This window comes from Ranitomeya imitator, chromosome 8 (assembly GCF_032444005.1).
Source record: "Ranitomeya imitator isolate aRanImi1 chromosome 8, aRanImi1.pri, whole genome shotgun sequence".
Lineage (NCBI taxonomy): Eukaryota > Metazoa > Chordata > Amphibia > Anura > Dendrobatidae > Ranitomeya > Ranitomeya imitator.
The window spans coordinates 138,596,956-138,663,903 of NC_091289.1; the positions used below are offsets into that span (position 1 = coordinate 138,596,956).

Sequence of the window (66,948 nt, forward strand, 5' to 3'; positions counted from 1 at the left end):
CATCGGATTCTGAACCACAAAATCTTGAATGTTTTGTATCCTTGTAGTGAGATTATCCATCCAAGAGGACAGACCTTGAATGTCCATGTTTACACCAGTGTCCTGAACCACCCAGAGGTAAAGGGGAAAATAGAGACAAAACACACTGCAAAGAAAAAAAAATGGTCTCAGAACTTCTCTTATCCCTCTATTGAGATGCATTAGTACTTTGGGCCACCTGTACTGTTATGACCTGGTGGTCAGGACAATAATGGACCTGGTGGTTAAGAGCACACGGAATGACCTGATAGTTACTGATAATAAGGACGAGCTCTGGGGCGTGGGAACTCTGCTGACCGCAATCCCTAAACCTATCAAACACACTAGAAATAGCCGTGGATTGCGCCTAACGCTCCCTATGCAACTCGGCACAGCCTAAGAAACTAGCTAGCCCTGAAGATAGAAAAATAAAGCCTACCTTGCCTCAGAGAAATTCCCCAAAGGAAAAGGCAGCCCCCCACATATAATGACTGTGAGTAAAGATGAAAATACAAACACAGAGATGAAATAGATTTAGCAAAGTGAGGCCCGACTTACTGAACAGACCGAGGATAGGAAAGGTTACTTTGCGGTCAGCACAAAAACCTACAAAAGACCACGCAGAGGGTGCAAAAAGACCTTCCGCACCGACTCACGGTGCGGAGGCGCTCCCTCTGCGTCCCAGAGCTTCCAGCAAGCAAGACAACAAATTAAATAGCAAGCTGGACAGAAAAATAGAAAACCAAAGAAATACAAGCTGGAACTTAGCTTCTGATGGGAAGACAGGTCACAAGAACGATCCAGGAGTGAACTAGACCAATACTGGAACATTGACAGGTGGCATAGAGCAAAGATCTAAGTGGAGTTAAATAGAGCAGCAGCTAACGAATTAACCTAGTCACCTGTGAAACTCAGAAACACCCACCAGAGGAAGTCCATGGACAGAACCAGCCAAAGTACCATTCATGACCACAGGAGGGAGCCCGACAACAGAATTCACAACAATATACTACCTGGCTGTGCAATATACTATGTGCTCTGTGCTATATACTACGTAGCTGTGCAATATTCTATGCGGCTGTGTTGGTTCTGTTATATACTACGTCGACTGTGCAATATACTACGTGGCTCTGTTATATACTATATGTTTATTTTTTATTTTAAGTCTTTTTTAACCACGCATATAGTGCCCACATTGCTATATACTACGTGGGCTGTATTACATACTGCGTGGGCTCTGTTATATACTATATCTGTGCTATATACGATGTAGCTGGGCAATATACAATGTGACTGTGCAATATACAACGTGACTGTCCAATATACTACCTGGCTGTGCAATATACTACGTGCTCTGTGCTATATACTACGTAGCTGTGCAATATACTATGTGGCTGTGTCGGTTCTGTTATATACTACGTTGACTGTGCAATATACTACGTGGCTGTGTTATATACTACGTGGCAGTGCAATATACTATGATATACAATGTGGCTATGTTATAAACTATGTGGCTCTTCTACATACTACGTGGCTGACCAATATACTACGTGCCTGTGCAATACACTACGTAGCTGTGCAATACACTACATGGCTATGTTATATACTACGTGGCTGTGTTATATACTACGTAGCTCTGCTATATACTACGTACGCTGTGTTACATACTATGTAGCTCTGTTATATACTACGTCGGTTGTGTTATATACTACGTCACTGTGCAATATAGTATGTAGCCTGTGCTATATACTACCTACATATTCTAGAATACCTGATACGTTAGAATCGGGCCACCATCTAGCTGTAATATAAGTGGGTATTTAATTTGCACAGTTGTTTTTGCATGTACAATTGTATTTTGGTTGTGTTTTATAATTGCTTTAAGATCAATGAAAGTGAATGCATCTGCGACAGTCCATTATTCACTGTATTGGGTTTACACAGCTTTATTTACAAAGGTTACTGATTTCTTCATGCTACCGGTTTCCTAAAAATCACATCAACATTATAATCACACAGTAAAATGCAATGCTCTATACCTCTGATGAATAGTATGCAGAATGCACATGTAATAAAGAATAAGAAGAATTCGACATTGAGGACTTTCCCATCCAAAAGAAAAACTTTTTAAAGGAAAACTGGTTAAATGGAATTGAAAAGAATTTCCTGAAAAATGTAAAATATTTGGTTTGTTAAAGTGCAGTAATGCAGTATTTATCAGAAAATTATTGTGTTTTGTTCATCTCTAAATATTTCATGTGTCATAGCCATATGTAAGAAAATATGATATACCGTATATAGCATAATATTAGAATATGTCTGAATATAATGCTATGCCAATTCATTTTCCCATCACTAATGGACCATAACACATAAACAGTGGCGTGACTAGAGTCCTATCTGCTTCGTTGCATAAATTTGGACCAGGGACCCCACATCCATGTTGTTTAGATATATGGGCCTTATTTGCTTTCTAGATCCTATAAAGATGTACGTTATCACCCTCCATGTAGTAATTTCCTCATCCTGGCACCTTGTTGTAATAATGTCCTATCCTCTCCAATTTCTGTATGACCTCCATCAGACGTCCTGGTGATTCCTCTACAGGCCACGCTAATGTCAGCTGGAAACCTCTGATTGGCCATTGCAGTGCAGGGAGCCGGTAGGTTCCTGCGATCGGTTCCTGGTATCGGGAAGCCCATCTCCTGTACCTCCTGCGACCACGATCATGCGCCCATGAGCATGGAACCATAAAGATTAACACCTTACCATGCAAAAAAAGCATTTTAAATATGTAGTGTATCTTTAATACTTCATAATAAAGAATATAGGCATATATTAAAAACATGCAAATGAGTCCACACAGAAGGAAATAAAAAAAACTGATGTGACACTTGGTATATTTGTAGGGTAGAGAATGGCAACTGCACATTAATCATGGTATATCTTCTTAGGAAGTTGACCTGTTTAAGCCTATATACAGTACATGTAAAAATGTAGAAGATGGGAGCAACAACACCTGCAGATCAAACCTAATAATTTTTTTTAATTTTAATTACGGTACATAAATAGCTCCATCAAATTCCACAGCACTTTAGAGACATTATTTTCAAAGTTCCAATTGGTGTTCAAAATGTAGATTTCCTATCAGTATGTCTTTGGAGTGTGAGAGAAAGGCCGGGGTCACACTCGCGAGTTCAATATGAGAAACTTGCGCGAATCTCTCGCATCAAGCCTCAGCACTGCCCCCAGCACTCGGGACCAGAGTTTGCGGCTGCATGTATTTCTATACAGCTGCACGCTCCGTTCCCGAGTGCCGGCAGCAGTGCCGGGACTTGATGTGAGAGATTCGCGCAAGTTTCTCACATTGAACTCGCAAGTGTGACCCCGGCCAAAACCGAAGAACCCAGAGGAAACCCACGCAAACATGGGGAGAACATACAAACTCCTTGCAGATATTGTCCTTGGTGGGATTTGAATCCAGACTTACATCGGGAAAATGGGATTGGGGCACATGCGCTGACAAGGCCATTAACTGTAATGATACAAAGTCACAATGTGCTCTGTTGGACATTATTTCCATCAAAATATTCCTATTTTAGGCGAGCACAAAAATGTGATCAATTGCTTCTTGGAATCCACCTCAAATAAACATATACAGCAGAAAATAATGTCTGATAGAGCACACAGTGACGCCATCTTCTTCACTATGGTCAATGGCCCCATTAACACAATCCTCCGAATCCCATTTTTAGGTCACTTTTTCCAAGGCTTCAAATATAAAGCTATTAACTTCACCAGAAAGAGATCCTTATGCTGATTCCCATTGCACTGGTTACTAATTGGTGTAACCAGCAGGAAAAGAGTGTTGAAGACCTCTGCAACATGGGCTCAAGATAAGATTTTGGGAAAGATAAGGCATTACCCTGGGAAAAAAATTTGTTGGAAAATGTTTCTATTAAGTACCGTAGTAGCTTTTTTTCTAGATTTCCAGAAAAATGTATTACTTGACTGCCTGTAAATAGAATATAATAAATGTGAGACAATCACTGTAGGCAAATGCCACTTTACACTGGGGCCATCTTCTTTGTACAAGAGTGCATGCCATCTAATTGAAATGATATTTGATTGATTACTTAGTAATGAAAATATACTTTTATTTAAACATATTTACTCACATATTTCAATTGAGGATTATTAGAAAAGTGTACATATTTTCTGCAGTTTGCAAGAAACCAATGAAACAAAAAGAATTTAAATAACTAAACACAATTAATAGAATAAGTGGTTTCTCCAAATTCTACGAAAATGTCACTTTTCCTGACGTCTGCAATCTCCGAAATAGTCAACCCTTTTAAGACAAGTTTCTTTACTACTTAAAAGAGCATGCTTGGCTGTTCCGACCTGCTGCCAATGTGGCGCATTTCAGACATCAATTTCTGCCAGTGTTCCTGAAGAATCTCTGCCCATTCCTCATGGGCAATGGCTTTCGGTTCACTAATATTAACAGGCATGACATTTTCTCTTAAGATTTCCTAATTAAATGCCAGAGTAAGCAAGGCAGCCGCAGTGCATCACAGTGCCACCGCCATGCTTCACTGCAGGAAATGATTTTTATGGGCTTCCATGAAGAAATTGGAGGTACACGGAGGTTCAGTTAAGGTCCATAAAGTATTATGATCAGTATATTTAGTATCTGTATTGCACTGATCACTGGCGGACACAGATAGAAAAGGGCCCTTGAAAAAGAATACTACATGGGCCCTTGGTAGCCCTATAGCTCATCATAATGCAAAATTCTACTTTCTTTGCAGGTGGAAATGGGCCCCCTTTAATCCTTGAGCCCCTGTGCAGCCGAACAGGCTGCTGTTATGTTTGCTAATGACAGGTGTTATGAAGGCAATCCAGAAACACAGTGTGCTTAGCGATCAGAGCGCACACAGTGATCTGACAAATACCCAAAAATACAAGAACGAGCTCTGAGACGTGGAAACTCTGTAGACTGCACACCTGATCCTATCCTAAACACAACTAAAAGCGGCTGTGGATTGCGCCTAACAACTACCAAGGCAACTCGGCACAGCCTAAGAAACTAGCTAGCCTGAAGATAGAAAAATAGGCCTGACTTGCCCCAGAGAAATTCCCCAAAGGAAAAGGCAGCCCCCCACATATAATGACTGTGAGTAAGATGAAAAGACAAAACGTAGGGATGAAATAGATTCAGCAAAGTGGGGCCCGATATTCTAGGACAGAGCGAGGACAGTAAAGCGAACTTTGCAGTCTACAAAAAACCCTAAAGCAAAACCACGCAAAGGGGGCAAAAAAAACCACCGTGCCGAACTAACGGCACGGCGGTACACCCTTTGCGTCTCAGAGCTTCCAGCAAAACAAAAGACAAGCTGGACAGAAAAAAAGCAACAAAAAAGCAAAAAGCACTTAGCTATACAGAGCAGCAGGTCACAGGAACAATCAGGAGAAGCTCAGATCCAACACTGAAACATTGACAAGGAGCAAGGATAGCAGCATCAGGCGGAGTTAAGTAACGAAGCAGTTAACGAGCTCACCAGAACACCTGAGGGAGGAAGCTCAGAAGCTGCAGTACCACTTGTGACCACAGGAGTGAATTCAGCCACAGAATTCACAACAGTACCCCCCCCCCCCTTGAGGAGGGGTCACCGAACCCTCACCAGAGCCCCCAGGCCGACCAGGATGAGCCGCATGAAAGGCACGAACAAGATCGGAAGCATGAACATCAGAGGCAAAAACCCAGGAATTATCTTCCTGAGCATAACCCTTCCATTTAACCAGATACTGGAGTTTCCGTCTAGAAACACGAGAATCCAAAATCTTCTCCACAATATACTCCAATTCCCCCTCCACCAAAACTGGGGCAGGAGGCTCAACAGATGGAACCATAGGTGCCACGTATCTCCGCAACAACGACCTATGGAATACATTATGTATGGAAAAGGAGTCTGGGAGGGTCAAACGAAAAGACACAGGATTGAGAACCTCAGAAATCCTATACGGACCAATAAAACGAGGTTTAAATTTAGGAGAGGAAACCTTCATAGGAATATGACGAGAAGATAACCAAACCAGATCCCCAACACGAAGTCGGGGACCCACACGGCGTCTGCGATTAGCGAAAAGTTGAGCTTTCTCCTGGGACAAGATCAAATTGTCCACTACCTGAGTCCAGATCTGCTGCAACCTATCCACCACAGAATCCACACCAGGACAGTCCGAAGACTCAACCTGTCCTGAAGAGAAACGAGGATGGAACCCAGAATTGCAAAAAAATGGAGAAACCAAGGTAGCCGAGCTGGCCCGATTATTAAGGGCGAACTCAGCCAATGGCAAAAAGGACACCCAATCATCCTGGTCTGCAGAAACAAAACATCTCAGATATGTTTCCAAGGTCTGATTGGTTCGTTCGGTCTGGCCATTAGTCTGAGGATGGAAAGCCGAGGAAAAGGATAGGTCAATGCCCATCCTACCACAAAAGGCTCGCCAAAACCTTGAAACAAACTGGGAACCTCTGTCAGAAACAATATTCTCAGGAATGCCATGCAACCGAACCACATGCTGAAAGAACAAAGGTACCAAATCAGAGGAGGAAGGCAATTTAGCCAAGGGCACCAGATGGACCATTTTAGAAAAGCGATCACAGACCACCCAAATGACTGACATCTTTTGAGAAACGGGAAGGTCAGAAATGAAATCCATCGAAATATGTGTCCAAGGCCTCTTTGGGACCGGCAAGGGCAAAAGCAACCCACTGGCACGAGAACAGCAGGGCTTAGCCCTAGCACAAATCCCACAGGACTGCACAAAAGTACGTACATCCCGTGACAGAGATGGCCACCAGAAGGATCTAGCCACTAACTCTCTGGTACCAAAGATTCCAGGATGACCAGCCAACACCGAACAATGAAGTTCAGAGATAAGCTTATTAGTCCACCTATCAGGGACGAACAGTTTCTCTGCTGGACAACGATCAGGTTTATTCGCCTGAAAGTTTTGCAGCACCCGCCGCAAATCAGGGGAGATGGCAGACACAATGACTCCTTCCTTGAGGATACCCGCTGGCTCAGATAAACCCGGAGAGTCGGGCACAAAACTCCTAGACAGAGCATCCGCCTTCACATTTTTAGAGCCCGGAAGGTACGAAATCACAAAGTCGAAGCGAGCAAAAAATAACGACCAACGGGCCTGTCTAGGATTCAAGCGCTTGGCAGACTCGAGATAAGTCAAGTTCTTATGATCAGTCAATACCACCACGCGATGCTTAGCTCCTTCAAGCCAATGACGCCACTCCTCGAATGCCCACTTCATGGCCAGCAACTCTCGATTGCCCACATCATAATTACGCTCAGCGGGCGAAAACTTCCTGGAAAAGAAAGCACATGGTTTTATCACTGAGCAATCAGAACCTCTCTGTGACAAAACCGCCCCTGCTCCAATCTCAGAAGCATCAACCTCGACCTGGAACGGAAGAGAAACATCTGGCTGACACAACACAGGGGCAGAACAAAAACGACGCTTCAACTCCTGAAAAGCTTCCACAGCAGCAGAAGACCAATTAACCAAATCAGCACCCTTCTTGGTCAAATCGGTCAATGGTCTGGCAATGCTAGAAAAATTACAGATGAAGCGACGATAAAAATTAGCAAAGCCCAGGAACTTTTGCAGACTTTTCAGAGATGTCGGCTGAATCCAATCCTGGATGGCTTGGACCTTAACTGGATCCATCTCGATAGTAGAAGGGGTAAAGATGAACCCCAAAAATTAAACTTTCTGCACACCGAAGAGACACTTTGATCCCTTCACAAACAAAGAGTTAGCACGCAGGACCTGAAAAACCATTCTGACCTGCTTCACATGAGACTCCCAATCATCTGAGAAGATCAAAATGTCATCCAAGTAAACAATCAGGAATTTATCCAGATACTCACGGAAGATGTCATGCATAAAAGACTGAAACACAGATGGAGCATTGGCAAGTCCGAACGGCATCACTAGATACTCAAAATGACCCTCGGGCGTATTGAATGCAGTTTTCCATTCATCTCCTTGCCTGATTCTCACCAGATTATACGCACCACGAAGATCTATCTTAGTGAACCAACTAGCCCCCTTAATCCGAGCAAACAAGTCAGATAACAATGGCAAGGGATACTGAAATTTAACAGTGATCTTATTAAGAAGGCGGTAATCAATACACGGTCTCAGCGAACCATCCTTCTTGGCTACAAAGAAGAACCCTGCTCCCAGTGGTGATGACGATGGGCGAATATGTCCCTTCTCCAGGGATTCCTTCACATAACTGCGCATAGCGGCGTGTTCAGGCACGGATAAATTAAATAATCGACCTTTAGGGAATTTACTACCAGGAATCAAATTGATAGCACAATCACAATCCCTATGCGGAGGTAGAGCATCGGACTTGGGCTCTTCAAATACATCCTGATAATCAGACAAGAACTCTGGGACCTCAGAAGGGGTGGATGACGAAATCGACAAAAATGGAACATCACCATGTACCCCCTGACAACCCCAGCTGGATACCGACATGGAATTCCAATCCAATACTGGATTATGGGTTTGTAGCCATGGCAACCCCAACATGACCACATCATGCAGATTATGCAACACCAGAAAGCGAATAACTTCCTGATGTGCAGGAGCCATGCACATGGTCAGCTGGGCCCAGTATTGAGGTTTATTCTTGGCCAAAGGTGTAGCATCAATTCCTCTCAATGGAATAGGACACCGCAAAGGCTCCAAGAAAAACCCACAACGTTTAGCATAATCCAAATCCATCAGATTCAGGGCAGCGCCCGAATCCACAAACGCCATGACAGAAAACGACGACAAAGAGCATATCAAGGTAATGGACAGAAGGAATTTGGACTGTACAGTACCAATGACGGCAGACCTAGCGGACCGCTTAGTGCGCTTAGGACAATCAGAAATAGCATGAGTGGAATCACCACAGTAGAAACACAGACCATTCAGACGTCTGTATTCCTGCCGTTCAACTCTAGTCATAGTCCTATCGCACTGCATAGGCTCAGGTTTAACCTCAGGCAGTACCGCCAAATGGTGCACAGATTTACGCTCGCGCAAGCGTCGACCGATCTGAATGGCCAAAGACAAAGACTCATTCAAACCAGCAGGCATAGGAAATCCCACCATGACATCCTTAAGAGCCTCAGAGAGACCCTTTCTGAACAAAGCTGCCAGCGCAGATTCATTCCACTGAGTGAGTACTGACCATTTCCTAAATTTCTGACAATATACTTCTATATCATCCTGACCCTGGCACAAAGCCAGCAAATTTTTCTCAGCCTGATCCACTGAATTAGGCTCATCGTACAGCAATCCGAGCGCCAGGAAAAACGCATCGACACTACTCAATGCAGGGTCTCCTGGCGCAAGAGAAAATGCCCAGTCTTGAGGGTCGCCGCGCAAAAAAGAAATAATAATCAAAACCTGTTGAATAGGATTACCAGAAGAATGAGGTTTCAAGGCCAGAAATAGCTTACAATTATTTTTGAAACTTAGAAACTTAGTTCTATCTCCAAAAAACAAATCAGGAATAGGAATTCTTGGTTCTAACATAGATTTCTGATCAATAGTATCTTGAATTTTTTGTACATTTATAACGAGATTATCCATTGAAGAGCACAGACCCTGAATATCCATGTCCACACCTGTGTCCAGAATCACCCAAATGTCTAGGGGAAAAAAAAAAAAGTGAACACAGAGCAGAAAAAAAAAAAAAAAATGATGTCAGAACTTTTTCTTTCCCTCTATTGAGAATCATTAGTTTGGCTCCTTGTACTGTTATGTTTGCTAATGACAGGTGTTATGAAGGCAATCCAGAAACACAGTGTGCTTAGCGATCAGAGCGCACACAGTGATCTGACAAATACCCAAAGATACAAGAACGAGCTCTGAGACGTGGAAACTCTGTAGACTGCACACCTGATCCTATCCTAAACACAACTAAAAGCGGCTGTGGATTGCGCCTAACAACTACCTAGGCAACTCGGCACAGCCTAAGAAACTAGCTAGCCTGAAGATAGAAAAATAGGCCTGACTTGCCCCAGAGAAATTCCCCAAAGGAAAAGGCAGCCCCCCACATATAATGACTGTGAGTAAGATGAAAAGACAAAACGTAGGGATGAAATAGATTCAGCAAAGTGGGGCCCGATATTCTAGGACAGAGCGAGGACAGTAAAGCGAACTTTGCAGTCTACAAAAAACCCTAAAGCAAAACCACGCAAAGGGGGCAAAAAAAACCACCGTGCCGAACTAACGGCACGGCGGTACACCCTTTGCGTCTCAGAGCTTCCAGCAAAACAAAAGACAAGCTGGACAGAAAAAAAGCAACAAAAAAGCAAAAAGCACTTAGCTATACAGAGCAGCAGGTCACAGGAACAATCAGGAGAAGCTCAGATCCAACACTGAAACATTGACAAGGAGCAAGGATAGCAGCATCAGGCGGAGTTAAGTAACGAAGCAGTTAACGAGCTCACCAGAACACCTGAGGGAGGAAGCTCAGAAGCTGCAGTACCACTTGTGACCACAGGAGTGAATTCAGCCACAGAATTCACAACAGGCTGCACCAATGATACATCCACCCATGACACTGATCCTAAATTCATTAACATGTCTGTGTACTTCAGCGAATTATAAGGAGGGCAATCTGGGGTAACGCCCTGGGCCTAACGCTCCAGGGGACCCATGGCCAGATTGCTCTCATTATAATGTATTGTTCGACACCATCAGCAGCTCACATGCCCGCACAGGGAACTTTCCACCAGAACAGCAGCTCCAGGGAAGCCCCCTTTGCCTTTTTTGCGAAGTGCTTCAGCTGGTGATGATGTCATCATGCAGGCGCTGGCATGTACGTGCACTGGCTTCCAGAAGTGAGGCTGCATGGGATCTTATGGAGAAGTATGATTAACTTTTATTATTTAAATAAAATGAATTGAATTGGAGCGAGGGGAGAGCAAAGGAAGCTGCATTAACCCCTTCACGACCTCCACCGTACTCCACCCTGTGGTCGGCGCTCATAGCATTGCAGGAATTCAGCTACATAGGAGCGATCTGATGATCACTCCCCTGTAGCTGAGCCGATCGAGTTGTGCCAGCTTCTAGCTTCAAATGAAGGCTATGGAAGCATAGCAAAAGTAAAAAAAAGTAAAAAAAATATGAAAAAAAAAAAATATGAAAGTTTAACCCCTTCATGACCGGGGGATTTTTCGTTTTTCCGTGTTCGTTTTTCGCTCCTTTCCTTCCCAGAGCCATAACTTTTTTATTTTTCTGTCAATTTGGCCATGTGAGGGCTTATTTTTTGCGGGACGAGTTGTACTTTTGAACGACATCATTGGTTTTAGCATGTCGTGTACTAGAAAACGGGAAAAAAATTCCAAGTGCGGTGAAATTGCAAAAAAAGTGCAATCCCACATTGGTTTTTTGTTTGGCTTTTTTGCTAGGTTCACTAAATGCTAAAACTGACCTGCCATTATGATTCTCCAGGTCATTACGAGTTCATAGGCACCTAACATGACTAGGTTATTTTTTATCTAAGTGGTGAAAAAAAATTCCAAACTTTGCTAAAAAAAAAAAAAAAATTGCGCCATTTTCCGATACTCGTAGCGTCTCCATTTTTCATCATTTGGGGTCAGTTGAGGGCTTATTTTTTGCGTGCCGAGATGACGTTTTTAATGATAGCATTTCGGTGCAGATACGTTCTTTTGATCGCCCGTTATTGCATTTTAATGCAATGTCGCGGCGACCAAAAAAACGTAATTCTGGCGTTTCAAATTTTTTTCCCGCTACGCTGTTTAGCGATCAGGTTAATACTTTTTTTTAATTGATAGATCGGGCGATTCTGAGCGCGGCGATACAAAATATGCGTAGATTTGATATTTTTTTTATTGATTTATTTTGATTGGGGCGAAAGGGGGGTGATTTAAACTTTTATGTTTTTTTAATTTTTTTCACATTTTTTTAAACTTTTTTTTTTAACTTTTGCCATGCTTCAATAGCCTCCATGAGAGGCTAGAAGCAGGCATAGCACGATCGGCTCTGCTACATAGCAGCGATCTGCTGATCGCTGCTATGTAGCAGAATTGCACGTGTGCTGTGAGCGCCGACCACAGGGTGGCGCTCACAGCGACGGGCAATCAGTAACCATAGAGGTCTCAAGGACCTCTATGGTTACCATTCACAAGCATCGCCGACCCCCGATCATGTGACGGGGGTCGGCGATGACGTCATTTCCGGCCGCCCGTCCGGAAGCGGTAGTTAAATGCCGCTGTCTGCGTTTGACAGCGGCATTTAACTAGTTAATAGGTGCGGGCAGATCGCGATTCTGCCCGCACCTATTACGGGCACATGTCAGCTGTTCAAAACAGCTGACATGTCCCGGCTTTGGTGCGGGCTCACCGCGGAGCCCTGCATCAAAGCAGGGGAGCTGGCATCGGACGGTATAGTACGTCCGATGCCGGTAAGGGGTTAAATCACCCCCCTTTCGCCCCATTCAAAATAAAACAATAAAACAAAATCAAGCCTACACATATTTGGTATCGCCGCGTTCAGAATTGTCCGATCTATCAATTAAAAAAAAGGATTAACCTGATCCCTAAACAGCGTAGAGAGAAAAAAAAATTAGAAACGCCAGAATTATGTTTTTTTTGGTCGCCGTGACATTGCATTAAAATGCAATAACGGGAGATTAAAAGAACGTATCTGCACCAAAATGATATCATTAAAAACGTCAGCTTGGCACGCAAAAAGGAAGTTCTCACCTGACCCCAGATCACAAAAAATGGAGACCCTACGGGTATTGGAAAATTGCACAATTTTTTTTTTATTTTTTAGCAAAGTTTGGAATTTTGTTTTACCATTTAAATAAAATGTAACCTAGACATGTTTAGTGTCCATGAACTCGTACTGACCTGGAGAATCATAATGGCAGGTCAGTTTTAGCATTTAGTGAACCTAGCAAAAAAGGCAAACAAAAAACAAGTGTGGGATTGCACTTTTTTTGCAATTTCACAGCGCTTGGAATGTTTTTCCCATTTTCTAGTACACGACATGCTAAAAGCAATGATGTAGTTCAAAAGTGCAACTTGTCCCACAAAAAACAAGCCCTCACATGGTCTTATTGGTGGAAAAGTAAAAAAGTTATGGCTCTGGGAAGGAGGGGAGTGAAAAACGAGAACGCAAAAAACGGAAAAGGGCAAGGTCGTGAAGGGGTTACGGGTGGAGGATGGGTGACAGCAACTGATGAATTGAAGGTGGGGGGTTGGGGAGAGCCAATCATGATGAATTGAGTGTGGGGTTGGGGGACAGCAAGTGATGATGAATTGAGGATTGAGGTGGGAGATGCAAATAATAATTGGTTGAGGGTGGAGGGAGTAAATGATGATGTATTGAGACTGGGGGATGGGGAATAGTAAATGATGATGAATTAAGGGGGGGTGGAGAACAAGTAATGGAAAATTAAGGGTGTGAAAAGTAAAGGATTATGCACTGAAGGTGGGGCAGAGCAAATAATCATGAAGTGAGGTTGGAGGTGGGAGAGAGGACATGACATAATGAGTTGGGGCACAGGGGGGCATGTAAATATTATGAATGGAGGGAGCAGGAGGGGCAGATAGAGGGGCGTTGAGGATGCAGGAGTATGACTGATATTGAATTGGGGGAAGAGTATGGGTGCTAATTCATTTATATATTCATTGGGTGGGGAATAGTGGCTATGTTTAGTTAGTGTGAGAATAATGATTGATTATCAATCTAAATCTGGAATGGTGTGTTACATAATAACTTATTATATATTAATGGTGTGTTCATGTCTGTATTCAGAGGCGTAGTGCGGGGATTTCTTATTCAGAAAACAAATGTGCACATACGTGTGACCTTTTTTATTTTCAGGGACACTGTGATTAGTGCAGCAAAGTATAATGACCTAGTGCCGTTGTTAGGACATCGACATGAAAGTTTTGACAAGATGAAAAAGAAATAGGCTTGGAATCAGACGTGACGTCAGTGTTGAGTTACTGGATGTAAATATTTATTCTGTATAGGGGTACGTTAACACGGAAACACCAGCATCATTAAAGGACCACCAATCATTAAACAGGCTTTTAAAGGGGTGGTCCAAAACTCATTTTTATTTAATATAAAATTCTAATCTTTTTTCTAATGTACTTTAATTTAAAAGTCCCTATCCTTCCCTCACTACATTATCTAAATGCTTTATTTTTTTCTACTACTTCTTCTTTGATGACGCTGCATTAGAGAATCCAAGAGCATGCTGGGATACTCAAACGAAGCATCTGTGACCGCTGCAACCTCTTACCCCGTTTCAGGGTCTGGGCTAGTCCCTGCTCTTCTGAGCATGCATTGATTGTCAATTCCGATGTATGCTCAGTAGATTCCTGTCATTGTGCACTATTCTACCCAGTGCATAGTGACAATGCACTCTCTCGCTTGCTGTGATCCCAAGTGATATCACTTCCGGCAGTGGCACTGGTCCCTTTTCAGTCATTCTCTTCTTACAATGTGCACTGACTGTGTGCTTGTTGCCAGCTTGTCACTGCTGATCAGAGCTGTCAAGAGATCGCATTGTCACTGTGTGCTGAGAAGAACAGTTTACAGTGACAGGATTCCACTGAGGCTGCGACTTTTTCCGCCTGATGACACTTCGTTTCAATATCCAGCATGCACTCGGATTCTCAAACAAAGCATCATCAAAGAGAAAATAGAAGAAAAAAAGCGGTTGGCTAGTGTAGTTAGTGAAGATAGGGAATTTTTAACTAAAGTATATTGGAACAAAGATTAGATTACAACATTAAAGTTTAGAATGAAAATATAATTTAGTTTCAGACCACTCCTTTAAACGATGTGCACTGAGCAATCTGTCGCATATTATTTATACTTCCCTTATTACATAGCATTGCTTTTTGTTATGTATAGCACTTTTCTTAGTGCTACTTCCAAGAACTTATATTACCATTTGCCATCCACCCCTCGTGCTCCTCCGGCCATTGGATTTCAGCTGTACTCCACCAGTATTGTAACACTCCAATACAAACAGTTGTTTATGGATCTCTTTGACCCTAACTGATTCATTGGGGTGACACCAATTGCCAAGATTTAGTTACTGAAAGCAAATACTAACCGTTTGACATGTACATAACATCTCATATGCGAGTGAATAAAGCAGGCTCATTAGCTGAGCCTGCTCCATCAATGGTCATTGCCAGTTATGTGATACAGCTGACATTCACTTGTGTCTGCAGTGATCAAAACTAGTTCCAATTCAGACAGTTTAATTGTTAGTTGAGGCCTCCTTGTTGGCCAACTTTGTATTCCTAGGGCTTAGTAGTGTAAGGGTACTTCCTGGCTGACGTGTACTTCGGGAAACCTAGGCACCGTATACATGTGTCTCTGGGTGTGAGCGCATATGTTGGTCGGAATTGCAGGCACTCTTAGACTGCATGCTGCCATATCTTGGGGCAAGTTGGTACCCTTGGTTGTCATGAAGAATGAGCCAGATATTTAAAAAATAAACTCGTTTACTTGGTTTTGAAGCTATGCACAATAGGTAGAAGGTGAAACACTTGAATTCTTCATCTGCATTACATGGCAGAGGCATAAAGATTTCAGTTGCTGATGGTGGGAAATTCCTTGTGTAGGACATTCTGATCAAGGAGAGCAAATTGATTGTTACATCTACCATCCCTAGGAGATTGACATCTAGAATCTTTTGAAAGTCCTCCTTTTTCAGCCATTCGTTAGGGCACACAGGGATTAAAATGCCAGCATTGTTCACCAGTCCCCAGAGACCTTTGTCAGTCACAGTGTTTTCAACCCACTTGACAGCAGCACTCACACTTTTGCCATCAGTAACATTAAGAACGACAGTTTGGAGTCTACTGGAGGTCTCCTGATTTAACTCCTTAGCTGCTGCTTCTGTTAAACAAGCCGCCAGAACCTTCATTCCTCGTCCATCCAGCTGTTTAGCCAATTGTCTTCCAAATCCAGTGTCACAACCAGTGATGAAAACATATTTTTCTGAGAGATTTCCTAGGATCCGACTCTGTCTGTACCATCTGTATAATAGGATTAAACCCAATAACGCCAGTAGTGGGAGCCACATGATTGCGCTTCTGTGCTAGATTCTTTTAGGACCTCACCTTGCTGGTCTTTTGAAGCTATGCACAATAGGTAGAAGGTGAAACACTTGAATTCTTCATCTGCATTACATGGCAGAGGCATAAAGATTTCAGTTGCTGATGGTGGGAAATTACTTGTGTAGGACATTGCAGATAACAACAAGCTACGTTAATGAACTCCATCTTCTCAGTGCAGGATTACATCGGTCAAATCATCTGCAATCCCATGCTGTCCTGTCTGCATTTTCTGTTCCTTTCTCCCTGCCCAAGAGCTGTGGTATGATCAGACCATGTTCATGTACTGTCAGACACAGCGATTACACAGTACACAGCAGGGGCACATTTATAAGATTATCTCAGCACAGAAACATTTTATTTAAACACATCCAATTGTGGAAATTATTATTATTCCAAGATGTATTGATGAAAATGAACTTGTGGAAACCCCCATTAAGACACTAGCTTAGCAGCAGAAGCAGGACACTGTTTAGTTTTGTGTGTGGTTTCACAGCAGAATCCTTTTACAGAGTGAATTTGAAAAATGTTCATACTGCAAAGTCCTGAACTATAATCACTTTTCTTTTGAAAGTGGAGAAACACTTTAAGACAAAAACAATAACTGGACAGAATCTAAAATTAGACCTTAAAATTAGTTTATTCTTAAGACACTTAAAGTAAACATACAAATGCATAATGGAAATGCAGAAAATAATACTTGAGGTTTTCATACTTCACAGGGCAAGTGGAACATCCTTATAGCACCTGATGACAAGCCCTCCATACTGTCCATTAGTTTAGGTTTCCACGGGTCAGATGCTGAACAGAGCACAGAGCAGTATAGTGCTGCAGAGAACAAGCTGGCCTAATGCCGGAGCCTGAAAGACAAAACAAGGAATGTAACAAAATGGCACAACTTTCTAACATATTTCCATTTTCCCAAAGCCGTTTGCATCTCGGCTTCAGGAAAATGGCCGCCGCGATCTCCATCTGCGCACGCGCGGCATCCCGCGGCCATTTTCCTGAAGCCCCGTGCAGCAGAGCACTCCATCTGCGCACGCGCGGCCTCAGGAAGATGGCCGCCCCCACCGATGACAAGGGTAATAGCGCAGATCACGCGCTTTTTCTTCACCAGCGCGCAGTGGGTTCGGAAATTGGACATGCGCACACCACTACGCCACCAACAGAAAACTGGGGAAGAAACAGCGATGTCACCACGCCCACCTGACCTGACCAGCCTGATTGACAGGCGAAAACGGCGACTTTGGTAATGTATTTCACTGCATAGGTGGGGAATCAGGGTACACTACATACACTATTGTAACGCACAGCGCAGGCCCTATTTAACAGTATTTTTATCTCAATCTGAAAAAACGGGGTGACAGGTTCCCTTTAAACAGATTTCATTAATTTTAAGGTCCCAAACAAAATTAGAGAAATACTCCTGTCTACCAGTCCAGAGGACAAACACGTCATCTACATATAGATACCATGCTATGATCTTTCCTGACCACCACTATCTTCACCAGGGAACACGATAGTTTCCTCCCACAAGCCCAGGAGGAGATTAGCATAAGATGGCGCACAGGAACCTCCCATGGCAGTTCCCCTCCGCTGGTGGAAGTACTTACTGTCTAGGAGAAAATAGTTGTGAGTAAGAATAAACCTCATGAGGTTCAAAACAAAAGGGACATATTTGAGGACACTTTCAAGAGTGAGATAGGAAACACTTAATTCCTTGTTTTTCTCTTCGCCTATAGATTTATTTAATCTTTAAATACAGGGTGGGCCATTTTATGGATACACCTAAATAAAATGGGAATGGTTGGTGATATCACCTTCCTGTTTGTGGCACATTAGTATATGGGAGGGGAAAAACTTTTCAAGATGAGTGGTTACCATGGCGGCCATTTTGAAGTCGGCCATTTTGGATCCAACTTTATTTTTTCCAATGGGAAGAGGCTCATGTGACACATCAAACTTATTGAGAATTTCACAAGAAAAACAATGGTGTGCTTAGTTTCAAAGTAACTTTAATCTTTCATGAGTTTTTTACAAGTTTATGACCACTTATAAAATGTGTTCAAAGTGCTGCCCATTGTGTTGGATTGTCAATGCAACCCTCTTCTCCCACTTTGGACACAGTGATAGCAACACCACAGATGAAATGCTAGCACAGGCTTCCAGTATTCGTTGTTTCAGATGTTGCACATGGTATGGTGTGGTATATGGGGTGCAAAGATAGTGGGGCCATTCTTCATCAATGAAAACCTCAATGCCACTGGATATCTGAAATTGCTACATGATGATGTGTTGCCCTCTTTATACACTGAAGATGGCATGTTCCCTGAGTTTTTCCAGCAAGATGGTGAACCACCACATTATGGGTGTCAGGTGTTATGATCTGGTGGCCTAGGAGCAGCATGAGACGGACTCTGGAGAAGGTGGTCCCTGTACTGACCGCAAACCCTGATGCTAGCAGTGCAACTAGAAGTAGCCGTGGGGGGTACCTAACACTCCCTAGACCCCTCGACACAGCCTAAGAACTAACTTCTCCTAAAGACAGAAACAGGAAACCTATCTTGCCTCAGAGAAAATCCCCAAAGGATAGATAGCCCCCCACAAATATTGACTGTGAGAGAAGAGGGAAATAACATACGCAGACATGAAATCAGAATTTAGCATAGGAGGCCATACTAGCTAAAAAGAAAGAATAGAACAGAGTACTATGCGGTCAGTATAAAAACGCTAGAAAATATCCACCACAGAAAATACAAATCACCACATCTGACTAAAGACATAGAGGGTATATCTGCATCTCCAGAGACACAGCTTGGCTGCAAAAAATCCTTCACAGACAAAGCTGGACAAAACAAAACATGAAAATGCACAGAACTATATGGTCCACAGCAGGTGGACAGCAAAAACAAGGCCAGAACTTATCTTTGAAGAAATGAACAGCAGACCAGGAGAGACCAGGAATGGATGTGAATCCTCCAAAAACAATGGACAACTGGCACTGACTAAAGGATAAAGCAGGACTTAAATAGCCCAGCCCAGATTGCAAAAAATGGATACACCTGATAAATGCTGCGATCCAACTACCGCAGCACTACCACTCATAACCACCGGAGGGAGCCCAAGAGCAGAATTCACAACAGTACCCCCCCCCCTTGAGGAGGGGTCACCGAACCCTCACCAGAGCCCCCGGGCCAATCAGGATGAGCCAAATGAAAGGCACGAGCCAAATCGTCAGCATGAACATTGGAGGCAACAACCCAAGAATTATCCTCCTGGCCATAACCTTTCCATTTGACCAGATACTGAAGCTTCCGCCTCGAAAAACAAGAATCCAAAATCTTCTCAACCACATACTCCAACTCCCCATCAATCAACACCGGAGCCGGAGGATCAACAGAGGGAACAACGGGCACCACATACACCACAAAGATCTATGGAAAACATTATGGATGGAAAAAGAGGCTGGAAGGGCCAAACGAAAAGACACTGGATTGATAATCTCAGAAATCTTATAAGGACCAATAAACCGAGGCTTGAACTTAGGGGAAGAAACCTTCATAGGAACATTACGGGAAGACAACCAGACCAAATCTCTGGTACCAAAAATGCCAGGATGACCGGCCAACACAGAACAATGAACCTCAGAAATCACTTTACTAGTCCATCTATCAGGAACAAACAGTTTCCCCACTGGACAGCGGTCAGGTTTATTAGCCTGAAATTCCTGAAGAACCCGTCGTAAATCAGGGGAGATGGCAGAAAGAATAACCCCTTCCTTCAAAATGCCGACCGGCTCAAGAACCCCAGGGAAATCAGGAAAAAAACTCCTAGACAGGGCATCCGCCTTAACATTCTTAGTACCAGGAATGTATGAGACCACAAAATCAAAACGGGAGAAAAACAGGGACCATCGAGCCTGTCTAGGATTCAGCTGTTTGGCAGACTCGAGGTAAATCAGATTCTTATGATCGGTCAGGACCACAATACGGTGCTTGGCCCCCTCAAGCCAATGACGCCACTCCTCAAATGCCCACTTCATAGCCAACGACTCCCGATTGCCGACATCATAATTGCGCTCCGCAGGCAAAAACTTCCGAGAAAAGAAGGCACACTGTTTCATCAAGGAACCATCAGAATTCCTCTGAGACAAAATGGCCCCTGCCCCAATCTCAGACGCGTCAACCTCAACCTGAAATGGAAGAGAAACATTCGGCTGACGCAACACAGGGGCAGAAGTAAATCGGCGTTTAAGCTCCTGAAAGGCAGAAACAGCCGCAGAGGAACAATTTGTCACATCAGCGCCTTTCTTCGTCAAATCGGTCAGAGGTTTAACCACACTGGAGAAGTTGGCAATGAAACTATGTTACTATGGTTCTGTAGAAGGACGTAGATCTGGGTATTTATTTATTATGATGGAATATAGGCTGAACTGGATGGACAAATGTCTTTTTTCGGCCTTACTAACTATGTTACTATGTTACTATGTTACTATGAAACGACGATAAAAATTAGCAAAGCCTAAGAATTTCTGAAGGCTCTTCACAGATGTGGGCTGAATCCAATCATGAATGGCCTGAACCTTAACCAGATCCATTTCTATAGATGAGGGAGAAAAAATGAAGCCCAAAAAAGAAACCTTCTGCACTCCAAAGAGGCACTTCGACCCCTTCACAAATAAAGCATTATCACGGAGGATCTGAAATACCATCCTGACCTGTTTCACATGAGACTCCCAATCATCGGAAAAAATCAAAATATCATCCAAATATACAACCATGAATTTATCAAGATAACTCCGAAAGATATCATGCATGAAGGACTGGAACACAGATGGGGCATTAGAGAGTCCGAATGGCATCACTAGGTATTCAAAATGGCCTTCAGGCGTATTAAATGCAGTTTTCCATTCATCACCCTGTTTAATACGAATAAGATTATATGCCCCTCGAAGGTCAATCTTAGTAAACCAGCTAGCCCCCTTAATCCTAGCAAACAAATCAGTAAGCAAAGGCAAAGGGTATTGAAATTTGACCGTGATCTTATTCAAGAGGCGATAATCAATACACGGTCTCAAGGAGCCATCCTTCTTGGCAACAAAAAAAAAACCTGCTCCCAATGGTGAAGAAGATGGCCGAATATGCCCCTTCTCCAAAGACTCCTTAGTATAGCTCCGCATGGTGGCATGTTCTGGCACAGACAGGTTGAAAAGTCGACCCTTAGGGCACTTTCAACCTGGAATCAAGTCAATAGCACAATCATAGTCCCTATGTGGTGGAAGGGAACTAGATTTAGGCTCATCGAATACATCCTGGAAATCTGACAAAAACTCAGGAATTTCAGAAGAGGGGGAAGAGGAAATTGACATCAAAGGAACGTGATCATGAACCCCCTGACAACCCCAACTAGTCACAGACATGGATTTCCAATCTAACACTGGATTATGTAGCTGTAACCATGGAAAACCCAGCACCATATCATCATGCAAATTATGCAACACCAGAAAACAACAATCTTCCTGATGCCTGGTGCCATGCACATGGTCAGCTGTGTCCAAAATTGAGGTTTATTTTTAGCCAACGGTGTAGCATCAATCCCCCTTAAAGGAATAGGGTTCTGCAAAGGCTGCAAGGGAAAACCACAACGTCTGGCAAATTCTAAGTCCATTAAATTCAGAGCAGCGCCTGAATCCACAAATGCCATGACAGAAAATGACGATAATGAGCAGATCAAGGTCACAGATAACAGGAATTTTGGTTGTACAGTACTGATGGTAACAGAACTAGCGATTCTCTTGGTACGCTTAGGGCAATCAGAAATAACATGAGCAGAATCGCCGCAGTAAAAACACAACCTATTCTGACGCCTAAATCCTTGTCGTTCAGCTCTAGACAAAATCCTATCACACTGCATAGGCTCAGGGCTCCTTTCGGAGGACAACGCCACAGTGTGCACAACTCTGCGCTCGAGCAACCGCCGATGAATCTGAATGGCCAAAGACATAGAATCACTCAGACCAGCAGGCGTGGGAAACCCCACCATAACATCTTTAACGGATTCAGAAAGACCCTTTCTGAAAATTTCCGCCAAGGCATCCTCATTCCATTTAGTCAGTACAGACCATTTTCTAAATTTCTGGCAATACGATTCTGCCGCTTCTTGACCCTGACACAGGGCCAACATCTTCTCAGCTTGATCCACAGAATTAGGCTCATCATACGATAACCCCAATGCTTGAAAGAAAGAATCAACATTAAGCAAAGCAGGATTGCCAGATTCCAGGGAAAATGCCCCGTCCTGTGGGTCACCACGCAGCAAGGATATGATGATTTTAACCTGCTGAATGGGACCACCAGAAGAACGGGGTCTCAATGCAAAAAACAGTTTACAATTATTTTTGAAACTCAAAAATTTGGATCTGTCACCAAAAAACAAATCAGGAGTGGGAATCTTAGGTTCTAAGGCAGGAGTCTGAATAATAAAATCTGAAATACCCTGTACCCTAGCAGCAAGCTGATCCACCCGAGAAGCTAACTCCTGAACATTCATGTTATTACTAGGTTCCGTAGCCACCCAGAGATTAAGAGGGAAGAGAACACAAAATAGACTGGAGAAAAATAAATGGCTCAAGAGCTTCCTTCCCTTCTTCTGAGATGCATTTAACTCATTGTTGGCCAGTTGTACTGTTATGATCTGGTGGCCTAGGAGCAGCATGAGACGGACTCTGGAGAAGGTGGTCCCTGTACTGACCGCAAACCCTGAACCTAGCAGCGCAACTAGAAGTAGCCGTGGGGGGTACATAACACTCCCTAGACACAGCCTAAGAACTAACTTCCCCTAAAGACAGAAACAGGAAACCTATCTTGCCTCAGAGAAAATCCCCAAAGGATAGATAGCCCCCCACAAATATTGACTGTGAGAGGAGAGGGAAATTGTTGTGAATTCTGTTATCGAACTCCCTCCTGTGGTCATGAATGGTACTTCGGCGAGTTCTGTCCATGGACTCCCTCTGGTGGCTGTGAGTGGAGCTGCTGCTTCTGAGGTTCCTTCCACAGGTGACTTAAGCTATTCTTTAGTTGGCTGCTCTATTTAACTCCACTCAGATCGTTACTCCATACCAGCTGTCAATGTTATTGTACTGGTTCAGTTCGCTCCTGGATCTTTCTGGTGACCTGTCTACTCCAGCAGAAGCTAAGTCCCTGCTAGTTAATTATTTGTTCATTATTTTCTTGTCCAGCTTGCTATTATGATTTTGCCTTGCTAGCTGGTAGCTCTGTGATGCAGAGTGGCACCTCCGCACCGTGAGTCGGTGCGGAGGTCTTTTTGCACACTCTGCGTGGTTTTTTGTAATTTTTTGTGCTGACCGCAAATATACCTTTCCTATCCTCTGTCTGTTTAGTAAGTCTGGCCTCCCTTTGCTGAAACCTATTTCATCTTTGTGTTTGTGACTTTCATCTTACTCACAGTCAATATATGTGGGGGCTGCCTTTTCCTTTGGGGAATTTCTCTGAGGCAAGGTAGGCTTTATTTTCTATCTTTAGGGCTAGTTAGCTCTTAGGCTGTGAAGAGGCGTCTAGGTAGAGTTAGGTACGCTCCACGGCTATTTCTAGTGTGTGTGATAGGTTTAGGGGTTGCGGTCAGCAGAGTTCCCACTTCCCAGAGCTTGTCCTGTGTTGTTTTAACTATCAGGTCGTTCCGGGTGCTCCTAACCACCAGGTCCATAACAGTCCTAACCGCCAGATCCTTAACAGTACAGCTGGCCCAAAGTGTTAATGCATCTCAATAGAGGGATAAGAGAAGTTCTGAGACCATTTTTTTTTCTCTGCAGTGTGTTTTGTCTTTCTTTTCCCCTTTACCTCTGGGTGGTTCAGGACACAGGTGTAGATATGGACATTCAGGGTCTGTCCTCTTGTGTGGATCATCTCACTGCAAGGGTACAAAAACATTGACAGCTGGCATGGAGTAACGATCTGAGTGGAGTTAAATAGAGCAGCCAACTAAAGAATAGCTTAAGTCACCTGTGGAAGGAACCTCAGAAGCAGCAGCTCCACTCACAGCCACCAGAGGGAGTCCATGGACAGAACTCGCCGAAGTACCATTCATGACCACAGGAGGGAGTTCGATAACAGAATTCACAACAGGAAATAACATACGCAGACATGAAATCAGAATTTAGCATAGGAGGCCATACTAGCTAAAAAGAAAGAATAGAACAGAGTACTATGTGGTCAGTATAAAAACGCTAGAAAATATCCACCACGGAAAATACAAATCACCACATCTGACTAAAGACATGGAGGGTATATCTGCATCTCCAGAGACACAGCTTGGCTGCAAAAAATCCTTCACAGACAAAGCTGGACAAAACAAAACATGAAAATGCAAAGAACTATATTGTCCACAGCAGGTGGACAGCAAAAACAAGGCCAGAACTTATCTTTGAAGAAATGAACAGCAGACCAGGAGAGACCAGGAATGGATGTGAATCCTCCAAAAACAATGGACAACTGGCACTGACTAAAGGATAAAGCAGGACTTAAATAGCCCAGCCCAGATTGCAAAACATGGATACACCTGATAAATGCTGCGATCCAACTACCGCAGCACTACCACTCATAACCACCGGAGGGAGCCCAAGAGCAGAATTCACAACAGTCAGGTCCGAGCATTCCTACATGAACAGTTTCCTGGAAAGTGGATTGGTTGTCGTGGGCCAGTTGAATGGCCACCAAGGTCTCCCGATCTGACCCCCTTAGACTTTTATCTTTGGGGTCATCTGAAGGCAATTGTCTATGCTGTGAAGGTACGAGATGTGCAGCATCTGAAACAATGGATGCAGGAAGCCTGTGCTAGCATTTCTTCTACTTTTGAGGCACAGGGCAAAGCCCAGAAGGGAAGAAACGCCATGATCCGCTTGTTTGAGGGTGCCATGTTACATTGACAGAGCCCCTGAGGTTCCACAACAGCAGAATAACCATAAGTGACCCAATTTTACAAACTAAACCTCTGAATGAAGTCATCTAGGGGTGCAGTGATTATATTGAGACCCCAGAATTTTATACCATTGGGTAGTGATGAAAAAATAATTTACATTTTTACTACCAAGATTGTGTGTTAGCCCAAAGTTTTAAAAGAAAAATGGCATCAAAACTTGTCCCACAATTTCTGCTGTATGTAGAAATACCCCACATGTTGCTGTACAATACTGCTTAGCCATACGGAGAGACTCGGGAGGGATTGAGTGCTATTTGCCTCCTGGAGGGCAGATTTTTTAAGAATAGTTTGTGGATTCCATATAAAGAGTTAAATAAGCAGAATCCCAACTCAAGTGACCCCATTTTGGAAATTATAACCCCTTGGGAATGTAAGCAAGCAGTCTTACCAAATCAGATAGGTAAAGGAAATCCTAAATCATTCATATGTGAACATTAGTGTTGAGCGATACCGTCCGATACTTGAAAGTATCGGTATCGGATAGTATCGGCCAATACCCGAAAAATATCGGATATCGCCGATACCGATATCCGATACCAATACAAGTCAATGGGACATCAAGTATCGGAAGGTATTCTCATGGTTCCCAGGGTCTGAAGGAGAGGAAACTCTCCTTCAGGCCCTGGGATCCATAGGGAGGTGTAAAATAAAGAATAAAAATAAAAAATATTGATATATTTACCTCTCCGGCGGCCCCTGAACTCAGCGCGGGTAACCGGCAGGCTTCGTTGTTCAAAATCAGCGCTTTTAGGACCTGAGAAACACGTCCCGGCTTCTGATTGGTCGCGGGCCGCCCATGTGACCGCCACGCGACCAATCACAAGCCGCCACGTCACCGCAAGCTATTAGCGCGCTCATTTTTGAAAAATGAGCGCGTTAATGACTTTCAAAGACGTAGCGGGTTGTGATTGGTCGCGGCCGCGACCAATCACAAGCCGCGACGTCACCGCAAGCTATTAGCGCGCTCATTTTTGAAAAATGAGCGCGTTAATGACTTTCAAAGACGTAGCGGGTTGTGATTTGTCGCGGCCGCGACCAATCACAAGCCGCGACGTCACCGCAAGCTATTAACGCGCTCATTTTTAAAAATGAGCGCGTTAATGGCTTTCAAAGACGTAGCGGGTTGTGATTGGTCGCGGCCGCGACCAATCACAAGCCGCGACGTCACCGCAAGCTATTAACGCGCTCATTTTTAAAAATGAGCGCGTTAATGGCTTTCAAAGACATAGCGGCTTGTGATTGGTCGCGGCCACGCGACCAATCACAAGCCGCTATGTCTTTCAAAGCCATTAACGCGCTCATTTTTAAAAATGAGCGCGTCAATAGCTTGCGGTGACGTCGCGGCTTGTGATTGGTCGCGGCCACGCGACCAATCACAAGCCGCTATGTCTTTCAAAGCCATTAACGCGCTCATTTTTAAAAATGAGCGCGTCAATAGCTTGCGGTGACGTCGCGGCTTGTGATTGGTCGCGGCCGCGACCAATCACAACCCGCTACGTCTTTGAAAGCCATTAACGCGCTCATTTTTAAAAATGAGCGCGTTAATAGCTTGCGGTGACGTCGCGGCTTGTGATTGGTCGCGGCCGCGACCAATCACAACCCGCTACGTCTTTGAAAGCCATTAACGCGCTCATTTTTAAAAATGAGCGCGTTAATAGCTTGCGGTGACGTCGCGGCTTGTGATTGGTCGCGTGGCCGCGACCAATCACAAGCCGCTACGTCTTTGAAAGTCATTAACGCGCTCATTTTTCAAAAATGAGCGCGCTAATAGCTTGCGGTGACGTCGCGGCTTGTGATTGGTCGCGTGGCGGTCACATGGGCGGCCCGCGACCAATCAGAAGCCGGGACGTGTTTCTCAGGTCCTAAAAGCGCTGATTTTGAACAACGAAGCCTGCCGGTTACCCGCGGACTCACCAGGGGCCGCCGGAGAGGTAAATATATCAATATTTTTTATTTTAATTCTTTATTTTACACATCTCTATGTATCCGATACCGATACCCGATACCACAAAAATATCGGATCTCGGTATCGGAATTCCGATACCGCAAGTATCGGCCGATACCCGATACTTGCGGTATCGGAATGCTCAACACTAGTGAACATAAATTCCATTTAAAAATAACCTTTAATATTCAAATTCTAAAATCACCAGCCCGGTGAAATCATTGGTAAAATAACAGAAATATATATGACCTTATAGTTGCCTACCAAGATCCTACATGGCCTATTGTCACCCTTGTCTGGCTGTGGAGGTTGGCACCCTAAGAAACGATTTTTTGGCAACCCCACTCACCGTGGACTATCCCTCACTCCCCTATAATGACCCTACCAACATAGGTGGGAAAACAATATAATAAAGAGAGCAGAGATGAAAAAAAGATATGTTATATTGTACAATTTCCCTACAGGAATGTTTGTAGAGCCAACATAAATAATATCAAATCTTAACCAACAACATGTCCAAAGTCTTCCAAAGTACACAACATAGTTTGACTGTAGAAATATAAACATGGCCAAACTTCCCTGTAAACAGATACACAATAAAAAAAAGTAGAGAGTGTGATTTAGCATGAGTTGGAGACACCCCGATGCGTTTCCCCGTTATCACGGTTCATCAGGAGGTAGCATGGACATTCAAGATGCCGGATACCATAATGATAGCTGACATGACCTCCAACTCATCCTAAGTCACACTCTCTATTTTTTTTATTACTGTGGACCATCAGTACAAAGTGATTGCATCACATTGTCCTAATGGAAGTGCACAGGGAGCCCACTCCCTGCGTGGTCTCCTCGATATCGCTGTCACTGTTGACAGCGGCATCAGAGGGGCTAAGTGCCTGTGATCGGTACTGTTCGTAGGCGTTGCTGCAGGTTGTTAGTTCAAACATAGAGCGTGAGCCCCCGTGATCGCGGCACTGTATATGTACGGCTATTTGCGGGAACGGAAGTGGTTAAGCACATATATATTTTACAGTTCTATTACCAAAAGTTGAGATCCTTCACCAGCAAGTGGGATGATATCACTAAGCACATTTGTCCAAAATTTGATCTTCACTTCCACAACTGTAGCCCTTTAAAATATAAGAAAAATCATGTTTACCAGCTTGCATTGTTGCAATGTGATTCAATAAACTTACTATCAACTTAGATGGCCAGTATGATTAAAATACTGCTCAGAAATAAAGGGAACACTAAAATACCACATCCTAGATATCACTGAATGAAATATTCCAATTGCAGATCTTTATTCATTACATACATAGTGGAATACATTGAGAACAGTAAAACATAAAAATTATCAATGCAAATCATAATTACTATCCCATGTTGGTCTGGATTTGCAATGGTACTCAAAATCAAAGTGTTAAATCAAATTACAGGCTGATCCAACTTCAGTGGAAATGCTTCAAGGCAAGGAATTTCGGCTCAGTAGTTTGTGTGGCCTCTACGTTTCTGTACGACCTCCCTATGATGTCTGGGCATGCTTCTGATGAGGTGGTGGATGTTCTTCTGAGACATCTCCTCCCAGACCTGGATTAAAGCAGCAGTCAACTTCAGGACAGTCTGTGGTGCAACGTGGCATTGGCGGATGGAAAGAGACATGATGTCCCAGATGTGCTCAATTGAATTCAGGTCTGGGGAACAGTGAGGCCAGTCCAAAGGATCAATGCCTTCAACATACAGGAACTGCTGACACATTTAAGCCATATGAGGCCTAGCTTGCCCATGCATCAGAAGGAACCCAGGGCCCACTGGACCTGCATATGGTCTCACAATGGGTCTAAGGATCTCATCTTGGTACCTAATGGCAGTCAGGGTACCTTTGGCTAGCACATGGAGGGCTGTGCGGCCCTTCAAAGAAATGCTTCCCCAGACCATTACTGACCTACTGCCACTCCAGTCATGCTGAAGGATGTTACAGGTAGCAGAGTATTCTCCACGGTGTCTCCAGACTCTGTCATGTCTGTGACATGTGCTCACTGTGAACCTGCTCTCATCCGTGAAGTTCACAGGGCACCAATGTCAATTCTGCCAATGTTGGTGTTCTCTGGCAAATGTCAATCACCCTGCACTGTGTTGGGCTGTAAGCACAACATCCACTTGTGGAGGTTGGGACCTCATACCACCCTCATGGAATCTGTTTCTGATAGTTTGAGTAGACACAAGGATGTTAGTGGCATGCTGGAGGTCACTTTGCAAGGCTCTGGCACTGCTCCTCCTGTTCCTCCTTGCACAGAGGAGAAGGTAGCAGTTCAGCAGCTGGGTCATTGCCCTCCTATGGCCACCTCCATGTTTCCTGATGTGTTGACCTGTCTCCTGGTATCTGCTCCTTGCTCTGGACACTGTACTGACAGATACAGCTACCTTTCTTGCCAAAGCTTGCATTGATGTGCCATCCTGGATGTGCTGTACTACCTGAGCAACTTCTGTGGGTTGTACTGTAGACACCACCTCATGCTATTGAACCTCTAGGGATGAGAACAATGACAAAATGAAAAGTGACCCAAAAAACAGTCAAAAAGAATGATAAAAGAGAAATGGTCTTTGGTCACCGCCTGCAGAAACACTCCTTTATTGTGGTTGTCTGGCTACTTGCCTATCATTTCTACCTGTTGTCTGTTCCATTTGCACAATAGCAGGATATGCAAATTGCCTCTTCTGAGAAAAAGAGGACTTAAACTCTATAGCGCCACCTGTTGGAAGTAGCGATCCTACAAGTCACAATCAACCCTTTATCAAGTCGTGCTATATGACTTAGGATAAAAGCCAAATCAATATATCAATTCGCAGACACGGTGTTTCGGGCTGTTGGCCCTCGTCAGTGCGAAGCATGAGAACTGATTTGGCTAGGTGAGAGGCTCTGGACTGGGGTCTAAGGGGTATCGTTTCTCCTTATGGAGAGTGAAATACCAGCTCTGGCTTGTCAAGGTAAGGAGGCTTATTCGCCGTGCAATGCTCCTCTAGGAGGTGGCGCTGTAGAGTTTAAGTCCTCTTTTTCTCAGAAGAGGCAATTTGCATATTATATTTCCCAGAGGAGCATTGCACGGCGAATAAGCCTCCTTACCTTGACAAGCCAGAGATGGTATGTCACTCTCCATAAGGAGAAACGATACCCCTTAGGGTATGTGTCCACGTTCAGGATTGCATCAGGATTTGGTCAGGATTTTCCATCAGTTTTTGTAAGCCAAAACCAGGAGTGGATGATAAATATAGAAGTGGTGCATATGTTTCTATTATACTTTTCCGCTAATTGTTCCACTCCTGGTTTTGGCTTACAAATACTGATGAAAAATCCTGATGAAATCCTGATGCAATCCTGAACGTGGACACATACCCTTAGACCACAATAGCAGGAGAAATTGATTCACAATCAGTGCTGCTTCATAACTGGACAGATGTATTTCACACAAGTGTGATTGAGTTGTAGTTATATTGTGTTGTTTAAGTGTTCCCTTTATTTTTTTGAGCAGTGTATATGTGTGTGGCCATGTAAATCTTACTAAAGCAGAATGCACAATTGGATAAAATTTATAGGACACATCCGTAATATCATAAAAACCCAACATTACCTGAATTGTATATTTGTAGAAGCTTTCTTTGGAGGAAGCCAAATTACTGATATATTTGATTTCATAGCGGCATTTGTGTGAGTTACTGCTGTGTGTTGGAACTTCATGAAATACAAGCAAATAAAATATAATTAAGATTAATCAGATAATAATTCTAACATATAAATCCATTAAAATGTGAACATGTTTTATATTCTATCGGCACTGTCCCATTGTCCTGGTGCATTGGCTCCTCGTATACTGCTAGACATTGAGTGGAATGGTTATGGGGATACAAATCGACCGAACCAAGGGTAAGATGAGCAGCTCAATGGTTATCACCCCACAAAAGATATGGCATGGGAAAACATCACTATCAAGTTAAAAATGTGAAATGGATTTTTACTTTATGTTCAGTGTTTATAGAGTGGAATAGAAAATTAAATATAGTACAAAGATAAAACAATCTACAACTAATGGGGCACATAGTCTTTGGTTATTTGCTAAGGATGAAGCTCAGACTTAAAGGGGAATTATCAGGCGGTTCACGCTGCCCAAATTACGTGCAGCATGAATCACAGTCTGGCCACCGACAAGTACATTATTCTCTGAAATGCTATGCTATTTGAAAAAATATATACATTAAACTTTAGTGCCACTAATTTAGTGACACATTGTTGCACCTCCGTATTGGCATTTATTAGTAGTTATGTTGGCATTTATTAGTTGCAATTAATATATTGCCGCTTTATGACATCCATAGAATTGCTCTGGGACTAAAAAGACCCTTGCAATGCCCAAAGGAAACGGCTGAATGATAACATTTTTCTTGCTGTCTTCATAGGAATAAGGAATTCTGTGCACCTACAATGGAGAAGAGACTTGGTATACCTAGACTGAACTTACTTCAGGTGTAGAACACAGGGTCTGTGAATCCGTGCCATTGATGAATGTACCCTGGGGGTTATCCCCACTAGGTGCACGAGCCTGGATCATAAAACCTTTGAAGTCGGTTCCACCAGGTGCTTTGCTAAGAGTGACTACAAAATAAGAAACAAAATGTAAATACAGTATACACTCAATAATAGCGTGAAATTCAGGAATTATCCATCAAAGGAACACTTGAGTAAGGACAATGGTGCAGGAATGGAATCAGACTCATAAAATTATTCCTGGACTGAATCCTTGTATGCAACACCTCCCCATTTGGTGGTGGATGCTGCACGGGGGCACAAAGAACACAATTTTTCATTAGTTTAGTTCAGATCCAGGAAAAGAGAACAGACAGAGCATTATTGAGACATGTAAGAAAAATAAACGTCGCAGTTCCCTGTTTGTGTTTCCGCATTTCATCATTAGTTGCTTTACGTTAGCTCAGAAGCTGAAGAAATATCTGTCAAAAGGTATCTTAAGGTTCCTGAATCCTGACCTCTGGAATTTTGTGCACAACATCAAGGAACCTATATATTTAATACAGTCATTTCCTGAAATTTCTGATCTTCATCTTCCTCTATGAGTTTGCTCATCTCGTGATTATAGAAATGAGCAGCACTAGAGCATGACGGGTCCACACCATCAGAATTAGTCTCTGATAGCCTGGATATGCAAATTGCCTCTTCTGAGAAAAAGAGGACTTAAGGCCCCTTCACATTAAGCGACGCTGCAGTGATACCGACAACGATCCGGATCGCTGCAGCGTCGCTGTTTGGTCGCTGGAGAGCTGTCACACAGACAGCTCTACAGCGACCAACGATGCCGGTAACCAGGGTAAACATCGGGTAACTAAGCGCAGGGCCGCGCTAAGTAACCCGATGTTTACCCCGGTTACCATGCTAAAAGTAAAAAAAAACAAACACTACATACTTACCTACCGCTGTCTGTCCTCCAGCGCTGCGCTCTGCTTCTCTGCTCTCCTCCTGTACTGGCTGTGAGCCGGAAAGCAGAGCGGTGACGTCACCGCTCTGCTTTCCGGCTCACAGCCAGTACAGGAGGAGTGCAGAGCACAGCGCTGGAGGACAGACAGCAGTAGGTAAGTATGTAGTGTTTGTTTTTTTTACTTTTAGCATGGTAACCAGGGTAAACATCGGGTTACTAAGCGCGGCCCTGCGCTTAGTTACCCGATGTTTACCCTGGTTACCAGTGAAGACATCGCTGGATCGGTGTCACACACGCCGATCCAGCGATGTCAGCAGGAGTCCAGCGACGAAATAAAGTTCTGGACTTTATTCAGCGACCAACGATCTCCCAGCAGGGGCCTGATCGTTGGTCGCTGTCACACATAACGATTTCATTAACGATATCGTTGCTACGTCACAAATAGCAACGATATCGTTAACAATATCGTTATGTGTGAAGGTACCTTTAAACTCTATAGCACCACCTGTTGCAAGTAGCGATCCTACAAGTCACAATCAACCCTTTAACGTGTCGTGCAATATGACTTAGGATAAAAGCCAAATTAGTATCTCAATTCGCAGACACGCTGTTTCGGGCTGTTGACCCTCGTCAGTGCAAAGCATGAGAACTAATTTGGCTAGATGAGAGGCTCTGGACTGGGGTCTAAGGGGTATCGTTTCTCCTTATGGAGAGTGACATACCATCTCTGGCTTGTCATGGTAAGGAGGCTTATTCGCCGTGCAATGCTCCTCTGGGAAATATAATATGCAAATTGATAGCCTGGAGTAACTTATCGATTGTGAAGTCAACAGAAAATTAGATAATAAATTAGTTTACAAATTCATTACTGTCAAATATTGATCTCATGCCTCAAATCTTCTAGCTCATTCCTAAATATGTTGATCCATTACCTCTAAATCCTAATATTCCTGTGTAGTTGACACTAGAAAAGCTGAGACTATATGGAGGGAAGGTAGTCTGAGGATTGACACCATGGGATGGCACCATTGATGAGCAAGATGCTTCAACTTTTCCATTTGGAAACCCATCAGAATACATGGGAAGAAACACAAGTGACAGTAAGGTAAAGATTCTCACGTGAAGTCCCATCTCAGCAATCCTGTGGATAGAAATTTAAATTATATTACTCTGCATATAAAAAGCAGGTTCTTCAATATGTAATCTCATATAACTGATATGTACTCTCATATAACAAATATGTATTCTCATATAACTTATATGTACTCACATATAACTTACTGTCAATGTACTCTCATATAATCATTATGTACTCTAATACAATCAATATGTATTCTCATATAACAGATATGTACTCTCATATAACCAATATGTACTCTTATATAACAAATATGCACTCTCATATAACCAATATGTACTCTTATATAACAAATATGCACTCTCATGTAACCAATATGTACTCTCATATAACCAGTATATGCTCTTATATAGTCATTATGTGCTCTCATATAACCAATATGTGCTCTCATATAATCATTATGCACTCTCATATAACAAATACGTCCTCTCATATAACCAATATGTACTCTCATACAACCAATATGTACTATCATATCATTATGTGCTCTCATAAAACTAATATGTACACTAATATAACCAGTATATGCTCTTATATAGTCATTATGTGCTCTCATATAACTAACATGTACTCTCATATAACCAATATGTGCTCTCATATAACCAACATGTATTCTCATATAACCAATATGTACTGTCGTAAAGAAGTTGGCTTGTCGTAAACCACATGACCTAGCAACGTGTGATTGCCTTCCTTTGTACCAGGGACTTTTGTGTGCCGTGTGGTGTGGCGGGATGTGGGTTCCCTTCTTGTTCCTCTTCCCTCAGGTTCATGGTTCGTTCTTCGACCCCTATGAGATAAGGAACATAAGTATGGAGGCTAGTGCCTCATTCAACTGCTTTGACCAGTCATTTCTGCTGAGTGTGGCTATTTTCCATGCAGGTCTCTATATCAGTACATGCCATGCACGATGTACTCGAGCCCTTGTCTCTTGAGGTCGCTTCCATGGCTCTATTGTACTTTGCATTGAGTGTCTCCCCTTGGTCTGGCCCACCTTTGGGGACAACACTGATGCATGTGTACTTTTCCATCTTTGTACCGTTGTGACATTTTTTCCTCTGTATTGTGGAGCTGAGCTTTGGTACTCAGGTCCATAGACACTTGATGGTGTATTTATTCTATTTTTTGACTGGTTATCTTTCTTACGGTATTTCCCTCCATAGGACAATTCTTGCTATCATATTGATATACTTACCCTGTTGCTTATGTATGCTCGTAGTGAACATTTGCATTTTTTTACCACCTATAGCACTTGGTCATTACTGCTACTGTGTATTTGCACATATGATGATTGGAGGACTTTTTTGCATACAAGTCTTGTGATTACATTAAAGTCATTACATATTTCAAATTTTTAATGTCTATTTTGCTGTTTATCAGAGATGTTCCCATGCTCAGGTGCCGGTTTTACTATGCACTCCACCGGGTATGGGGTGCGTGGTTGGGTATTCCTTTGGCACCTGAATATAGCCTTACTTGTCTGCATTTATGTGCATTAGTACATCTATTTTCATTTGATTGGTTGCCATTGCGCAGGCGCTGTGTTTATGCGTTAATCATCTGTTGCCTAGTGCCGGTCACTTCCGGGTTTAGGATACCGACGCCTGCGCAGACCTAGCCGCTGTAAGCATGACGTTATTACATGTCGCCTGTGTCTATGTGCGGGCGCGACTTGTATGCGTCCACACACACCATTGTTGCTAAGCGCCGTTTAGTTCCGGCATCAGCACGCCGGCGCCTGCGCAGTTGGTACCGCTGGTTAATGATAGATGCCTTACGTCCATCTCTGCTCCACCAGGTTCAGGTGAATAAACACAGCTGCATCAAGTTAGACGCCATGATTTAAGGTATTTATACATGGGCATTTGTAGCGAAAACTACACCCCTGATGAAGCCACCGCTGTGGCGACACACATAGGGTATTCGCTCCTTCTTTGTGCCTGTTTGTACTAACATTGGGCTATTATACCCAACTTTTTTCAGGGGAATTGGCCAGCTTGCATGCTTTGTACATAGGTAGTTGGTTTATTTAGAGTGCAATATTATGACTTTGTACTTATATTTTAGCATTGGGGCACCTAGGGTTATTATGCCTGCCATAAATCGCATCATTTTGTGATTAAGATTATCATTTGTATGTAGCCTCATGCTATATTTGTATATATTTGTTTTTACTTACATGAGTGTTACCACCCTACGTGCATTATTTCTGTTTGCCATTTATTTTTCATGGCCTGACTACAGGCCTTTTGGGCCTTTTTAGAGTTGTTATACTGCATGCATTATTGGCTTGTGTACCTCAGTACCCTTAATTCTCCTATATATGCGATTTATATGGCAGTTATGTGTCTGTGTGCATGGTTTGCTTTGACAATATATACCTGTAAATATGCTGTCCATATAGGAGTTTGAGGATTATTCATATACACATATTTCTTCTTTTTTTCCCCTTCTGATTTGTATACAGGCATTTGCCTCATTTTAGGCAATGTTCTAAATTGTTTTTAGATGTTTTTAATGTTTATGTCCTGTGTTACACGTTAATAAAGTTGTGTTTGTTGCACAAATCCTTGCTGTCTGGTGATCCCCAATGTATATGGCCTTTGCTGTTTCTTTTCTTTTGTACATGTTCATATTCTCAGGTCAGGGTTGGATCCCAGCTTTTTATATTCATTGTTGCCCCCATACTATATTAATTCAATATGTACTGTTGTATAACCAATATGTACTCTCACATAACAAATATGTACTCTCATGTAACCGATATGTACTCTCATATAATCAATATGTACTCTCATATAACCAATATGTGCTCTCTAATAATCATTATGTGCTCTCATATAATCAATATGTATTCTCGTAGAAAGCAATATTTTCCAGTGCAAAGCCAGGAAAAGATTATAAGGCTGACCATTCATACACCCTTGAAGGCACCAACTGGAGTGCCTCATGAAAACAAATAGGAAAGTGTAGACACTTCTACACTCAGAAAGACTTTGCACAAAGTGCAAAGCCAGGAAAAAAAATAATAAGTAGGGCAATTCAGTCATCTATAGATCCTTAAAGGCAACAACTGGCAGGCCTCATTCATATGCTCTTATTAGTGATGAGCGAGTATACTCGGTACTCGAGATTTCCCGAGCACACTCGGGTGTCCTCCGGGTATTTGTAAGTACTCAGAGATTTTGTTTTCAGTGCCGCAGCTGAATGATTTACTGTTGTGAATTCTGTGGCTGAGTTCACTTCTGTGGTCACAAGTGGTATTGCAGTCTCTGGGCTTCCTCCCTCAGGTGTTTTGGTGAGCTCGTTGGCTGCCTTGCTATTTAGCTCCACCTGAGTCTGTCTTCCTTGCTCCTTGTCAATGTTCCAGTGTTGGATCTGAGCTACTGCATCTTTCCTTGGGCCTGCTGCTCTGCTAGATAAGTGCTTCTAGTTTGTTTTCTGTTTTTTCTGTCCAGCTTGCTATTAACTTTTGCTGGAAGCTCTGAGAAGCAAAGGGGTGCACTGCCGTGCTGTTAGTTCGGCACGGTGGGTCTTTTTGCCCCTTTGCGTGGTTTTCGTTTTAGGGTTTTTTGTAGACTGCATAGTTCTCTTTGCTATCCTCGCTCTGTCTAGAATATCGGGCCTCACTTTGCTGAATCTATTTCATTCCTACGTTTGTCTTTTCATCTTGCTAACAGTCATTATATGTGGGGGGCTGCCTATTCCTTTGGGGTATTTCTCTGAGGTAAGTCAGGCTTGTATTTCTATCTTCAGGCTAGTCAGCTCCTCAGGCAGTGCCGAGTTGCATAGGTAGTGATAGGCGCAATCCACTGCTGCTTATAGTTGTGTGAGGATAGATCAGGTACTGCAGTCTACAGAGATTCCACGTCTCAGAGCTCGTCCTATTGTTTTTGGTTATTGCCAGATCTCTGTATGTGCGCTGATTACTGCACGCTGTGTTGCCTGATTGCCAGCCATAACAGTACAAGGAGCCCCACCAATGATTCCCAATAGAGGGAAAAAAGAAATCCTGACATCATTTTTTTTTCTTAGCTCTGTCTTCAGTCTTTTTTTTCCCCTAGACATTAGAGTGCTTCAGGACACAGCTGTGGACATGGATATTCAGGCTCTGTGCTCCTCAATGGATAATCTCGTTGTAAATGTACAAAAGATTCAAGATACTATTGATCAGAAATCGATGCTAGAACCAAGAATTCCGATTCCTGATTTGTTTTTTGGTGACAGAACTAAGTTCCTGAGCTTCAGAAATAATTGTAAGCTATTTTTGGCCTTGAAACCTCATTCTTCTGGTAATCCTATTCAACAGGTTTTGATTATTATTTCTTTTTTGCGCGGCGACCCACAGGACTGGGCGTTTTCTCTTGCACCAGGAGATTCTGCATTGAGTAATGTTGATGCATTTTTCCAGGCGCTGGGATTGCTTTACGATGAGCCTAATTCAGTGGATCAGGCTGAGAAAAATCTGCTGGCTTTATGCCAGGGTCAGGATGATGTAGAAGTATATTGTCAGAAATTTAGGAAGTGGTCAGTACTCACTCTGTGGAATGAATCTGCACTAGCGGCTTTGTTCAGAAAGGGTCTCTCTGAAGCTCTTAAGGATGTAATGGTGGGATTTCCTATGCCTGCTGGTTTGAATGAGTCTATGTCCTTGGCCATTCAGATCGGTCGTCGCTTGCGCGAGCGTAAATCTGTGCACCATCTGGCGGTATTGTCTGAGAGTAAACCTGAGCCTATGCAGTGCGACAGGACTATGACTAAAGTAGAACGGCAAGAACACAGACGTCTGAACAGACTGTGTTTCTATTGTGGTGATTCTACTCATGCTATTTCTAATTGTCCTAAACGCACTAGGCGGTTCGATAGCTCTGCCGTTATTGGTACTGTACAGTCCAAATTCCTTTTGTCCATTACCTTAATGTGCTCTTTGTCATCGTATTCTGTCATGGCGTTTGTGGATTCAGGCGCTGCCCTGAATCTGATGGATTTGGATTATGCTAAACGTTGTGGATTTTTCTTGGAGCCTTTGCGGTGTCCTATTCCGTTGAGAGGAATTGATGCTACACCTTTGGCCAAGAATAAGCCTCAGTACTGGGCCCAGCTGACCATGTGCATGGCTCCTGCACATCAGGAAGTTATTCGCTTTCTGGTACTGCATAATTTGCATGATGTGGTCGTGTTGGGGTTGCCATGGCTACAAACCCATAATCCAGTATTGGATTGGAACTCTATGTCGGTAACCAGCTGGGGTTGTCAGGGAGTACATGGTGATGTTCCATTTTTGTCTATTTCGTCATCCATTCCTTCTGACATCCCAGAGTTCTTGTCGGACTTTCAGGATGTATTTGAAGAGTCCAAGTCTGATGCCCTACCTCCGCATAGGAATTGTGATTGTGCTATCGATTTGATTCCTGGTAGTAAATTCCCTAAGGGTCGTTTATTTAATTTGTCCGTACCTGAACACACCGCTATGCGCAGTTATGTGAAGGAGTCCCTGGAGAAGGGACATATTCGCCCATCGTCGTCACCATTGGGAGCAGGGTTCTTTTTTGTAGCCAAGAAGGATGGTTCGCTAAGACCGTGTATTGATTACCGCCTTCTTAATAAGATCACTGTTAAGTTTCAGTATCCCTTGCCATTGATTTCTGACTTGTTTGCTCGGATTAAGGGGGCTAGTTGGTTTACTAAGATTGATCTTCGTGGTGCGTATAATCTGGTGAGAATCAGGCAGGGAGATGAATGGAAAACGGCATTTAATACGCCCGAGGGTCATTTTGAGTATCTGGTGATGCCGTTCGGACTTGCCAATGCTCCATCTGTTTTTCAGTCTTTTATGCATGACATTTTCCGTGAGTATCTGGATAAATTCTTGATTGTTTACTTGGATGACATTTTGATCTTCTCAGATGATTGGGAGTCTCATGTGAAGCAAGTCAGAATGGTTTTCCAGGTACTGCGTGCTAATTCCTTGTTCGTGAAGGGATCAAAGTGTCTCTTCGGTGTGCAGAAAGTTTCATTTTTGGGGTTCATCTTTTCCCCTTCTACTATCGAGATGGATCCGGTTAAGGTTCAGGCCATCCAGGATTGGACTCAGCCGACTTCTCTAAAAAGTCTGCAGAAATTCCTGGGCTTTGCTAATTTTTATCGTCGCTTCATCTGTAATTTTTCTAGCATTGCCAGACCATTGACCGATTTGACCAAGAAGGGTGCTGATTTGGTTAATTGGTCTTCTGCTGCCGTGGAAGCTTTTCAGGAGATGAAGCGTCGTTTTTGCTGTGCCCCTGTGTTGTGTCAACCTGATGTTTCTCTTCCGTTCCAGGTCGAGGTTGATGCTTCTGAGATTGGAGCAGGGGCGGTTTTGTCACAGAGAGGTTCTGGTTGGTCAGTGTTCAAACCATGTGCTTTCTTTTCCAGGAAATTTTCTGCTGCTGAGCGTAATTATGATGTGGGCAACCGAGAGTTGCTGGCCATGAAGTGGGCATTCGAGGAGTGGCGTCATTGGCTTGAGGGTGCTAAGCATCGCGTGGTGGTTTTGACTGATCATAAGAACCTTACTTATCTTGAGTCTGCCAAGCGCTTGAATCCTAGACAGGCCCGTTGGTCGTTATTTTTTGCTCGTTTTGATTTTGTGATTTCATACCTTCCGGGCTATAAAAATGTGAAGGCGGATGCTCTGTCTAGGAGTTTTGTGCCCGACTCTCCGGGGTTATCTGAGCCGGCGAGTATCCTCAAGGAAGGAGTCATTGTGTCTGCCATCTCCCCTGATTTGCGGAGAGTGTTGCAGAAATTTCAGGCTAATAAACCTGATCGTTGTCAGGCCGAGAAACTGTTCGTCCCTGATAGGTGGACTAGTAAAGTTATCTCTGAACTTCATTGTTCGGTGCTGGCCGGTCATCCAGGAATCTTTGGTACCAGGGAGTTGGTTGCTAGATCCTTCTGGTGGCCGTCTCTGTCACGGGATGTGCGTGCTTTTGTGCAGTCCTGTGGAATTTGTGCTAGGGCTAAGCCCTGCTGTTCACGTGCCAGTGGGTTGCTTTTGCCCTTGCCGGTCCCGAAGAGGCCTTGGACACATATTTCGATGGATTTCATTTCTGACCTTCCCGTTTCTCAAAAAATGTCGGTCATTTGGGTGGTCTGTGATCGCTTTTCTAAAATGGTCCATCTGGTGCCCTTGGTTAAATTGCCTTCCTCCTCTGATTTGGTGCCTTTGTTCTTCCAGCATGTGGTTCGTTTACATGGCATTCCTGAGAATATTGTTTCTGACAGAGGTTCCCAGTTTGTCTCGAGGTTCTGGCGAGCCTTTTGTGGTAGGATGGGCATTGAACTATCTTTCTCCTCGGCCTTCCATCCTCAGACTAATGGCCAGACCGAACGAACCAATCAGACCTTGGAAACATATCTGAGATGTTTTGTTTCCGCTGACCAGGATGATTGGGTGTCATTTTTGCCGTTGGCTGAGTTCGCCCTTAATAATCGGGCCAGCTCGGCTACCTTGGTCTCTCCATTTTTCTGCAATTCTGGGTTCCATCCTCGTTTCTCTTCAGGACAGGTTGAGTCTTCGGACTGTCCTGGTGTGGATTCTGTGGTGGACAGGTTGCAGCAGATCTGGACTCAGGTAGTGGACAATTTGACCTTGTCCCAGGAGAAGGCTCAGCTTTTCGCTAATCGCAGACGCCGTGTGGGACCCCGACTTCGTGTTGGGGATCTGGTTTGGTTATCTTCTCGTCATATTCCTATGAAGGTTTCCTCTCCTAAATTTAAACCTCGTTTTATTGGTCCGTATAGGATTTCTGAGATTCTCAATCCGGTGTCTTTTCGTCTGACCCTCCCAGACTCCTTTTCCATACATAATGTATTCCATAGGTCGTTGTTGAGGAGATACGTGGCACCTATGGTTCCATCTGTGGAGCCTCCTGCCCCTGTTTTGGTGGAGGGGGAATTGGAGTATATTGTGGAGAAGATTTTGGATTCTCGTGTCTCTAGACGGAAACTCCAGTATCTGGTCAAATGGAAGGGTTATGCTCAGGAAGATAATTCCTGGGTTTTTGCCTCTGATGTCCATGCCCCAGATCTTGTTCGTGCCTTTCATGTGGCTCATCCTGGTCGGCCTGGGGGTTCTGGTGAGGGTTCGGTGACCCCTCCTCAAGGGGGGGGTACTGTTGTGAATTCTGTGGCTGAGTTCACTTCTGTGGTCACAAGTGGTATTGCAGTCTCTGGGCTTCCTCCCTCAGGTGTTTTGGTGAGCTCGTTGGCTGCCTTGCTATTTAGCTCCACCTGAGTCTGTCTTCCTTGCTCCTTGTCAATGTTCCAGTGTTGGATCTGAGCTACTGCATCTTTCCTTGGGCCTGCTGCTCTGCTAGATAAGTGCTTCTAGTTTGTTTTCTGTTTTTTCTGTCCAGCTTGCTATTAACTTTTGCTGGAAGCTCTGAGAAGCAAAGGGGTGCACCGCCGTGCTGTTAGTTCGGCACGGTGGGTCTTTTTGCCCCTTTGCGTGGTTTTCGTTTTAGGGTTTTTTGTAGACTGCATAGTTCTCTTTGCTATCCTCGCTCTGTCTAGAATATCGGGCCTCACTTTGCTGAATCTATTTCATTCCTACGTTTGTCTTTTCATCTTGCTAACAGTCATTATATGTGGGGGGCTGCCTATTCCTTTGGGGTATTTCTCTGAGGTAAGTCAGGCTTGTATTTCTATCTTCAGGCTAGTCAGCTCCTCAGGCAGTGCCGAGTTGCATAGGTAGTGATAGGCGCAATCCACTGCTGCTTATAGTTGTGTGAGGATAGATCAGGTACTGCAGTCTACAGAGATTCCACGTCTCAGAGCTCGTCCTATTGTTTTTGGTTATTGCCAGATCTCTGTATGTGCGCTGATTACTGCACGCTGTGTTGCCTGATTGCCAGCCATAACAATTTACATCTGTTCGCCAGCATAAGTACATGCGGGGGTTTCCTGGTTGCTAGGGAATCCCCACATGTACTTATGCTGGCTAACATATGTAAATCATTCACTTGCGGCACTGAAAACGAAATCTCCGAGTACTTACAAATACTCGGAGGACACCCGAGCGTGCTCGGGAAATCTCGAGTACCAAGTATACTCACTCATCACTAGCTCTTATATAACCAACTAGATTGTGGCCCGATTCTAACGCATCGGGTATTCTAGAATATGCATGTCCCCGTAGTATATGCACAATGATGATTCCAGAATTCGCGGCAGACTGTGCTCGTCGCTGATTGGTCGAGGCAACCTTTATGACATCATCGTCGCCATGGCAACCATTATGACATCATCGTCGCTGTGCCCGTTGCTGATTGGTCGAGGCCTGGCGGCCTCGACCAATCAGACGCGGGATTTCTACGTCCTTTATGATATCATCGTCGCTGTGCCCGTCGCTGATTGGTCGAGGCCTGGTGGCCTCGACCAATCAGAGATGCGGGATTTCTACATCGATGCTGTGCCGGTCTCTGATTGGTCGAGGCCTGGCGGCCTCGACCAATCAGAGAGCCGGGATTTCCAGGACAGACAGACAGACAGACAGACAGACGGAAAAACCCTTAGACAATTATATATATAGACTAGATTGTGGCCCGATTCTAACGCATCGGGTATTCTAGAATATGCATGTCCCCGTAGTATATGGACAATGATGATTCCAGAATTCCCGGCAGACTGTGCCCGTCGCTGATTGGTCGAGGCAACCTTTATGACATCATCGTCGCCATGGCAACCATTATGTCATCTACGTCGATACTGTGCCCGTCGCTGAATCAGAAACGTGAGATGTCTACATCCTTTATGACATCATCGTCGCTGTGCCCGTTGCTGATTGGTCGAGGCCGCCTGGCGGCCTCGACCAATCAGACGCGGGATTTCTACGTCCTTTATGACATCATCGTCGCTGTGCCCGTTGCTGATTGGTCGAGGCCTGGCGGCCTCGACCAATCAGAGAGCCAGGATTTCCAGGACAGACAGACAGACAGACAGACGGAAAAACCCTTAGACAATTATATATATAGATATGTACTCTCATATAACTAATATGTACTGTCATATAATCAAAATGTACTCTCAGTTTGTACTCTCACATAACCAGTATGTACTCACATATAATCATAATGCACTCTCATGTACACAGTATGTACTTACATATAGTCAGTATGTACTCTTATGTAACCAATATGTACTCTCATGTAACCAATATGTACTCTTGTATTTATGAATCTGATTTAAGTTTAACAACTTACCGATGTATGATGTACGGGTACATCACATGCCGACTCCCTGATTGTGATGCAGGCTTTCACACTAAGTCTGTATCTTTTCCAGCAGATGGTATTATTTTGCCATCATCTGCCTCTAACAGCTATGAGTGTAGCAGATCTCCAACTGCGGATGTTAATATGTTAAATGCAGCTGTCAATCTCTGACAACGGCAGTTAAGACGCACCAGCACGGGGCATCATTCTATACACCTATAAGTATGCCCTTGACCTGATTGTGGTGTGCCAATGGGTTGCCATGACACCTGGTGGTCTGCTGAAGACCTCCATGCTTGTCTTGAGGGTTCTCCTGTGAAAGCCAGCTTTAAGTGATTTTCACTATACATAGCTTTGCTGGTGCACACTGGGATGACTTATGCCTTTTTTCACATGTACCCTATGTTATTTACATGTACCATTATTATTCACTTATTTATTTGCTGTAGGGTATATGCTCATTTTATTTTATTTTTTTGTTTTCTTCTTGGGTTTTGTCTGTCAAATGGCCATAGTGTGAACGTACTCTTACACTTTGCACATATACCAGCTTATAGTCCAGCTAATTTCTTTGGTTTTGTTATAATTGATAAAATACTTGCAGGTTCAAGTACTGTAAGGGGACTAATAAATACAGTGAAGGGTGAAAAAAGGTGTTTTAAAAAATATTAAAAAATAAAAGTTTAAATAACCGCCTTTTCCTCCATTAAAATTTAAGAAATAAAAACTAAAATTAAAGTGCACATAATTGGTATTTCTGCATTCATGAAAGTTTAATCTATCAAAATATAAAATAAATTAATCGGAGTGGTAAACAGTGTACAGAGAAAAAAAACAAAACTGCATAATTGTTGTTATACAACCCCTGGCAAAAATTATGAAATCACCGGCCTTGGAGGATGTTCATTCAGTTGTTTAATTTAGTAGAAAAAAAGCAGATCACAGACATGGCACAAAACTAAAGTCATTTCAAATGGCAACTTTCTGGCTATAAGAAACACTAAAAGAAATCAAGAACAAAAAATGTGGTAGCCAGTAATGGTTACTTTTTTTAAACCAAACATAGGGGGAAAATTATGGAATCACTCAATTCTGAGGTAAAAATTATGGAATCACCCTGTAAATTTTCATACCCAAAAATAACACCTGCATCAAACTAGATCTGCTCGTTAGTCTGCATCTAAAAAGGAGTGATCACACTTTGGAGAGCTGTTGCACCAAGTGGACTGACATGAATCATGGCTCTAACATGAGAGATGTCAATTGAAACAAAGGAAAGGATTATCAAACTCTTAAAAGAGGATAAATCATCACGCAATGTTGCAAAAGATGTTGGTTGTTCACAGTCAACTGTGTCTAAAATCTGGACCAAATACAAACAACATGGGAAGGTTGTTAAAGGCAAACATACTGGTAGACCAAGGAAGACATCAAAGCGTCAAGACCGGAAACTTAAAGCAATATGTCTCCAAAACAGGAAATGCACAACAAAACAAATGAGGAAAGCATGGGTGGAAACTGGAGTCAATGTCTGTGACCGAACTGTAAGAAACCGCCTAAAGGAAATGGGATTTACATACAGAAAAGGTAAACGAAAGCCATCATTAACACCTAAACAGAAAAAAAACAAGGTTACAATGGGCTAAGGAAAAGCAATCGTGGACTGTGGATGACTGGATGAAAGTCATATTCAGTGATGAATCACGAATCTGCATTGGGCAAGGTGATGATGCTGGAACTTTTGTTTGGTGCCATTGTAATGAGATTTATAAATATGACTGCCTGAAGAGAACATGTAAATTTCCACAGTCATTGATGATATGGAGCTGCATGTCAGGTAAAGGCACTGGGGAGATGGCTGTTATTACATCTTCAATAAATGCACAAGTTTATGTTGATATTTTGGACACTTTTCTTATCCCATCAATTGAAAGGATGTTTGGGGATGATGAAATCATTTTTCAAGATGATAATGCATCCTGCTATAGAGCAAAAACTGTGAAAACATTCCTTGCAAAAAGATACATAAGGTCAATGTCATGGCCGGCAAATAGTCCGGATCTCAATCCAAGTGAAAATCTTTGGTGGAAGTTGAAGAAAATGGTCCATGACAAGGCTCCAACCTGCAAAGCTGATCTGGCAACAGCAATTAGAGAAAGTTGGAGCCAGATTGATGAAGAGTCCTGTGTGACACTCATTAAGTCCATGCCTCAGAGACTGCAAGCTGTTATAAAAGCCAGAGGTGGTGCAACAAAATACTACTGAAGTTTTGGAGTGTTTTTTTTGTTTGTTTGATTTTCATGATTCCATAATTTTTTCCTCAGAATTGAGTGATTCTATAATTTTTTCCTCAGAATTGAGTGATTCCATACTTTTTCCCCTACGCTTGGTTAAAAAAAGTAACCATTACTGACTACCACATTTTTTGTTCTTGATTTCTTTTAGTGTTTCTTAAAGCCAGAAAGTTGCCATTTGAAATGACTTTAGTTTTGTGCCATGTCTGTGATCTGCTTTTTTTCTACAAATTTAAACAACTGAATGAAAATCCTCCAAGGCCAGGGATTCCATAATTTTTGCCAGGGGTTATAGCATGATGAAGAAGTTGATGAATTTGAAAACAGATAGATCTTAAAAATGCATATAATTTATTTAGTCTCCTGGATCATTCCACAACAGTCAGGAAGCCATAATACAGGTCCTTCTCAAAAAATTAGCATATAGTGTTAAATTTCATTATTTACCATAATGTAATAATTACAATTAAACTTTCATATATTATAGATTCATTATCCACCAACTGAAATTTGTCAGGTCTTTTATTGTTTTAATACTGATGATTTTGGCATACAACTCCTGATAACCCAAAAAACCTGTCTCAATAAATTAGCATATCAAGAAAAGGTTCTCTAAACGACCTATTACCCTAATCTTCTGAATCAACTAATTAACTCTAAACACATGCAAAAGATACCTGAGGCTTTTATAAACTCCCTGCCTGGTTCATTACTCAAAACCCCCATCATGGGTAAGACTAGCGACCTGACAGATGTCAAGAAGGCCATCATTGACACCCTCAAGCAAGAGGGTAAGACCCAGAAAGAAATTTCTCAACAAATAGGCTGTTCCCAGAGTGCTGTATCAAGGCACCTCAATGGTAAGTCTGTTGGAAGGAAACAATGTGGCAGAAAACGCTGTACAACGAGAAGAGGAGACCGGACCCTGAGGAAGATTGTGGAGAAGGACCGATTCCAGACCTTGGGGAACCTGAGGAAGCAGTGGACTGAGTCTGGTGTGGAAACATCCAGAGCCACCGTGCACAGGCGTGTGCAGGAAATGGGCTACAGGTGCCGCATTCCCCAGGTAAAGCCACTTTTGAGCTACAGAGAAGCAGCACTGGACTGTTGCTAAGTGGTCCCAAGTACTTTTTTCTGATGAAAGGAAATTTTGCATGTCATTCGGAAATCAAGGTGCCAGAGTCTGGAGGAAGACTGGGGAGAAGGAAATGCCAAAATGCCTGAAGTCCAGTGTCAAGTACCCACAGTCAGTGATGGTGTGGGGTGCCATGTCAGCTGCTGGTGTTGGTCCACTGTGTTTCATCAAGGGCAGGGTCAATGCAGCTAGCTATCAGGAGATTTTGGAGCACTTCATGCTTCCATCGGCTGAAATGCTTTATGGAGATGAAGATTTCATTTTTCAGCACGACCTGGCACCTGCTCACAGTGCCAAAACCACTGGTAAATGGTTTACTGACCATGGTATTACTGTGCTCAATTGGCCTGCCAACTCTCCTGACCTGAACCCCATAGAGAATCTGTGGGATATTGTGAAGAGAAAGTTGAGAGACGCAAGACCCAACACTCTGGATGAGCTTAAGGCCGCTATGGAAGCATCCTGGGCCTCCATAACATCTCAGCAGTGTCACAGGCTGATTGCCTCCATGCCACGCCGCATTGAAGCAGTCATTTCTGCCAAAGGATTCCCGACCAAGTATTGAGTGCATAACTGAACATTATTATTTGTTGGTTTTTTTGTTTGTTATTAAAAAACACTTTTATTTGATTGGATGGGTGAAATATGCTAATTTATTGAGACAGGTTTTTTGGGTTATCAGGAGTTGTATGCCAAAATCATCAGTATTAAAACAATAAAAGACCTGACAAATTTCAGTTGGTGGATAATGAATCTATAATATATGAAAGTTTAATTGTAATCATTACATTATGGTAAATAATGAAATTTAACACTATATGCTAATTTTTTGAGAAGGACCTGTATAGGTAATACAGGCAACTTGACAATCCAGGGGGCTGGGAGTGAAAGGGTAAAAGTTTTGAAGGGAACATAGTCAAATACACTGTGTATGTGCCAGATATTTGATTGGTCAATGGTAGTGTTGAGCGATACCTTCCGATACCCAGAAGTATCGGTATCGGATTGGATCGGCCGATATCCCAAAAATATTGGATCTCGCCAATACTGATACCCGATACCAATGCAAGTCAATGGGACAAAAATATCGGAATGTAAATAAGCCCTTTCTGTCCTTAAACATTCTGTATTGGAGGGGGGAAGAGTGTGGGCGGTGTGTGGGCGGTGCGTGGGCAGACACTGTGAGTTTCTGTGCGTGCGGGGTCTGTGCGGGCCTGCCAGGGATGTGTACCTGCCTACTGGGGCTCTCTGGGGTCTGTGCGGCGTGCGGGGTGTCTCTGTGGTGGGCGGGGTCTCTGTGCGGTGGGCGGGGTCTCTACGGGGCGTGCGGGGGTCTCTGCCGGCCATGCGGGGGTCTGTGCGGGGCGTGTGGGGAATGCAGGAGTCTCTGCGGGGCGTGCGGGGGTCTGTGCGGGCATGCGGGGGTCTCTGCGGTGGACGGGGTCTCTGTGCGGCGTGCGGGGGTTTCTGCCGGCCGTGCGGGGGTCTGTGGCGGCCATGCGGGGGTCTGTGCGGGGTGTGCGGGGGTCTGTGCGGGGGTCTCTGCCGGCCGTGCGGGGGTCTGTGCGGGGCGTGCGGGGGTCTGTGCGGGGGTCTCTGCCGGCCATGCGGGGGTCTGTGCGGGGCGTGCGGGGGTCTCTGCAGCAGGCAGGGTCTCTGTGTGGCGTGTGGGGGTCTCTGCCGGCCATGCGGGGGTCTGTGCGGGGTGTGCGGTTCTGGGCGGGGGTCACTGTGGCGGGCGGGGTCTCTGTGCGGCATGTGGGGGTCTCTGCCAGCTGTGCGGGGGTCTGTGTGGGGCGTGCGGGGATCTCTGTGGTGGGCGGGGTCTCTGTGCGGCGTGCGGGGGTCTCTGCCGGCCGTGCGGGGGTCTGTGCGGGGCGTGCAGGGGTCTCTGCGGCGGGCAGGGTCTCTGTGCGGCGTGCGGGGGTCTCTGCTGGCCATGCGGGGGTCTGTGTGGGGTGTGCGGGGGTCTGGGCGGGGGTCTCTGCGGCGGGCGGGGTCTCTGTGCGACGTGTGGGGGTCTCTGCCAGCCATGCGGGGGTCTGTGTGGGGCGTGCGGGGATCTCTGCGGTGGGCGGGGCCTCTGTGCAGCGTGCGGGGGTCTCTGCCGGCCGTGCGGGGGTCGGTGCGGCGTGCGGGGTGTCTCTGTGGCGGGGTCTCTGTGCGGTGGGCGGGGTCTCTACGGGGCGTGCGGAGGTCTCTGCCGGCCGTGCGTGGATCTGTGCGGGGCGTGTGGGGAATGCAGGAGTCTCTGCGGGGCGTGCGGGGGTCTGTGCGTGTCGTGCGGGGGTCTCTGCGGCGGGCGGGGTCTCTGCCAGCCATGCGGAGGTCTCTGCCGGCTGTGCGGGGGTCTGTGCGGGGGTCTGTGCGGGGCATTTGGGGGTCTGTGCGGCGGGCGGGGTCTCTGTGCGGTGTGCGGGGGTCTCTGCTGGCCGTGCGGGGGTCTGTGCGACGATCTGTACGGGGCGTGCAGGGGTCTGTGCGGGGGTCTGTCCGGGTTGTGCGGGGGTCTGTGTGGGGTCTCTGCGGCATGTCTCAGTGCGGGCATCGTCCGATGGGACTACAAGTCCCATCGGACGATGCCTGCTACACTGACAGTGATTGACACATTAGCCAATAATGGGACAGTAGTAGTCCCATCATCCGGCTAATGTGGTGAATGAAAAAAAAAAAAATACTCCATACATACTCCATACATACTCCATACAGTACATTCATACATTACATCCATGACATACAGTACATTAAACATAGAGTTCATACTCACCATTACTTGTCATTTTGATCCCCGAAGCCAGTGTCATCTGTAAAAAAGGTGAAAAAAACAAACAACCAATATACTACCTGTTCGCAGAAATCCACAAGTGTCCCACGACGATCTCCCATGGAGAACAGCAGCAACAGCTGTTGCAACCGCTCTCCAGGGGCCCCAGAAACACAATGATGGGAGGAAGGGATTCCTCCGCCGCTGTAAAAAAAAATAGTCCCTAGCCTCACTTATGGCATTGCTGCATGAGAAATTTTCCCACGCAGCAATTGCCGTAAAGTAAGACTTTGAACTTTAGTAACCTCAGGGATACACTGCAGGAGCCATTGTCTCCTGTCAGTGTGTCACTGAGGGTCCTATAGAGCAGTGACATCACCTGATGTCACTGTTCTATAGGGGAGATCGTTGTGGGACACTCGTTATTAATTGGACTACGGCAGACAGGTAGTATACGGTTTATTATTTTACGTTTTTTGCAGGCGCTGAAGTATGGTAAGTATGGTTAAATGAAGAATATTAAAATACTTTTTTCTGAATGTGTACGTGTTTTATTAACCCTCTCTTACTAGTGGATTAATAATGGATAGGCGTCTTATTGACGCCTCTCCGTTATTAACCCGGCTTAATGTCACCTTACAATAGCAAGGTGACATTAACCCCTTATTACCCCATATCCCACCACTACACGGGAGTGGGAAGAGAGGGGCAAAGTGCCGGAATTGGCGCCATTTCTGGGGCGGCTGCGGACTGGTATTTGTAGCCGAGGGGGGGGGGGTAATATCCATGGCCCCTCTCTAGGCTATGAATATCAGCCCGCAGCTGTCTGCGTAGCCTTTCTGGCTATAAAATATAGGGGGACCACGCAGACAGCTGCGGGCTGATATTATAGCAGGCTACAAATATTGGCCCCCGGCCGTCGGCTTTCCCCCTCTGGCGCAGAAAATTGCGCGGGAGCCCACGCCATTTTTTTCCGCTTTCTTTTTTTTTTTTTTAAATTCAACGCTCATTAAGGCCTTTTTCACTCTTGCGTCGGTATGGATCCGTCGCTATGCGTCGGGCCGACGTACCAACGCACGTTGTGACATTTGTGCACGACGTGGGCAGCGTATGCAGTTTTTCAACGCATTCGCTGCCCATTCTGAAGTGAGGAGGGGGCGGAGTTTCTGCCATGCATACGCGGTAGAAAATGGCGGGCGCGACGGACAAAAAAACCTTCACTTGAACATTTTTTCGTGCCCAAGGTCCGCCAAAACATGACAGATCCGTTGCACGACGGACGCAACGTGTCGACATCCGTCGCGATCCATCGCTAATACAAGTCTTTGGGTAAAACGCATCCTGTATATAGATGAACAGATCCACAGGGCTACAAGGATCCCAAGAAACAGCCTCCTGGATTACAAACTGAGAGAGGATAACAACAGGGTACCTCTTGTGGTCACATACAACCCCCACATGAGCATCCTAAGAAAAATTGGTGCTGATCTCCAACCCATATTCCACAGAGACCACAAATTGAAAGACATATTCCCAGAACTACCACTTCTCGCCTACAAACAGCCCCCCAACTTAAGGAATCTCCTTGTCAGAAGTGACCTCTCATCACCACCAGTGACTGGCACATTCCCCTGTAACGATAAAAAATGCAAAACTTGTACCCACATATTACCAACAAATATAGTCCACGTACCAAACACAAATCAGGACTATAAGGTCACGGACTCCTTTACATACTCCAACGTGGTGTACATGATACAATGTACAAGGTGCCCTGGAAGTATTTATATTGGGAAAACTATGCAAAAACTACAAACTAGGATGAATCTACACAGACACACAATCAGGAATGAAGTGGAATAGTGGGAAAACATTTCTCTGGACCTGGACACAGTATGACAGATTTTAAAGTCTTAATACTAAAAGGTCACTTTAAGGATGACAGGGAAAGAAAAAATTGGGAGTTCAAACTGATGAAGATGTTCAGTTCTTTAACATTAGGACTCAATTCAACACCTATATTTATGAGTCACTACATGGATACCATTCACACCTCCACCAGACAGACTCCAGATAACTAAAGGCCCCTTCACATTAAGTGACGCTGCAGCGATACCGACAACGATCCGGATCGCTGCAGCGTCGCTGTTTGGTCGCTGGAGAGCTGTCACACAGACCGCTCTCCAGCGACCAACGATGCCGGTAACCAGGGTAAACATCGGGTAACTAAGCGTAGGGCCGCGCTTAGTAACCCGATGTTTACCCTGGTTACCATCCTAAAAGTAAAAAAAACAAACAGTACATACTTACCTAACGCTGTCTGTCCCCGGCGCTCTGCTTCTCTGCACTCCTCCTGTACTGGCTGTGAGCACAGTGGCCGGAAAGCAGAGCGGTGACGTCACCGCTCTGCTTTCCGGCTGACCGACGCTCACAGCCAGTACAGGAGGAGTGCAGAGCACAGCGCCGGGGACAGACAGCGGTAGGTAAGTATGTACTGTTTGTTTTTTTTACTTTTAGGATGGTAACCAGGGTAAACATCGGGTTACTAAGCGCGGCCCTGCGCTTAGTTACCCGATGTTTACCCTGGTTACCAGTGAAGACATCGCTGGATCGGTGTCACACACGCCGATCCAGCGATGTCCACGGGAGATCCAGCGACGAAATAAAGTTCTGGACTTTGTTCAGCGACCAACGATGGCACAGCAGGGGCCTGATCGTTGGTCGCTGTCACACATAGCGATTTCCTTAACGATATCGTTGCAACGTCACCAAAAGCAACGATATCGTTACCGATATCGTTATGTGTGAAGGTACCTTAAGAACATTAATCCCACTGCCTCTCCATTTGTAAGAAAATGCCTAATTTGATTTCCTTGGCTTATCACACCTCCCACCCCCTGAACAAATGTCTTGCAGTATCATTTAAATGTTGTGCTCTTTTCTTATTAATCTATTTGTAATCCTGCCTGAAGAAGGAGCCTTTGTGCTCTGAAAGCTTGCAAACATATTAATTTCTGGTTAGCCAATAAAGCTATCACTCCTAGAATACTTTGGTCATCATTGGGCAGAAAAGTATTCACATTGATACAATAGAAAAACAGAACTTAATATTTGGTACAGAAACCATTGTTTGCAATGACAGAAGTCAGACATTTCTTTTAGTTCTTGACCAAGCTTGCACACACTACAGCAGGGATTTTGGCCCACTCCTCCATACAGATCTTTCAGTTTTCGAGGCTGTCACTGGGCAACATTGAGTTCAGTACCCTCCAAAGATTTTCTATTAGGTTCAGGTCTGGAGACTGGCTAGACCACTCCAGGACCTTGAAATGCTTCTTTCGGAGCCACTCCTCAGTTGCCCTGACTGTGTGTTTTGGGTCACTGTCATGCTGGGACCCAGCCACGACCCATCTTCAAAGCTTCTACTGAGGGACGGAGGTTGTTAGCCAAGATCTCATGATACATGAGCCCATCCATTCGCCCTTCAATACGGTTATGATGTTTTCCCCACCATGTTCCATAGTTGGATGGCATTCTTGGAGTTGTACTCATCCTTCTTCTTCCTCCAAACACAGCGAGTGGAGTTAATACTAAAAAGTTCTATTTTGGTCTCATCTGACCACATGACTTTCTCACATGCCTCCTCTCGATCATCCAGATGGTCAATGGTAAACTTCAAATGGGCCTGGACATGTGCTAGTGTGAGCAGGGGGACCTTGCGTGCCCTGAAGGATTTTAATCCATGACAGTGTAGTGTGTTACTAACGGTAATGTAAGAGACTGTGGTCCCAGCTCTCTTCAGGTCATTGACCAGGTCCCCTTTGTAGTTTTGGGCTAATTCCTGACCTTTCTTTGAATCATCCTTACCCCACGAGCTGAGATGTTGCATGGAGCCCCAGACCGAGAAGGATTGACAGTCATCTTGTGTTTCTTCCATTTTCTAATAATTGCGCAAGCAGTTGTTGCCTCTCACCAAGCTGCTTGCCTATTGTCCTGTAGCCCATCCCAGCCTTGTGTAGGTCTACAATTTTGTTCCTGGTGTCCTTAGACAGCTCTTTGGTCTTGGTCATGGTGGAGAGGTTGGAGTGTGATTGATTGTCAGGTGTCTTTTATACAGTTGTCAGGGATCCCTTCTCCGTGATGAGTCCTGGAGCTAATAATACTAATAAAAATATGTCTATCACTCATAAGGTTCACACACCTTTTGGCTATGGATTCTTTTAGAACATTCAAGGTTCAACTTGTTAAAGTTTTATACTTTAATAGCAAAAAGTTCAATGCTTACAATAAGAAAAAGGTATAAAAATATGATAATAAAAAGACATACAACTTATGCAACCAATGTCAAAATAAACAGGAGAAAACTTACAGAAATTATCTAACTGGTAGTTGCTTTCTGCTCCCTGAGGGAAGGAAGAAGGTAGATTGGATCACATCAGCTTCTCAGGCTGCCCCCATTATGTGAACACAATTCTCTGTCTGCAGCCTAAATTTGTAACTTTGGTCTGAGGTCAGGTTTCTAGACCGACCTCCAAGGTTAATATCATAATTGCGGTCTGTTTGATTGGGCACGGCCGCTCTACTAATGAATATATATTGTTTTCCTCTGGAGACACGTGTGAGATGGTTCCCAGGGATAGCTTCCCTCAGGCCGCAATTTAGCATCTCCCCTCCAAGACCTAGAAGGTGCCAAATGTTGCTTTTCTTTTCGGCCCTAGCTAGACCTCCTGGTGAGATCTGGAGACAAAATTTCCACTATTCCCAAGGAAGTACCTATTAAGGCCGGTTTCACACGTCAGTGGCTCCGGTACGTGAGGTGACAGTTTCCTAACGTACCTGAGCCACTGACACACGTACACACATTAAAATCAATGCATCTGTGCAAATGTCATTGATTTTTTGCGGACCGTGTCTCCGTGTGCCAAACACAGAGACATGTCAGTGTTCGTGGGAGCGCATGTATTACACGGACTCTTAACCCCTTCCCGACCTTTGATGCACCGTATGCGTCATGTGCCAATCCGACCTGTGACGCAGCATATGCGTCATAGCCGGATTGGGCTCCTGCAGACCGGGTGAAAGGGTTAACTGTAATTTCACCCGGCCTGCAGGGACAGGGGGAGTGGTACTTTAGCCCCGGGGGCTGGCTTCACCCCCCCCCCCCCGTGGCTACGATCGCTCTGATTGGCTGTTGAAAGTGACGTTTCACTTTCACTTTCAATCAGAGCGATAGTAATATTTCACCAATGAAAATTGGTGAAATATTACAATCCAGCCACGGCCGATGCTGCAATAGCATCAGCCATGGCTGGAGATCGTGATCTGACCCCCCCACCCCACCAATCGCCTCCCCTCCGGTCCTCCATCCGGTCAAATGCTCTCCTCCGCCCTCCTGTCCGCCCCCCCGCTGTCTGCTCCCCCCACTGTCTGCTCCCCCCCACCCTTATACTTACCGATCTGTGTCCCTCCCAGTGTCCATCCGGCTGTTCGATGGGCGCCGCCATCTTCCAAAATGGCGGGCGCATCATGCGCAGTGCGCCTGCTGAATCTGCCGGCCGGCAGATTCGTTACGGGTACATTTTGATCGCTGTGATAGGTTCTATCTCAGCGATCAAAATAAAAAAAATAATAAATACCCCCCCCCCTTTATCACCCCCATAGGTAGGAACAAAAATAAAATAAAGAAATTTTTTTTTCTTTGCCCCACTAGGGTTAGGGTTAGGGTTAGTTCACACTGCGTCTAAGCAGTCCGTTAGACTGACTACGTTACACCACAGCATAAACGCGGTGTAACGTAGTCCGTTACAGCCGCCATTGACAGGAATGTCGGACGCATCACTAGCGCACGCCCACAATGGGCGTACGCTAGGGATGTGCCGTCATTGAGTGACGGACCCGGAGGCGCGGGCTTCAGCATTTCCGGGTCCGTCACTGCTAGCGCAGATAGAGCTAGCAGATGCTCTATCTGCGCTAGCGCGATGCAAACGTCGGCACTTGCGCTAGCAGCAGCCCGTTAGCGTATGTGCTGAACGGGCTGCTGCTAGCGCAATGTGAACCTGGCCTTAGGGTTAGGGTTTGGGTTACAGCTAGAATTAGGGTTAGAACTAGGGTTAGGGTTAGAATTAAGCTATGTGCACACAGTGCGGATTTGGCTGCGGATCTGCAGCAGATTTGGCTGCGGATCCGCAGCGGATTGGCCGCTGTGGATTCGTATCAGTTTTCCATCAGGTTTACAGTACCATGTAAACCTATGGAAAACCAAATCCGCTGTGCCCATGGTGCGGAAAATACCGCGCGGAAACGCTGTGTTGTATTTTCCGCAGCATGTCAATTCTTTGTGCGGATTCCGCAGCGTTTTACACCTGTTCCTCAATAGGAATCCACAGGTGAAATCCGCACAAAAAACACTGGAAATCTGCGGTAAATCCGCAGGTAAAATGCAGTGCCTTTTACCTGCGGATTTTTCAAAAATGGTGCGGATAAATCTCACACGACTCCGCAACGTGGGCACATAGCCTTAGGGTTAGGGTTGGAATTAGGGCAAGGGTTGGAAATAGGGTTAAGATTAGCCTGTGGTTAGGGTTATGGTTAGGGTTGGGATTAGGGTTAGGATTAGGGTTGGGATTAGGGTTACGGGTGTGTTGGGGTTAGGGTTGTGGTTAGGGGTGTGTTGGGGTTAGGGTTGTGATTAGGGTTATGGCTACAGTTGGGATTAGGGCTAGGAGTGTGTTGGGGTTAGTGTTGGAGTTAGAATTGAGGGGTTTCCACTGTTACGGCACATCAGGGGTCTCCAAACGCAACATGGCGCCACCATTGATTCCAGTCAATCTTGCATTCAAAAAGTCAAATGGTGCTCCCTCCCTTCTGAGCCCCGACGTGCGCCCAAACAGTGGTTTACCCCCACACATGGGATACCAGCATACTCAGGACAAACTGGGCAACAATTATTGGGGTCCAATTTCTCCTGTTACCCTTGTGAAAATAAAAAATTGCTTGCTAAAACATCATTTTTGAGGAAAGAAACATGATTTTTTATTTTCACGGCTCTGCGTTGTAAACTTCTGTGAAATACTTGGGGGTTCAAAGTGCTCACCACATAACTAGATAAGTTCCTTGGGGGGTCTAGTTTCCAAAATGTGGTCACTTGTGGGGGGTTTCTACTGTTTAGGCACATCAGGGGCTCTGCAAATGCAACATGATGCCCGCAGACCATTACATCAAGTCTGCATTTCAAAAGTCACTACTTCAATTCCGAGCCCCGACGTGTGCCCAAACAGTGGTTTACCCCCACATATTGGGTATCAGTGTACTTAGGACAAACTCGGCAACAACTATTTGGGTCCAACTTCTCCTTTTACCCTTGTGAAAATAAAAATTGCTTGCTAAAACATCATTTTTGAGGAAAGAAACATGATTTTTTATTTTCACGGCTCTGCGTTGTAAACTTCTGTGAAGCACTTGGGGGTTCAAAGTGCTCACCACATATCTAGATAAGTTCCTTGGGGGGTCTAGTTTCCAAAGAGGGGTCACTTGTGGTTTTTTTTTACTGTTTATCCACATCAGAGGCTCTGCAAACGCAACCTGACGCCCGCAGACCATTACATCAAAGTCTGCATTTCAAAAGTCACTACTTCCCTTCCGAGTCCCGACGTGTGCCCAAACAGTGGTTCCCCCCACATATGGGGTATCAGCATACTCAGGACAAACTGGACAACAACTTTTAGGGTCCAATTTCTCCTGTTACTCTTGTGAAAATAAAAAATTGTGGGCTAAAAAATAATTTTTGAGGAAAGAAAAATGATTTTTTATATTCATGGCTCTGCGTTATAAACTTCTGTGAAGCACTTGAGGGTTTAAAGTGGTCACCACACATCTAGATTAGTTCCTTGGGAGGTCTAGTTTCCAAATTGGGGTCACATGTGGGGAAGCTCCAATGTTTAGGCACACAGGGGCTCTCCAAACGCGACATGGTGTCAGCTAACGATTGGAGCTAATTTTTCATTCAAAAAGTCAAATGGCGCTCCTTCCCTTCTGAGCCCTACCGTGTGCCCAAACAGTGGTTTACCCCCACATATGAGGTATCAGTGTACTCAGGAGAAATTGCCCAATACATTATAGGATCCATTTTATCCTGTTGCCCATGTGGAAATGAACAAATTGAGGTGGCTAAAAGAAATTTTTTGTGAAAAAAAAAGTACTTTTTCATTTTTACGGATCAATTTGTGAAGCACCTGGGGGTTCAAAGTGCTCACTATGCATCTAGATAAGTTCCTTGGGGGGGGTCTAGTTTCCAAAATGGGGTCACATGTGGGGAAGCTCCAATGTTTAGGCACACAGGGGCTCTCCAAACGCGACATGGTGTCCGCTAATGATTGGAGCTAATTTTTCATTCAAAAGTCAAATGGCGCTCCTTCCTTTCTGAGCCCTGCCGTGTGCCCAAACAGTGGTTTGTGACCATATATAAGGTATCGATGTACTCAGGAGAAATTGCCCAACACATTTTAGGATCCATTTTATCCTGTTACCCATGTGAAAATGAAAAAATTGAGGCTAAAAAATTTTTTGTGAAAAAAAAGTACTTTTTCATATTTACGGATCAATTTGTGAAGCACCTGGGGGTTCAAAGTGCTCACTATGCATCTAGATAAGCTCCTTGGGGGTCTAGTTTCCAAAATGGGGTCACTTGTGGGGGAGCTCCAATGTTTAGGCACACAGGGGCTCTCCAAACACGACATGGTGTCCGCTAAAGATTGGAGCCAATTTTTCATTGAAAAAGTCAAGTGGCGCTCCTTCCCTTCCGAGCCCTGTCGTGCGCCCAAACAGTGGTTCCCCCCCACATATGGGGTATCGGTGTACTCAGGACAAATTGTACAATAAAGTTTGGGGTCCAGTTTCTCTTTTTACCCTTGGGAAAATAAGAAAATTGTTGCTAAAACATAATTTTCTAACTAAAAAGTTAAATGTTCATTTTTTCCTTCCATGTTGCTTCTGCTGCTGTGAAGCACCTGAAGGGTTAATAAACTTCTTGAATGTGGTTTTGAGTACCTTGAGGGGTGCAGTTTTTAGAATGGTGTCACTTTTGGGTATTTTCAGCCAAATAGACCCCTCAAACTGACTTGAAATGTGAGGTGGTCCCTAAAAAAAATGGTTTTGTAAATTTTGCTGTAAAAATGAGAAATCGCTGGTCAAATTCTAACCCTTATAACTTCCTAGCAAAAAAGAAATTTGGTTCCAAAATTGTGCTGATGTAAAGAAGACATGTGGATAATGTTATTTATTAACTATTTTGTGTCACATAACTCTCTCGTTTAACGGAATAAAAATTCAAAATTTGAAAATTGCAAAATTTTCAAAATTTTAGCCAAATTTCCATTTTTTTCACAAATAAACGCAAAAATTATCGACTTAAATTTACCACTAACATGAAGCCCAATATGTCACGAAAAAACAATCTCAGAACCGCTAGGATTCGTTGAAGCGTTCCTGAGTTATTACCTCATAAAGGGACACTGGTCAGAATTACAAAAAACGGCCAGGTCTTTAAGGTCAAAATAGGCTGGGTCATGAAGGGGTTAAAGTCAATGGGTCCGTGTAAAACACGTTCCGTACACGGAACATATTCCCATCCATTGGTTGAACTTGATGAACATGTCACCGTTTTCAGTTATACTATGTAACTATATGTAACGTGCAATGTGAGACAGTAAAAAGCTGTTTTATGGCAGTAACCAGGCTCTGACTGGCGCACAGGAGAACAGGAAAATCCTCCGGTGGGCCCCCTTGTAGGAATGGGCTCTCCACCTATTTGAGCAGTAGTTGGCACTATACATTTGTTTCACTATATATAGAAAATGGCATCATCTCAACATTCATTTAACCTACTACCCCACTTATAATTATATTGAAACATAGGCAAATTTGTGAATGAGGGTAATGTGATACTTGCATGTATCTGAACAGTGGGCCACCAGAGTCAATGTTACTGGTGGGCCCTTGGCACCCCAGTCTGGCACTAGCAGTAACAGACCCCATTACCTTGTGAGCTGGTTCCACATCTTATCCACACATAAGCATACATGTTCACTATCATTCCTTAACAATATTATCACATTCATAGCCTAATACTTTATAAAGTTACATGCACCCTTGCACCCTTGATGGAAGTTACTCACCTCCCGGAGCTCAGAGTATAAATCCTTTACTTGCACTGATTGTACATTCAGTTTTGGCAATTTCCCTTCTGCTCTTCTCCACCCTCTAGAAAACGTGTGATCTTTCACAAGAAGCTTTTCGGTAACTTCCTATCATTGTGAAATCCAAACACGTGGAAACTACAAAGCAGAAAACAATAAACCTCACACCTAAACATTAATCACCGAGTACGGACTTGTCATAACGAATAAATATTTAATCTGTGAACTGATGCGTTAAACCATGTAAAGTAATGGTCCAGGCCATTAAATGAACGCCTATCCGCTATGTACAAGCTGATTGGCGGCTGTTTACTGGCCTGTTCAGACTGTCTGACAAACATTCATCAATCTGATCATTGTGTGTGCAGAGATTATCATGTTATCAACAGCACATCTGCTGGTTATGCAGAGCTATGTGCTGCCGATAAGGGCTTGTTCACACTACTGTATTTTCAATTCAAGTGCTGTCCATTATTATTATTATTATTATTATTATTATTATTATTATTATTATTATTGCGCCATTTATTCCATGGTGCTTTACATGTGAGGAGGTGTATACATAATAAAACATTAAACATTAAAACATGGACTGAACTAGGACCAATTTTATTCAATGAGGCAGTGTAGATGAGTGATTTTTTTCAATGACCAAATTTGCGTGTGAAAAATCGTAGCCTGCACTAATTTCTTCTGTAAGTCAAATGTGACTCACGCAGTCAAATAAATCAGATGCCATGTAGTAACGCATAGATTTTTACAGATACATTGTAATCCTGTAACATAGCAAACTGTAAGGCTATGTGAACACGTCCGAATTGCCGTGGCAATTCCGCAACTGTGTCGCAGGTAAAACGAATGCGGAATTGGCATGCATTTTCCTGCTAAACACTAGCGTTTTACAAGCGTAATTAGCTTGCAGAATGCTAGCGTTTTCCAAGCGATCTGTAGCATCGCTTGGAAAACTGATTGACAGGTTGGCCACACTTGTCAAACATAGTGTTTGACAAGTGTGACCAACTTTATACTACACTGCGTGCAGAATTATTAGGCAAGTTGTATTTTAGAGGATTATTTTTATTATTGATCAACAACTATGTTTTCAATCAATCCAAAAGACTCATAAATATCAAAGCTTAATATTTTTGGAAGTTGGAGTGTTTTTTTTTTTTTTAGATTTGGCTATCTTAGGAGGATATCTATTTGTGCAGGTAACTATTACTGTGCAGAATTATTAGGCAACTTAATAAAAACCAAATATATTCCCATCTCACTTGTTTATTTTCACCAGGTAAACCAATATAACTGCACAAAATATAGAAATAAACATTTGTGACATGCAAAAACAAAATCCCCCAAAAATAGTGCCCAATATAGCCACCTTTCTTTATGATGACACTCAAAAGCCTTCCTTCCATAGATTCTGTCAGTTGCTTGATCTGTTTAGGGCTCATTTCCACTTGCGAGAAAAATGGATGAGTGCAATCCGATAAAAATCGGATTGCACTCGGACCAATATTATTCAATGGGTGACATCTCATCTGCGATTCTTTTCTCAGCTGAAATCGGACTGAGAAAAAAATCGCAGCATGCTGCGTATTGCTGCGATTCTCGGACGAGACTCGCCAATGTAAGTCAATGGGTGCGAGAAAAAAATCACACAGCACTCGGACCATGCGTAAAATCACACTGACAGGTTAGAATAGAATACATATATACACATAGAATAGGTATATATACATATATATATGTCAGTGAGACACCTATATATATATATATATATATATATATATATATATATACCATATATACTCGAGTATAAGCCGACCCCCCTACTTTTGCCACAAAAAACTGGGAAAACTTATTGACTCGAGTATAAGCCTAGGGTAGGAAATGCAGCAGCTACCGGTGAATTTCAAAAATAAAAATAGATGCTCCATACCGTTCATTATTGCCCCATAGATGCTCCATATAAAGCTGTGCCATATATAATGCTCCATACTGTTCATTATTGCCCCATAGATGTGCCATAGAAAGCTCTGCCATATAGTGTTCTTCCCCTGTTCATTATTGCTCCATAGATGTGCCATAGAAAGCTCTGCCATATAGTGCTCTGCACCGTTCATTATGATCCCATAGATGTGCCATAGAAAGCTGTGCTACCGGTATATATAATGCTGCGGCTGCTGCAATAAAAAAAAAATGCCATACTCACCTCTCTTGCTTGCAGCTCCCAGCGTCCGGTCCCGCGGCGTCTCTCTGCACTGACTGTTCAGGCAGAGGGCGGCGCGCACACTATATGCATCATCGCGCACTCTGACCTGCACAGTCAGTGCGGAGAGACGCCAGGAAGATGGAGCGGCGCCCCGGCGTGTGGAACGCGGACAGGTGAATTTGTAATACTTACCTGCTCTCGGCGTCCGGCTCCTTCTCCCGGACAGCTGGTCTTCAGTGCCCAGCCTCTTCCTCTATCAGCGGTCACCGTTACCGCTCATTAGAGAAATGAATATGCGGCTCCACCCCTATGGGAGTGGAGTCCATATTCATTTCTCTAATGAGCGGTCCCATGTGACCGCTGAACAGGGGAAGAGCTGCGGCACCCGGAGACCGTGGGACTGCAGGGACAGCGCCAGGAGCCCCGGAAGCAGGTAAGTATGCCTCAGCCCTCTCTCCCCCTCACCCGCCGACCCCACCGCCGACCGTGACTCGAGTATAAGCCGAGAGGGGCACTTTCAGCCCAAAAATTTGGGCTGAAAATCTCGGCTTATACTCGATATATTGTATATATATTTATATTTCATACAGCGCTAGATAGCAGAAAAGCCGGTAATTCAATTGCCGGCTTTTGCTATCTGCTTCACAAACCCGACAGGATATGAGACATGGTTTACATATAGCAAACCAGTTCATATCCCTTATTTTTTTACATATTCCTCACTACTAATGTAAGAAGTGTCTTTGTGTAAAATTTGGTGGGTCTAGCTGTTACAATAAAGGGTTAAATAACGGAAAAAATTAGCGTGGGCTCCCGCCCAATTTTCTCCGCCACAGTGGTAAAGCCAGTGACTGAGGGCAGATATTAATAGCCTAGAGAGAGACCATGGATATTGCCCTCCCCCCGGCTAAAAACATCTGCCCCCAGCCACCCCAGAAAAGAAACATCTGTAAGATGCGCCTATTCTGGCACTTGGCCACTCTCTTCCCACTCCCCTGTAGTGGTAGGATATGGGGTAATAAAGGGTTAATGTCACTTTGCTATTGTAAGGTGACATTAAGCCAGGTTAATAATGGAGAGGCGTCAATAAGACACCTATCCATTATTAATCTAATACTAGTAAATAATTATTAAAACACATACATTAGGAAAAAAATATTTTAATGAAATAAAGACACAGGGTGTTGTAATAGTTTATTATACTCTCAATCCAATTGAAGACCCTTGTCACATGAAACAAAGTTAAAATAAAATAATCAACAATATCCCATACCTTCCATCGTTCAGTCTTGTCCCACGCTGTAAATCCATCTGAAGGGGTAAATAATTTTACAGCCAGGAACCTGCTAATGCAGCTGTGCTACTGCCTGTAAAATCTGGGGAATGAATGGAAAGCAGGGGAACATAGCTACCTAGACTTGCGGTGCTGCGCCCCCTGCTGGCATAACCTCATATGAACTCTAGCGTGGGAATTTTTCTGAATATTTTCTCACGCTAGAGTTCATATGAGTTTATGCCAGCAGGGGGTGCAGCACTACAAGTCTAGGTAACTACGTTCCCCTGCTTTCCATTCAATCCCCACTTTTTAGGCTGCCGTCACACTAGCAGTATTTGGTCAAAATTTTACATCAGTATTTTCCATTGAAAGACATATTCCCAGAACTACCACTTCTCTCCTATAAACAGACCCCTAACTTAAGGAATCTGCTTGTCAGAAGTGTCCTCTCATCACCACCAGTGACTGGCACATTCCCCTGTAACAATAAAAAATGCAAAACGTGTACCCACATATTACCAACAAATATAGTCCGTGTACCAAACACAAATCAGGACTATAAGGTCACGGGCTCCTGTACATACTCCAACATGGTGTACATGATACAATGTACAAGGTGCCCTGGAAGTATCTATATTGGGGAAACTATGCAAAGACTACAAACTAGGATGAATCTACAGACACACAATCAGGAATAAAATGGACACACCGGTGGGAAAAGATTTCTCTGGACCTTGACACAGTATGACAGACTTAAAAGTCTTAATACTAAAAGGTAATTTTAAGGACAACAGGGAAATAAAAATTTGGGAATACAAACTAATGAATATGTTTAATTTGTTGACACTTTGACTCCTGGATTTATAAGTCACTACATGGATACAATTCACACCTCCACCAGATGGACTCCAGATAACTAAGAACATTATTGCCACTGCCTCTCCATTTGTAAGAAAATGCCTAATTTGATTACCTTGGCTTATCTATGGACTCATTACACTTCCCGCCCCCTAACAAATGTCCTCCTGTAGTATTCTTTAAATATTGTGCTTGTTTCTTATTAATCTTTTTGTAATCTTGCCTGAAGAAGGAGCCACTGTGCTCTAAAAGCTTGCAAACATATTATTTTCTGCTTAGCCAATAAAGGTATCACTCCCAGAATACTTCTGTCATCATTGGGCAGAAAAATATTCACATCAGTATTTGTAAGCCAAAACCAGGAGTGGGTGATAAATGCAGAAGTGGTGCATATGTTTCTATTATACTTTTCCTCTAATTGTTCCACTCCTGGTTTTGGCTTACAAACACTGATATAAAATACTGACCAAATACTGCTAGTGTGATGGCAGCCTTACAGGCAGGAGCACAGCTGCATTAACAGGCTCCTGGCTGTAAAATGATTTAACCCCTTCAGATGGATTTACAGCGTGGGACATGACTGTAACGACGGAAAGGTATGGGATATTGATGTTTTTTTATTTTTCCTTTTTTACAGAACGAGGGTCGTCATTTGGATTAAGAGTATAATAAACTATTACAACACCATGTGTCTTTATTTCATTAAAATACTTTGTTCCTAATGTGTATGTGTGTTTTATTAACCATTTACTACTATTTGATTAATAATGGATAGGTGTCTTATTGACGCCTCTCCGTTATTAACAAGGCTTAATGTCACCTTACAATAGCAAGGTGGCATTAACCCTTTATTTCCCCATATCCCAGCACTACTCCGGAGTGGAAAGAGAGTGGCCAAGTGCCAGAATAGGCGCATCTTACAGATGTGCCTTTTCTGGGATGGCTGGGGGCAGATGTTTTTAGCCAGGTGGGGCCAATATCCATGGTCCCTCTCTAGGCTATAAATATCTGCCCTCAGTCACTTTTACCACTCTGGCAGAGAAAATTGCCCGGGAGCCCACGCCAATTTTTTCCGTGATTTAACCCTTTATTTTAACAGCTAGACCCACCAAATTTTACACAAAGACACTTCTTACATTAGTAGTCAGGAATATGTAATAAAATAAGGGATATGAGATGGTTTACTGTATGTAACCCATGACTCATATCCTGTCGGGTTTGGGAAGGAGAAAGCAAAAGCCGGTAATTGAATTACTGGCTTTTCTGAAATCTATCTCTGTATTAAATATATAGTAACATATATATATATATATATATATATATATATATATATACATACCTATTCTATGTGTATATATCTATTCTATCTTTTCTATTCTAATCTGTCAGTGTGATTTTACTGTACACAGCACTGATTTGCCGGCTTTTCAAAGGACACCGATGCGTACAAATCGGACATCAATAGGGATGTCATACGGATGTCATACGGATGTTGCGATAAAAAAATCCCATGACACTCACATGACACTTGCATGACAATCGCATGGTTTACCTCTGTTTTTTCGGTCTGTAAATTGGACCGTTTTTTCTCTCAAGTGGAAATGAGCCCTTACGATCAATATTGCCTGCAGCAGCCACCACAGCCTCCCATATACTGTTCCGAGAGGTGTACTGTTTTCCCTCCCTGTAGATCTCACATTTTATGAGGGACCACAGGTTCTCTATGGGGTTCAGATCAGGTGAACAAGGGGGCCATGTCATTTTTTTTTCTTCTTTGAGACCTTTACTGGCCAGCCATGCTGTGGAGTAGTTGGGGGCATGTGATGGAGCATTGTCCTGCATGAAAATCATGTTTTTCTTGAACTATACCGACTTCTTCCTGTACCACTGCTTCAAGAAGTTGTCTTTCAGAAGCTGGCAGTAGGTCTGGGAGTTGAGCTTCACTCCATCCTCAACCCGAAAAGGTCCCACAAGTTCATCTTTGATGATACCAGCCCATACCAGTATCTCACCTCCACCTTGCTGGTGTCTGAGTCGGAGTGGAGCTCTCTGCCCTTTACTGATCCAGCCTCTGGCCCATCCATCTGGTCCATCAAGAGTCATTCTCATTTCATCAGTCCATGAAACCTTTGAAAAGTCAGTCTTAAGATATTTCTTGGCCC

General features: G+C 43.9%; 1 protein-coding gene across 2 annotated transcripts; it reads right to left on the minus strand.

Annotated features, from left to right (window-relative positions):
* Positions 1–16,856: 16,856 nt before the first annotated feature.
* On the minus strand, positions 16,857–60,648 carry LOC138647994 (defense protein l(2)34Fc-like). 2 transcript variants are annotated; one of them, XM_069737428.1, is made up of 6 exons: positions 60,417–60,648; positions 33,590–33,798; positions 31,689–31,822; positions 30,804–30,904; positions 28,217–28,304; positions 16,857–17,095 (listed from the first exon to the last, which is right to left on the minus strand). In XM_069737428.1, exons 2-6 carry the CDS (start codon positions 33,786–33,788, stop codon positions 17,030–17,032), a joined length of 588 nt encoding a protein of 195 aa, XP_069593529.1. In that variant the 5' UTR covers positions 33,789–33,798; positions 60,417–60,648; the 3' UTR covers positions 16,857–17,029. The 2 variants fall into 2 exon arrangements, with proteins under 2 accessions (XP_069593529.1, XP_069593530.1); XM_069737429.1 differs by lacking the exon at positions 60,417–60,648 and adding an exon at positions 34,467–34,569.
* Between the last annotated feature and the right edge of the window lie 6,300 nt (positions 60,649–66,948).

Coding starts and splice junctions, on each gene's coding strand:
- LOC138647994 (XM_069737428.1), bottom strand. CDS start 33,788: ATGGGACTTCACGTGAGAATCTTTACCTTACTGTCACTTGTGTTTCTT. Junction 30,905..31,688: donor CCCTGTGTTCTACACCTGAA/GTAAGTTCAGTC, acceptor TATTTCATGAAG/TTCCAACACACAGCAGTAAC. Junction 17,096..28,216: donor GTGAAGGATCTCAACTTTTG/GTAATAGAACTG, acceptor TTTGTCTTTCAG/GCTCCGGCATTAGGCCAGCT.